General features: G+C 36.0%; 1 protein-coding gene and 1 non-coding gene across 2 annotated transcripts; one reads left to right on the top strand and one right to left on the bottom strand.

The window, feature by feature from the left end:
- Positions 1 to 1,223: 1,223 nt before the first annotated feature.
- Positions 1,224 to 3,729, top strand: LOC141705960 (uncharacterized). The gene is made up of 3 exons (XM_074508814.1): positions 1,224 to 1,312; positions 1,598 to 1,997; positions 2,883 to 3,729. The coding sequence occupies exons 1-3, from the start codon at positions 1,240 to 1,242 to the stop codon at positions 3,640 to 3,642; spliced, it is 1,233 nt and encodes a 410-aa protein (XP_074364915.1). The 5' UTR covers positions 1,224 to 1,239; the 3' UTR covers positions 3,643 to 3,729.
- A 13,077-nt stretch (positions 3,730 to 16,806) lies between these two features.
- LOC141710257 (small nucleolar RNA R71) lies at positions 16,807 to 16,911 on the bottom strand. The gene has a single exon (XR_012570786.1). It is a non-coding gene; the product is annotated as a small nucleolar RNA R71 (small nucleolar RNA).
- Positions 16,912 to 72,089: the final 55,178 nt, after the last annotated feature.

Raw genomic sequence — 72,089 nt, forward strand, 5'->3', positions numbered from 1 at the left:
AGAGTGTGACCTTGATGTAATGTATCAAGGCCTAACTCCGAGATTAAGAATTAAGATGTAATATACTAGAAAAAACATCTTAGGTATCGATTTTTAACCGATATTTATGTAAAAACCGAATGATATTTCCGCGAGTGATGTTAAAGATATTTTTACAAAAACATTGATTTTTACCCGATTTCTAAGGGTATGTTACACAACGCTTTAGGTAAAAATTGATGTCTAAATAACATTTTTGTAGTATAATTGAACAATACCATCTAAGCATGAAGCCTAGACGGATTCAAAAAATGATATTCGAAATAAGGGATGAAAATGCGATGAAGTTAAATGTTTTTATTAAGACAATGGGACCATGAGGCCCTATCTAAGAAGACTTGATACTGAGGTTCGAAGCTACCATATAGCTTCGAAGTCATAATGTTCGTAATTTAATGAAAACTTGATCATGTTTTATTAAATCGCTTAAATATAGTAAATAAAATAATTAATGAAAGTAGACAAGCGGAATGATCACACATATATTATGTTTTGTATATTTTCATATTTCGGTTAAAAATTTAATTAATTATATCATAATTAGGTATTTGATTTGGATCCAAACCGAAACCTCGTTGGAATTTGGCATCTTATTTTACACTCAAAAAGAAAAAAATGAACATGAACGAAATATAAGAGTCTGATTTAATTTTTAAGAGACATGATCTAACCCTACCCGCTCCCATCTCTAAACATAACATGATTACAACAAAATGCAAACCTTTAGCTAGGGTGAACGTAATTTTGAAAAATGTGGAAAATTGACATTGTCCATTCAAAACGAAAAGATTTGTTACAAGCATATGCAAGTCACTACTATTCATTTGTTAAAGATATAATTACAAAACTCGAAGAAGACGTGGCACTATTAAATATAAAAGACTTGTACGTAAAGCAGCAAATATCAATACGATTTATGTCTCCCATTCTTTAACTTTTTGTGAATTTTGTATCACAAAATGACGGAGGAGGATAGACCGAAAGTCCATTAATGATGTTATCTATAGAGGCTCGCTGGTAGATAAGTGATGCAATATTTCTCCCCTTCTTAAAAATAAACCACAGTTAAGTATTCATCCACAACAAGAAATAGAGATGGACACTAAATAACCCCCTCCCCTCTCAAACAGATCATTTCCTACTTCTTGACGATAAAAAATGAATCAACAACAGCAATGTAATATTTATGGAGGTACACACATGGCTGCTACTACTTCAAGAGTATCTCAAACTCCTCCTGTCCTGAGCAAACGGAAGCACCAAGACATTACAGGCAATTGCACACAAAACTTATCGTCATTTAAATTTAAAAAAAAATAAGGGAATGACTCAGGGTTTACCAGCACTGAAATTTATAAATGTTTTAGATGTTCATCCAATTCAGTTCGTATTTTATATGTTTACTCTTGACTTCACCAGTTTATATATATCCAAAAATTTGTTTTTAAATTTAGATATCATGTGTATGAACTTTATATATACCTTAATTACTTGAACATTAATTGAATGCAAATAAGTTTCTCAGAGATGAATTGATATTTTTCCCTTTTTCCGGCAGATAATGAGGCGGAAGAAGTGATAGCACTATCAGTAGAGGATCTACTTGCTGAAAAAAAATTCTCTTGTGAGTTTTGCAACAAGAAATTTAACAGAGAACAGAATCTGCAACTTCACAAACGGGCACACAATTTACCATTTTCCCTTAAGAATGGCAAAAATGAAGATGGGAAGCGAAAGGTATATTTGTGTCCCGAAACAACTTGTGCTAGTCATAATCGATGTAATGCATTGGGAGATTTTACCAGCCTGAAAAAACATTATAAAAGAAAACATAGTGAAAAAACATTGAGCTGCCCCAAATGTTACAAGATGTATGCAGTTCAAGCTGATCTCAGAGCTCACTTGAAGACATGTGGCACCAAAGAGTACAAGTGTGAGTGTGGTGGTGCTTTCTCAAGGTAATCTAAAAATCGTAAATGTTGATATCAAAAATTTTCCTGATCTCTGATTATAATATATGCTGATCAGTAGATTAATTATGTTCTTTTCAGCACTTCAACTTAATTTACTGTTAGGACACACACATATTACATAATAAACACAGGCCTTTAGCGAGAAAAGTACATACACACGCCTTTAGCGAGAAAAGTACATACTATGTAGTCACTGTTCAGTTACGTTTCTTGGTGTCTCTTGCGGTCCTAGTTCTCATAATAATTTGTTCTCTCTCTGACGACACATACAATTACGTATGTGGATTTTAATAATAAATGGCTGTCTAAGTAGTTTCACTTCTGATTCGTGGCTTCCATTTCTTTTGTTGTATTTAATATTTAAGTAGTTGTACGACTTGTTTGCTTGACGATGATCCTAATAATTTTTAACCATTTTAGGGTGAATAGAAGTTTCTTCTAGATATCCATGAGCCATATTAATTTCTAGGATATATTCTATATTGTGACATGATTGCAGCTGTACATGAATGTTGATATTCTTGATTCGAATCGACTGTTAAATATTAATTTTTTTCCAATTTAAATGTGTAAGTTTGTAGGAATGCTATACTGCTTTTGTAGGAATGCTATACTGCTTCATGCTGAATCTATCTATAATTTAGTTCTCTGTTCTTTAATCTTAAAACCTTTGATGTTTTTTGATATCTACATAAAAGGAACTGAATTTTAAGATTAATCTAGTTTCTTAATTATCAATATTGTAAGCATTCACAGAACTTTTTCAATAACAAATCAATCCTCTTGCACGCAATCATGGACCACAGAATCATATGATTACTTGTAATTGTATATGTACTACTCTTTTAACAAATTTATTCATTGATACAGGCGTGACAGTTATATAGCACACCGGACACTGTGTGGTGCACTAGTCCAGCATCTATTTTCCCAGGATAACGATTTTCCAGCCACTAATATAAGTCAGGGAAATTTATTTGGACCAAATATAATTGATAATTTTTGCTCACTTCCCACCAACATGGCTGCTGTCAGTGCCGGTATTACTACCAGTGACAATCTATATCCTTCATTATATAACAACATCCTGGCTCCTCCCTACTCGACTTTACAGTCTTCATCACAATCTTCAATTCACTCTGAACGGAGGAATATTATCACTGTAACCAATCCAGGCAATAACAGCAATGCTCAAGGCACTGAATTTATTACTGACAATAGTTCTGAAGTTAATGTGTTGTATGACCGACTCTTTGCTGTTTCAAGTGCTCATTCTACTGCATTGCCACAAGAAGCTCCACAACAAGGCTATAGTCTGGCTAATCCAGGATACTCTGCTTCTTTCACAGGAAGTTTGAATAACTCAACAGGTACAATAGCTTCTAGTCTTGACACAGATTATTCTCATATCTACCCTGATTTCAGAAGTGCAGCTAGTGGCAATTCTCATTTTTCAGTGTTCCAAAGTAATATTAGTAGCAATGTCTCGCAAAATGGTTGTCCATCAGAGATTTCAGGCGTTGGTCAATTCAATCAGGAGCAGTTGCGTGGAAGCAACAATGGAGTGGGTGGCCAATCTAATTTCCCAGGTTTTCAAAATATGTGGATGGATGGAAGCGGAAGTTATTAGAGCCTACTTACTACAATCGAAAATATATAGTTATCAAAATAAATAAAAATTGCCAAACTATGTTGAGTGCAGTTGTAAGAAATTTTTATTTTACTTGTTAAAAACCTAAACAAGAGTCGTTTGGTTTTTATTAGTGTATTTCTTATAGCTGGCTAAATTGATTGGTTTTCCCATATATACTGCTCTATGTATTATTTGGCATGTTGCATTTGATTTATACAGTACAGGAAAATGGAGTGCTCAAGTTCAAATTTGAAGTTTATAAATCAGCCTATATATTCCTGCTCAGTGAAGCAATTTATTAGCAAGTGAACCATCATTGTACAGTTTATTAATTTCATAAGCAGGCATAAATGTAATCCCTAGTTTTAAATTCAGACATGCACCATAATTTGTTCACTTTATTAGATCAAATATTACTGCTGACACCACTAAATCATGAAATTTTGGGTGACTGAGGTGGGCTTATGGATTTCGCAAGTTATCAACCCTGTGTCCTGGTAGTCGGCCCTTATCCATACCAGTTGTTGATCCTAAAATTGTAGCTGTTTTCGCTAGCCGTGGTGCTCTAAAGCGTGATGCACACAACTCAACTGCCCCTAATTGGGGCTGCCACTTAGTGGGGGTGGAGCAGAGTATTCTGTCCACAGTGTTTGATGTTATATATTAAGGTGGAGTTGGCTTAAATGTCATTAGTAATGGTCTAATCTTCTTTGAAGTGATTGCGAACCAATTAGGCGCTTATACCTATGATTCGAATGGATACAAACTGGGGTTGTTGAATTGAAGGGTTTCATTTCTTGAGGATCTTTTCAGTAACTCTTGACAAGAGAGATCCCTAAATATCCATTTGAAAAAAGAGATGAATAGATAGGGCGAAGCCAGCTGAAGAAAGGGCGCTAACGAGCGAGTGAAGTATACGACGTAACGAGGCATGTAAACATTCTTGCATCTCATATTTGTCTTCATATTTTTACTCCTAATTTTTTGTGTCAATATTTTTTGGCTTAATGATATTTTGACCCTTAAAATATGGGCCGTTATACTCATCAGCCCCAAATATATGAAGTCATATTTTTTGACCCCTATATTATCTCCATACTTTTAACCCTTTTCGCTCCAAAACGACATATCAAAGAATATCGGAGGGTAAAATTGGCTTTTACTAAAATTGTTCCCTCCAAAACAAAGCAATATCGGAGAGTTAAAAGGTATAAAGACGGATACTATAGGGGTCAAAAGGTATGATTTCATACATTTCATAATATTCTTAATATAATTCTTTTTTCATTGATGACTAGCAAATTAGTTAAGTACAGTGTCTGGCTGCTCCCTGGGCGTGCCTCACCTTTGTCTATGGTTCTCCTGCGGAAAGTTGATGTTTGCAGAGTTCAATACAATATAAGAGTACATAAAATATTGATTGCTTCATTCTGTAATAATAGATTCTGATGTCTCATTGTTTCTTTTTCAATTCAAATGAAGATATGTGACATGGTTATGGAAGACAAGCAATTGAACATTTTGATGTCATGGTTAGTAAAGGCGAGGAGCCTGGTCATGTTACTTTCACTCATTTATTAAGCGCGTGTAGTCATTCATGGCTTGTTGAGGAGGGAAAGACTATTTGCTCTGAATCCAAAGGACTCAAGGAACTACATCATGTTATCAAGTATGTACTCCGAAGATGGTCAGGGGTTTGATGCTTCTGAAACAAGGATCCTTATTAAGGAAAAATGTGTTACGGAAACTCCAGGTTGCACTTTTATATATTGAGCTTGGACGTGACCTAGGTGGTCTGTGGCTTGAGGCTTTACAAATTACAAATGGTAAAATACTGATTTGCAAGCTAGTTTCTTTTTGCATGCCACAATATACAGTCGTTTTAAGGGGGTTTCAAGCATTCTTTTTTTAATGGAATATGATAGTAACATGAAATTCTAATTATAATCCGATGAATAAAAGTGGCGCATTACATAGCATTTTTACATTTTTAAATAAAAACTTACTTCCCGTCCATCGTAGCAATGCTGCAATGAACAGCTTATTCTCATGAGTGATAACCAAATAACAATCTGTTTTGTGTTTAATTTTTGGAAAAAGCCTCCTCATCAATCCTTTTCTGGCGACTCTCATGTCAAAAGGATCAAGTAGACGGTTAAAAGATACTTGCAACGTTGATACTTACTCTGCAGCAATGAAGAGTTGATAGGTTCGGTATCACGGTATGGCCTGCACCCTAGTGAAATCTATTCACTACAAGAAAAACGGCTTTTTCCTACCAAGCAAATCAAACTAGAAAAAATTGGTAGGAATTGCTCTACCATTTCCTACCAACCCGTAAACTGGTAGGAATTGCTCTAGGTGGGGCCCATATTTTGTACACGCAAGCACCAAAACCTACCAATATTTGTGGGAAACTCAGAACCTACCAATTTTGGTATGTTTTGACAAAAATTTGATACCGAAATGGTCCCACCAACCACGTCATCAGCCCTCACTTATTTTATTGATTAAACTTTTTTTTATGAAAAAAGAAATAATATCATCAATCCGAGACCATTTCCTACCAAGTTTGGTGGGAAAGTTTTTCCTACCAAGGTTGGTAGGCTTTGGTAGAATCTTAATGTGAAAATAACCCCACAAACCACATCAGCATGCCACATATTGTTAAGAATATATAACATTTATCTGAAGCATAAATAAATATCAATAATTCAGGTCGTTGAACAAACTCTAAAAACATAAACATCTATTCATTTTAATACTGAAACTCTAAAAGTTAGTTAATTACACTTACAGTTTTGTGTTTCCATCTGTTTTTTGGATAATTATAATTATTACGAAAAAAATATTAAATATGAAAATGATTCGATAAATTAAAACTTTTCAAGTGAAATGTCATTTTATAGTGAAATAAAACTAGGGGAAAAAATTGGGTAAGAAAACAATTATGACTAAGAAAATCGTTTAGAAAACGGAACGTCGAGATTGTTCGAAGATCGAGTTAGGTTTTCAACTCAAAGTTTCGGGGATGGGTTAGACTTTGGATTTTTTTTTAATAATCCAACCTTACGGATGATTAGATATATGATTTTTATACATGTAATTGAAATATAGAATTTTGAAAAATTAAGCTATTATATTTTTATAATAGATCTATAGAAAAAAACTGCAAGAAAATTACTTTTTTTGTACTTTTCGCCCATTGTTTGTCACATTTCCGTTGATCAAACTCTAAAACATAAATATCTATTCATTTTAATAGTGAAACTCTAAAAATTAGTTGATTACACTTACAGTTTTGTGTTTCCATTTGTTTTTTGGATAATTATAATTATTACGAAAAAAATATTAAATATGAAAATGATTCGATAAATTAAAACTTTTCAAGTGAAATGTCATTTTATAGTGAAATAAAACTAAGGAAAAAAATTGGGTAAGAAAACAATTATGACTAAGAAAATCGTTTAGAAAACGGAACGTCGAGATTGTTCGAAGATCGAGTTAGGTTTTTCAACTCAAAGTTTCGGGGATGGGTTAGACATTTGGATTTTTTTAATAATCCAACCTTACGTGAATATATATATAAGTTTTATATATGTAATTGAAATATAGAATTTTTAAAAATTAAGCTATTATATTTTTATAATTGATCTATAGAAAAAAACTGCAAGAAAAATAATTTTTTTGTACTTTTCACCCATTGTTTGTCACATTTCCATTGATCAAATTTAAAAACATAAACATCTATTCATTTTAATAGTGAAACTCTAAAAGTTAGTTGATTACAATTACAATTTTGTGTTTTCATTTGTTTTTGGGATAATTATAATTGTTACGAAAAAAATTAAATATGAAAATGATTCGATAAATTAAAACTTTTCAAGTGAAATGTCATTTTATATTGAAATAAAACTAGGAAAAAAATTGGGTAAGAAAACAATTATGACTAAGAAAATCGTTAAGAAAACGGAACGTCGAGATTGTTCGGCGATTGAGTTAGGTTTTCAACTCAAAGTTTCGGGGAAGGGTTAGACATTTAGATTTTTTGAATAATCCAACCTTACGGATGATTATATATGAGTTTTATACATGTAATTGAAATATAGAATTTTTAAAAATTAAGCTATTATGTTTTTATAATAGATCTATAGAAAAAAATGCAAGAAAAATATAGTTTTTGTACTTTTCGCCCATTGTTTGTCACATTTTCGTTTATCAAACTCTAAAAACATAAACATCAATTAATTTTAATAGTGGAACTCTAAAAGTTAGTTGATTACAATTATAGTCCCGTGTTTCCATTTGTTTTTTGGATAATTATAATTATTACGAAAAAAATATTAAATATGAAAATGATTCGATAAATTAAAACTTTTCAAGTGAAATGTCAATTTATAGTGAAATAAAACTAGGAAAAAAAATTGGTTAAGAAAACAATTATGACTAAGAAAATCGTTTAAAAAACAGAACGTCGAGATTGTTCGAAGATTGAGTTAGGTTTTCAACTCAAAGTGTCGGGGATGTTTAGGATTACACACTTGAATTTTTTTATTTTTATTTTTTAATAATCCAACCTTAGGATGATTAGATACATGAATTTTATACATGTAGTCGAAATATTGAATTTTTAAAAATTAAGCTATTATATTTTAATAATAGATCCATAAAACAAACTTTTAATTCCTACCGGAATTGGTAGGTTTTGCCCAAAAAAGTTGTTTGTCCTTTTCCTAGTTGGGTATTTCCTACCAAGTTTGGTATAAAATAGACCTAAAATTGGTAGGAAAAGGCATCACCTGAAAATAGTAATTAAATTGTTATTTTAACAATTTCGTATAATATTCGATTTTTAATAAATATTATCCAATTTTTCAACTAAGATATATTTGTTTGTTTCTCTATATATTTTAGGGATATGATAAAAATTTTAGAAAAAAAAATAAATATATTTGATTTACTAGTATTTAGTCATATATTGATATTTAAATTTTTTTTAAATATTTAATTTACTTTTAAATAATTGCACTCACACTAAAAATTAAAAAAAAATCGTTAAACCCCATTACCTACCTATATTGGTTGTAGTTTCATGAAAATTTTAAACATGAAAGTAAATTCAAAATTTTTAAAATTGGAGCGAAATCCAAAAATTCAAAAACAAAGTCCAACTCAAAACCTACCAATATTGGTAGGAAATGAACTTTAGTTTCACGAAAATTCAAATATGGAGCCAAAACTAAAAGTTTGAAATATGGTGCCAAAACCAAAAATTCAAAATTTTCGTCAAATTCAAAACCTACCAGTATTGGTAGGAAATGAACCTTAATTTCACAAAAAATTCAAATGTGGAGCCAAAATCAAAAATGAAAATTTCAAATACGGAGCCAAAATTAAACTCAAAAATTTGAAAATTCCGCCTAAACCCATAACCTACCAATATTGGTAGGAAATAGGTGACTTGAACTTATAAACCACTATCTTCCTCTTTTCACTTTCAATTTCATCTACTCCGCCAAAATTTCATTTCATAATTTCTCCATCCTCTTCTTATCTTTTGGTAAATATCTTCATCTTCTTCATTTAAACCATCTCATATATATGTATGCATTTCAATATTTTTAACATATTTTTTATCTTGATTCGTTCATATAATTACTTATTTGTTTTTACTACATGTATTAATTGTTCATGTACTTTAATGACTACTAACATTTATAATCTCTTCTTATGTAGATTTTATTCACTCGAGACCAAGGAAATGAAACAAACAAAGACGAAAATGGAAAACTCACAAAGAATGTAGACAAATTATTCAGCAACGATAATGAAGAAATTACAAAGAATGAAGGCAGATGATTCAATAATGATGAGAACTTGAAGATGATTAGTCTTAACTTTTGAAACATCTATTAATTGTTGCAATGAATTATTATTTCTAATATGCAATTATCACGGATATGTAATTTTTTTTAATGTTATAATAGTGATATGTCCGGATTGTGATTTATGATGAATTTTTCAATTTTGGTTATTGTTGTATGCTTATGATTTAGATATTAATTGATGTACAACTTGTTCTACATTGTTATCAATGAAATAAATTTTTTTATAAAAAAACTGTCCAACATTTCCCACCACATTCAAGCCATTTCCTACCACATTCAAGGTATTTCCTACCACATTCAAGCTAAACAGTGGTAGGAAATGGTTGGTAGGAAATACTGATATTCATGTCTTCTGACATAAAACCTACCATTCATCAATCAAAACCTACCAGTTATGGTAGGAAATACTCACTCAAAACCTACCAATTTTAATAGGAAAAAGGTCTTTTCTGTGTCAATTGCCACGTGGCAGGACACGTGGCATGACACGTGGATGGGTCCACATGCCAACTCATCAATCTGACCCCAATTTGTATGACGTGGAAGCTGACATGACTTGGCAAGTGGGACCATTTGAGATACAAGCACCAATTCCTACCACAAAGCAATTCCGACTGGAGCAAATCCCACCAAGCCTTTTGGTAGGAATTGCCCCCTTTTCCTACCAGAAATAGCCCATTTCCTACCAAAACGCTGGTAGGAAATGGCCGTTTTTCTTGTAGTGATTCATTGCTTCTCTGGCCAATGAAATGAGCATTTACATGAAGTTCACTGCTCAGAGTCTGTCACTAAACTAAACTGGAGTTCCTTTATACGAGATATGATTTAACAAATTGTAATCCAGTGCACATTTATTACAAGCTGATTACAGTCCATATCTAAAAATATCAAATATATAGTACTCGTGGTTTCAAATTATTATGATTCTGTGGTGAGTGGTGAAAGTTAAACATAAAATTTTCCATAATGAGTCCACCTTTACTCGATTTCCCGGAAATATACACTTTAGAAGTAGCCCTTTCCAATGATAAATCTAATGGACTTTCAATGTAGTCATGCCAAGTTTTAATCTATGTTATGACCAAGTGCATTATGTGTAATTGAGAAAATTTTCCCAGTCTTGTAATTGTCTCAGCTGTATGAACTCATATATTTTGGTTCCTATAGTATCCGTCTTCATACCCTTTAACCCTCCGATATTCCTCTGTTTAGGGGAAATAATTTTAGTAAAAGCCAATTTTTCCCTCCGGTATTCACATATATGTCGTTTTGGAGCGAAAAAGGGTTTAAAATTATGGAGACGGATACTATAGAGGTCAAAAGATATGACTTCATACATTTTGGACTGATGAGTATAACGGTCCATATTTTAAGGGTCAAAAGGTCACTAAGCCATCTTTTTTACTCAGAACTTTATAATTGTATTAAATTACAAAATGATTCTTGTAAAATTCATATATGGTCCATTTCTATCGGAATTCTATGAGTTTGCTTTCCTTGGAAAGATAATTGATTATCTTCCTTTTTTGTTCTTAAGTTTTTCAAAATTTTGCCTGTAAGTGCGAGTTTTTAAGCAATTTGTATGATATGCGGTATGATTTCAAAATTCAAACTCCTGCTATTTATATAACCAACGGTAAGTCAAATATTTGATTAGAAATTATGAGCAATATCATTCTTGAAAACTTGTTCCGTTATATTTACATACCCCGTCATATTCTGCAATTTAAGAGTCTTAAACATCAAAATACCTAATTTGTTAGGACGATAGACATGAGGCCCTCCTCAAATCTTGAGCCAGGTGAAATTATTTGACCTTCTCCGGTTTCTTTTATTAAAGTAAAGTCTTATTTTTCTGATAAATTAGTCTTCTTTTGAATATTTCTATTCTGATAAATAAGTCTTCTTTTGAATATTTCGAATGAGGAAGCACCTTTTATACAAGGTAAGCCCCAACTTCTAACTCCATGTCTTAAAAACGGGGCAGTAGTTGAGCGAGCGGTCGCACATACGCCATAAAATATAGGCCAAAATTAATATTTTGTTATAAATATACATAGAGTGTTACTGTAATGAGAATCTTCTTATTGTGAGAACTGAGAATATATATTAATCACTAAAACTGACTTAACAAATCACCAAGTATTTTATACATATACATAATAATTTTACATAAATCTATACATAACACTCATAACATTGTCATTGTCAAACATATTTATCAACATTACATAATTGTCGTTGTCACAACTGAACCATCTCTACCACGATTATTCACATATAATCATTAAATTCAACCCAAATTCAAATTAGATGCAAAAATTCTAAATAAGCACCAATGTCACTATTGCCAACACTTATGCAATCACCAAATATAAATTTCAACACAAATCACTAGATTTCATCATAAATATCTAGACTATATTAAAAAAAAACACTGAAACATGTTATCTCCATCTCAGTTACCACTACATTATTTACATATTTACAACCACTTATTCACCAAGTTTGTCATTATCATCACTATACTAGAGCATTATATCTAGGATTTATGAATATTATGAAAAAATTGTACGTTACATGTTTATTTATTTTTTCCGACAAAATCGATCAACATTGGGGAACAAGGTAGGACAATCATTCAACTATGGGAAATAACGGTATCACAAAGATCATCGATACTATCGATTATGAGTGGTGACAACAGTGATGTGGTGTTCCGATGACGATGTCGGATATTAATGTTCTTGTGGCGATGACGACAGCGCAGAGGAAAGTTCATGGTCAGAGGTGAAAAATAGAAATGAATGTTATGATGAGGCATGGAGAAAATATGGGCAGTTAGACAAAAAAGAGGTTAGATCAACGGCTAGAATTCAAAAATTAAAAATATGGAGTTGAGATGGGTTCTCAGTTCTCATTTTTAAGTTGATTATATATAACTTAGACCTAATTTCATATAAATAAATTTTATATGTATATCAAATCATGGCCATATAAATAAATATTTAATCATTCCCTATACGCATCTTTCTTCTCCTCCAATTCTATCTATTTCGTCGCCTCCAACAACCACACTTCATTTACCCACGTCGTCATCATGTCATCCCTGACTGATAAACTAACGTCACCGCCATCTCGTTTTAGTTTGTTCATTGTCCTCTTTGTTTTACCAGATTTGTAATTACTTTTCAACTTTCACTACTCTATCGTCGTTGTTCCATACTTCTCCTACAATAAATATTACTCATGAATATTTTCAATCAATGTAGTTAAAAAATAAGTATATCAGGTAGATATACTTTAGTTTTAGAACTTCCTAAATGTGATTTCCTTCAATATTTGTGGTTATGATAATTACTATACCAGCAAGGGGTATGGGCGTAGGATGGATGGTGATGGTATGTGCGGGAAAGAAAGTGTCTTAGGTAATTTGTTTTGATAAAAATTATTGATATATATTAAAACTTGGTGAATTTTTCATACAAAGCACTTGTTGTAATACAAATCGCCTTATTTGGTACATATCACCTTTTCTGGTGATTTGTGTAAGGATATTTGGATATCCTTATATGGTTTTTGATAGTTTGAACTTAAATCTTTAATAAAGATATTCTCATAAACTAGTCTAGATTAGTTACGGGTAACTATTATTTTATGATGCAGTGGATCTTTGAAAAAGGTAAGTAAAGATGTTATGTAGTGACTTGGAAGTAGCATTAATGGAGGACATAGTTAATTTTTCGCAACTAGGTGCAATGTGCGATAATGGGGTCCAAGTTTTTATCCAAAGTGGCAACGGATCGGGTCAATCTGTAGATGAGATGATCATCATTGGTGCAGCCTCGTTTTGGCTTCCTTCATCATGGCTAACCCTATTTTACTTCTTCACTAAGGAGGACATGCAGCCCAATGTCTTTGTAAAATTATTTATTCATTTATAATGAAGTTAATTTGAATTAGACATTATAGTTAACTGAATTTTATGTCATCGTTAAAAGTGGGATGTGCTTTACACTAGAAATCATGTCAATCCATTTGCACACGTATCTTATGGACACCATTCATGGAGGGTACATTTTGTAATCAATTTTATAATTATTTTTATATCATAATTAAGTATTAATTTTCACTTTCCAAATTTTTATATTTATTTTGAATTCTTTTATGATGTAGTTATAACATCCAAGCCCATAACTGAATGCATATCGGACCCAACAACCTACCATAGGTCAGTCCAAAAAATCTAGAGATTTGGTACACTTTAGTCTTTGACTTGTATCTATAATGGTCTGAAACACTCTTATTCTTATCGATGTGGGATGTTACAAACATCCTCTCTTATAGGATCGTTGTCCTCGTCGATCTCACAAACACATATACGGAACCCGGGTAGTGCATCTACACTTCTGGTCGGGAAAAAGTCTGATACCAACTGTAGTGGCTCGTACTTCTGGACTAGTAATTCTACATAGAAACTAAAATCAAATAAAATTATCTCCAAAATTCTGTCACAAAGGTGATTATTATAGAAGCGCGACTAATTGAAGTCCAAAAGCCAATCTACTCCAAAACCTAACTCCTTGAACTTCAATGCTTTCCAAGTTGAATTTTAGACGAAATCTGAAATTGTATGTTATGAGATATACTGCTCAACAAGAAACCAATCGAACCAACTAGTAGGTCAAGTAACATATACACATATAACAAAATACGATATACGATAGGATAACGACATATGAAATAAACACGTTTTATACACTTTCTTATTCTTATTGATATATACGATACACATAGCACATAAGCAATAATAATTCAAAACTCATAATTCATGCCACGACCACTATAACCCGGTGATAACGGTCCTAAATTTTTGTAAAATTGTCACTACAATCTGGTAACTATGGTCCTAAGTCCTTATTAGATATTTTTACAAATCATGGCATAAATCAGAGATCTAAAATCATCGTTGATACACAACACATATATGATAGTACATAACCTTTATGACATAACACTATCAAACATATCATCACTTAGCCCAAGTTTTGATAATCGAATGTACGCACATAACACATAGTTTAGAAAATTCTAGCAAAATTGATCGGAAACTTATCTCAAAATCTGTTCATATCTGAATTTAGCCTTTTTGACCATCTAAATAATTTTATCGTGAAAAATACAAAACATGAAAGTTGTAGAGAACGAAAAAACCTTTCCGAAAAGTCTAGAATCATTGAATTCTGAATTACGATGAATTTACTACGAATTTTACAAGAATGCTATTTTTTATATAGAAGCTTGATAAGTGGATTTTATATCTACTTGGAAAGCTTCATTGCAAGATTAATTTGGTGTTTTGGACTCAAGTTGTTGGTATTTTTGATATGTTTTTGTGTTATTACATTTCAGGAATTAGTTAAATTAAAGAAGCAGATTTTCAAAGAAATATGCTGAAAAGAGATCAGAATTGGAAGCCTAGACCATTTTCAAGTTGTATAGAATCTCGTTAGCTTCGCGTGGGAAGTTGAATTACCTAATTCTGACGAGCAGAATTCAAGATACGGCCAAAAGAAGAATTGTCAGAAAATTTCCTGAAAGGCCAGCGCGGCCACGCCAGAACCAGCTCGCCCGCACTCCAGAAATCACTATTCCAGCGTGGCCACACCCGAAACTAGAGCACCGGCGCCCTGTTTCTGCACAAGAATCCTGATTTTAGTCGAAAGTGAAGATTTTGAGAGTCGTGGTCATCCTCTACCCTATATATATCAATAAAAAGACGTTTTTAACAACAAGGAGCAAAGGGAGAGCAATAAAAAGACCTAGAGATCACGAGACGGCTACGAAGAAGAAGACTTTAGTCTTCTTTAGTATAGTTGATACTTGGATGCTTGTTTTCGATTTGTCTTTGAACCCTAATACTCTTATATTATTTTATATCATATTTTCATTGAAACCCATGATGGTGATGAGTTCGGCTATGAACTAATTTTTATCATGGGTTCTAACGGATTTACTTATGGATTTCTATAGTTAATTTGTTTCGATATCTTGGTGTGTGGTGATTGATTGATATCCTAGTATTGGTTGTGCTTATTCGTCTTATGTGCGTAGCTAACATATAAAATAGCGTGTTAATCTCTATTGAAGCGACAGTGAATATAGAGATTTAGAACTTGTCATGCTAGCATAGGTTCATGTATAATTGTTATGCATGATTCGTAGGTAATTTTAACCATCTTACTTGCCCTATGTAATCACGATAGATAATTTGTTCATTAAACCTTTATGTTGTCAAATTCTATAGACATATAGGGTCTCAACATAATTGGTGTCTATTCAGCTTCTATCTCTTTTGTGGATGTCTGGTAGTAGGGTATTCGTACAACGAAAATTGGCGTATACTAATTTCGTGTTATCTGATTAGTTGTCATCACCATTGCATGCTAAGGTTAAGAACAATGACTTTGAATGATGTAGTACTGACGTTAGAATCCCTTGTTTGTCTCATATACTTAATTCAATCACTTTTATTCTTAGTTAATTGCTTGTTAGTTTAATCTTAGTTATAAACATCTCAATTTATTATTTGTCTTAGCATTGAACGATAACCATACATTGTTGCATAGGTGCATAATCTGAAGTGAACTAAAAAGAGTCTTTGTGGGAACGAATCTGATTTATATCTTATACTACTTGTGAATGTGTATACTTGCATGAATTTTAGCGCGTGTTTTCACTTTAACAAGTTTTTGGCGTTGCTGCAGGGGACTCGGTATTAATTTTTAGTTTATGTGCTTGACATCAGTGGTCGTTAAAGTTCACTGACTCGGATTCTTTTACTTTCACGGTTTACTTGTTGTGTTTCAGGTACTCATTACAATAGGAGATCCAGCAGCACTAACGAAAGCATTGATGGATTTTCTCAACCCAAGATCAATGACATTCAATCTAGCATTGTCAGGCCAGCGATTCCAGCTAATACCTTCGAGATCAAGCCTGACATAATTCGGATGGTGAAGAACTCAGTTCAGTTTGGGGGTTCTCCAACGAAAGATCCCAATATGCACATTAGGGATTTTATCGATATCTGTGACACCTTCAAGTTCAACAATATTTCTGAAGATGCTATAAAGCTGAGGCTTTTACCTTTCTCTCTGAAGGACAAGGTTAAGAGCTGGTTACACTCCCTACCAGCTGGTTCTATCACTACTTGAGAGGAGCTTGCTCAAAAGTTTCTCATTAAATTCTTCACTATGGCAAAGACAGATGCAATCAGGAATGCTCTTACTCAATTTACGCAGCAATCGGGAGAGCCTTTATATGAAGCTTGGGAGCGCTACAAGGAGATGCTTAGGAAGTGTCCTCATCATAGATTGCCTAACTGGATGATTATCAATTACTTTTATAATGGTTTGGGAGCACATTCAAGACCCATGCTCGATGCAATATCAGGTGGAACATTATGGGCAAAGAGCTATGAGGAAGCTTATAATCTAATTGAAAGGATGGCTGCTAATAAATATCAGTATCCAACCCAGAGAGTTCCACAAGGCAAGGTAGTAGGAGTTCTTGAAGTGGATTCAGCTATGACTATCACTGCTAAACTAAATGCATTGTCTATGAAGATCATTTCTCTGGCTAACTATGGTGCTAATCATATAACCAGTGTTTGTGAGCTGTGTGTAGGTCCGCATGCGACGAAGCAATGTGCTATATCTAGTGAATAAGCTCAGAATGTGAGCAACTTTCAAAGGCTGCAGCAGCTAGTTCCTACCACTTATTATCCTGACAACTGGAATCATCCTGACTTCAAGCAGTTTGAATGCGATGCAACAATAAGAATGCGATGCAACATCCGTTCAAGCAGTTTGAAAATAAGAAATTCAATCCTCCTGGTTTTCAGCAACAATTTGCACCAAGACAACAACTCCAACTTCAACAACTACCACATGGAAGTGCTGGTCAATCTTCGAATGAAAAATTTGAATTGGAGGATTTGAGGCTTATGTGCAAAAACCAGGCTCTTATATGTCAAAACCAGGTTGTTTCTATCAAGACTCTGGAGAACCAAATTGGGAAAATTTCTATCAGGCTCTTATATGTCAAAACCAGGAACGCTTCCTAGTGATACAAAAATCAATCCAAGCAAGAACGAAGTTAAAGAACAGGTGAACACCATCACCTTGAGGTCTAGAAAGGTCACAAGCCCCCGAATTCAGCAAGACGAAGATTCTGAAGATTCTGTTCAGAATGCAGGTGCATCTGCACCTTTTCCAATTCTAGAAAATGAGATTGTAGCTGAAGAAGAGGTGTTGAAGGATGGAGAGGTGGAACGAAGGAAGAAAGCTGTTATCAACACTCCTCATGAGGGTAATACATGGGAAAAATAGGTCTATCCTACACCTCATTTTCCTAAAAGGTTGTAGAAGCAGAAGTTGGATAAATAATTTGCTAAGTTTTTCGAAGTTTTTAAGAAATTTCACATCAACATACCCTTCGATTAAGCTCTTAATCAGATGCCTAGCTATGCGAAGTTTATGATAGGTATTCTCTCTAGGAAAGTGAAGCTCGATGACTTAGAGACAGTTGCTCTTACGGAGGAATGCATTGTTGTGCTGCAACAGAAGTTGCCTCCGAAGCTTAAAGATCCTGGAAGCTTCACTATTCCTTGCACCATAGGAAACTTGTCGTTCGACAAGTGTTCATGTGATTTGGGAGCTAGCATCAATATGATGCCCTTGTCTATCTTCAAGAAGCTTGGTCTACCTAATCTAAAACCGACATACATGTAATTGTAACTAGCTGATCATTCCATTGCTTATACGTGAGGTATAGTGGAGGATGTCTCGGTTTAGGTGGACAAACTCATCTTCCCTGCTAATTTTGTAATTCTGGATTTCGAGGAAGATAAGAAGATTCCCATAATCTTGGGAAGACCATTCTTGGCTATAGGTCAAACTATGATCGATGTGTAAAAAGGAGAGCTTACGATGAAGGTACAAGATTAGAAGGTCACTTTTAATGTGTTTAAGTCAATAAAGTTACCCACAGATAAAGAGCAGTGCTTTAAAGTAGAGCGGGTCGACTTTATCGTGAATTCGGAGCTTGAGCAATTTCCAAAGTCAGATAGCTTAGAGAGATCCTTAATAGAGGATTCAGTTATTGAAGATGAAGAAGGAACAGAGCAACTGCAGGTTTTGAATGCACCTCCGTGGGAGAGGAAGTAGGATATGCCATTCGATTCTCTTAGGTTAGCAGAGCTAAAAATTTCTCACGAGCGTCTCAAACTGTCTATTGAAGAAGCTCCCACACTTGAGCTCAACCCACTGCCAGATCACTTGAGTTTTACATTCTTAGGTGCATCCCCTGACAAGGGGTTGGAATATATCTATGATAATCTAAAGGGTGACTGGCCGGTTTCTCCCATGCTTATAGAGGGTCCCTCGCGTGTACAACAGATAATTGATAGGTTTGGTCTTGGTGATGTGCAGTATAGAAGGTTGATTCGGCATATTGAGGCCATGCAATCCACCAATGTTTTGCTGAAGATTTGACAAACGCTCTCGGTACTGTTTTCCGAGATACTGGTATCGAGGTTGATTGGCCACCTGATTCTCACCTGATTCTCCACCAGAAGAGGGTGATCCTCCCGCTAACTAGGTATGCCTGAAATCCTTATTATTACCTTCAATGAGGACATTGACAATTTTAAGTTTGGGGGTGATAATGTAATCATTAGTTTGTGTGAGTTCATATAGATTCATAAAGATTCATGTTGCATGTTTAGTTGTATTTCATTCATATGTTTGCATGATTGTTCATATAGGACATATTTATTTGTGTTTTTATGGGAGTTCATTTGGTTGCATGTGCATGCATATAACATGATCCCTTAGATTGAGCTATTGCTATCTGATAAGTTGATGTTGATTTGAGTGTGTTGATGATGAATAGAGGGATGTTTTAAGTCTTAATGAATTGATTTGCATGCCCGGAAAAAAAATTCACAAGTCTTATAGGAATACTTTTGATCTAGATCATGATCATACTTGTTTATTTGTTGAGATTTAATCACTTGTCTATATCTAGAATTTTTGGTATTCTCGTAATGAAAAAAGAACACTGATGAACTAGGGAAAAGCTTGGATTTCATTGCTAGTTGTTGTAAGGCTATGCGTCAAATGGCTAGTAGTCGGCTCATATTTATATGAGTAGTCTAGGGTTGAATGAGATGGAGCGAAACACACTCATTCAGAAATCATTGAAAAAAGAAAAAAAGTGTAAAAAAAACATGTGTTTATGCATAACTGATCACGTGTGAGCTCTTTAATACTCGAGTTATTAAGTTCTTAGTGGACTTTGTGCCTAGTGACCTAAGCTTTGATAGTCTGGGATCCGCTAACCTAACGCTCACTTCATGGGTATTATTGTATAAGTCTTTTGGGACCTCATTCATTGCACGATCAAATAAGCATTTTTGTTATGTGTTATGTGTTATGTGTTCAATAATAGCATAAATTCATTGTATAACTCTAGTAAAATAAAGGTGTTGTGAGTCATTATGCGTTTAACTTCTATTCTAGTTATAAACTTGTGATTGTTTTGATGATAGGTAAGTTATGATTATTGATCTAGTATCGAGAGTATTTATGTCAAGCATTCCACACACGCAAGTTCTGGTTTGTGAGTTGATTTGTGAGATTTATTCAAACTCTATTTTGAGTTATTGCATTCTTAGAGGTGTTGACTTATTCATTTGGTTATAATTATTCTAAGGGGATCGATTGCATTATCATTTAGTTGCATTCACGTAGTTGCATTCATGCATTAGGTTTATTTTATAGATTTGAGTCTGTTTATGCTTGAGGACAAACATCGATTCAAGTTTGGGGGTGTGAGAAGTGAATTTTATATCTACTTGGAATGCTTCATTACAAGCTTAAGTTGGTGTTTTGGACTCAAGTTGTTAGTATTTTTTAATATGTTTTCATGTTATTGCATTTCAGGAATCAGTTAAATGAAGGAAGGACCTTTTCAAAGAAATATGCTGAAAAGAGATAATAATTGGAAGCCTAGGATATTCTCAAGTTGTAGATAATCTTTTTAGCTTCGCGTGGGCAGTTCAATCGCCTAATTCTGACGAGCAGAACTCAAGATACGGCCAAAAGAAGAATTGTCAGAAAATTTCCAGAAGGTCAGCGCGGCCGCACCAGAACCACCGCGCACGCGCTCCAAAAATCATTATTCCAACGTGGCCAGGCCCGAAAGCAGCGCGCCCGCAGCCTTTTTCTGCACCAGAATCCTGATTTTAGTCAAAATTGAAGATTTTGAGAGTCCTGGTCATCCTGGAGCCTATATATATCAATAAAAAGATGTTTTTAACAACAAGGAGCGAGGGGAGAGCAATAAGAAGACCTAGAGAGCACGAGACGGTTACGGAGAAGAAGACTTTTGTCTTCTTTAGTCTAGTTTATACTTGGATGCTTTTTTCAATTTATCTTTGAACCCTAATACTCTTCTATTGTTTTATATCATATTTTCATTGGAACCCATGGTGACGATGAGTTCGGTTATGAACTAATCGTTATCCTGGGGTTATAACGGATTTTCTTATAGATTTCTATAGTTAATTTGTTTCAATATCTTGGTTTGTAGTGATTGATTGATATCCTAGTATTGGTTGTGCTTATTCGTCTTATTTGCGTAGCTAACATATAGGATGGCGTGTTAATCTCTATTGAAACGACAATGAATATAGAGATTTAGAACTTGCCATGCTAGCATAGGTTCATGTATAATTATTATGCATGATTCGTAGGAAATTTTAACCATCTTACTTGCCCTATGTAATCACGATAGATAACTTGTTCATTAAACCTTTATGTTATCAAATTTTATAGACATATAGGGTCTCAACATAATTGGTGTCTATTCAGCTTCTATCTCTTTTGTGGATGTCTGGTAGTAGGGTATTCGTACAATGAAAATTGCCGTATACTAGTTTCGTGTTATCTGATTAGTTGTAATCACCATTGCATTCTAAGGTTAAGAACAATTACTTTGAATGAAGTAGTAATGAAGTTTGAATCCCATGTTTGTCTCATATAGTTAATTCAATCACCTTTATTCTTAGTTAATTGCTTGTTAGTTTAATCTTAGTTATAAAAATCTCAATTTATTATTTGTCTTAGCATTGAACGATAACTATACATTGTTGCATAGGTGCATAATCTTAATTTAACTAAAAAGAGTCTCTGTGGGAACGAATCTGATTTATATCTTATACTACTTGCGAAAGCGAATACTTTCATGAATTTTAGCGCGTGTTTTCGTTCTAACAAAGCCCTGTGAATTTGACAACATAAACAAGGAAAATGAATATGGCATATTTTTAATTTTCAAAAGCATATCTCTTAACCTACCGATTATCCATATTAAAGTCTGAACCAAATTCTAGGCACAATAGTCTAATTTAATTTAAAATCATAATCTTTATCAAATTATAATCATTTTCTCTATTATTCTTTTATTAATACAGTTATTTTAAAATTACGGGATATCATGGTAGTCTTTCGTACCGAATTAACAAGATGAAAGTCTTATTTTCAAGAAAGCAATATCATTTTCCTGGGGATTATGTAATTTATTTTCCAATTGGACTAGAGATCTATATAATGGTTGTGAGTGGGAGAGATACAAGTCACATATCTTTACGAGAATCCGGTATCAGAATCTATTATGTAGTTTATATTAGTTTGCAGAACTACAGCTCAGTGAGCCCTCAGTCACAACATCGTTCCTATTAAGCAACCAGCTCATCTAAAACCTTATGGCAGTAGAGGAAGGCCCGAACAATATCTTATACTCTTTAATGCTCCCCTCAATCGTATGATACTTTTTTCTATGATTGCCAACAACAAATACAACCAATACCAATAAAAATACCAATAATAAATATTTGAAATAAATAAATGGGGTTGGGGGCTCGAAATAAATTGACGGAAAAATTAAAATCGACAAAGACTGAGATCTGTGGTCATTCATTATCATTCACCAACTTCTTCATCACCATCTTAAGACTTGGCCACTTCCTCCACTTGTTGGGTTTCAACCCAATAGGTAGTATGGACTTGGTGAATATAAATTATATTTGCATTAGGTAATAATTGTATGGATAGAAAATAATTATTCTTGTAACGACTTGTATACTTGTATATTTAATTAAAGTATAATTAATTATGGACTTGTATTCAATTATTCTCACTTTTAAAAGTGGATTTAATACAAGTTTATTTGTGTAAATGTGTGAATTGTCTCTAAAATGGTTTTCATGATCTTATAATCTCAATATTTATTTTTGGGATTTTATAAAATTTAGAAATCAGTATTTCATCAATTATTTGGACTCGTACGATTTTCTGATCGTATTTAAGTGTAAATTTCTGTAATAACCCCAAAATTTTGAACTTTTTTTTGTAACCCTTATGAATAGTGTTTTTGATGATATTGCTGAATAAGAAAACTTTTCATGCCACACTATGTAGGGGTTCTTTTATTGTTATTCTGAGATCGTATTAGTACTCTTTATGATAAATAAGTGTATGTAAAGATCGTCAGAATCCAAATCCGAACACTTTGATTTTTCCCAAAAATCCACCAGATATCGAAAGAATTGAGTATAAGATAACAGGATAAAAAGAATTTAAATTCAAGGATTTTAAGAGAGGATCATAAAAGGAATATAATGTATTGAGAAAGGTTAAGGGAACCTAAGTAATAAGATCCCGGGTATGATCCCTCAAACGATAAACGAAAATAAAAGTTAAGCGAATCGTATAACAGATCAGCGGTCATTAGCCAAATAATTAAAAGCTAATCAAAGAGATTAGTGGGGATGATGTCATCAAACCAATAAGAAGAGGACAAAGGAGGGAGGGTGACATCACATGGTGACATAAGCATGACCAAGCAAAGTGTGTTGTTGGTTGAATTAGAACCATACAAAAGTTACCATGGTAAAAAGGTAATAAAACAAAACAAATCAGATTGTCAACCATCCAAGCCAAAACATTTCATTTTCACCAAAAACACAAAAAATTTCATCTCCTTCATCAAAGCTCTCGGCTTTTCTTCTTTTCCAAAGAAAGAAAAATCAAAATCCTAGTTCCAAGCTTTGTTAAATTGCAAGGTAATAATCTAAGACTCCTTATGCATAGTTATGGATATCCTATAAGTTTGAGCTCCTAAATCATTCACAATCTCTTCCTAAAAATCATGGAAGAAGATGGTGAATAGTATTTTTCAAGAACTAAATTTTTTGTTCTTGAAGTTTTGTTTAGATTAAGCTTGGATAAGGACTTTAAGGGTGATTCCAAGCTAATTACTTGATTCTCCACTCTCCAAGGAAGGTATAACCCCTCCAAACCCTAACTTTATTTGAGTAATTAGGTTTAGTTTTGTTGTTATAATTCATGAGAGGCTTGTTTGTTGTGAATGTAGAGATTAGATGGTTTTGTGAAGTTTTTGGAGTGGTAGTTCTTGGATTATTGATTAATGAACTTAAGTGTAGTTTAAATTCATGTTTAAGAATACTATAAATTGATAATGTGGAGTTGTTGGGGCTGTTATGATGAAGTATGGATGGAGTCTTGGTTGGGATGTTGATTGTGAGTTGATTGTGAGATGATTTGGAGTGGTTTAAATTTGGGTAATCGCGTAAACATAGCCGTCGTAATGTCCGATTTACTTTAGGCTGTTTTTGTTCTTAACATTAGGACCCGTGAACTCACTGCTAGGTTTTGACCATTGCCATGATTAGATAGTTCATGTTACGAGCTTCATTTTGATATGTAGTTCGTTTGATTCCGATGTACAGTTTAGGAGAAACGACCGTTTTAAATAACGGCATTTCGCGAACGAATCATTACCCCTCGCCTTACTTTGAAACATAGGTTAAAGACCTAAAAGGACTAATTGGAGTATGAAACATTTATGTAAAGTGTATTAGGCAGTTGGTAAGACACTCGCGAAAGAATCGCCTTAAAACTCTTAATGGTTAATTTATTAAAAATGGTGAAGCCGAGGGTACTCGAGCGACTTAAGAGAATCAGTAAGCGCAAAGCGAGCGTTAGAGTCTAAATGGGTTAAAGTATAGATTTATAAGTGACTTTGGTTTAATTCCAACTTATATGTTGTTTATAGGTTACCAGATTCATCCCAAGCCATTTGTAACCCCCAGTCGCTCAGGCAAGTTTTCTATCCGTTATACTGTTGTTGTGATGTATACATTTGTATATGCATTATCTTGTGATAGATGCATAATGGTTAATTAGCAAATTCTTGCGATATATTGTAGCATGTGATATGGTATATATGCATGCCTGTTTCGTATTCTTGATACATATATCTGTTCAGTTGATAATACATATGCTAGAGATAAGTGGTATTTGCATATACCCTTAGTATAGGGGACCCAAAGGTAAACATTTTCTAAACCGGGAGTCGATGTTCCCAAGTATAATATATATATATATTTATATATATATATATATGAATAGTTTTCAAAACTATTATTCGAATAAGGTTTATTCGATAACTTTATTTTTATTAATGAATATTATTATTTGAATATTCATTCGAGGACTTATGACTCCGCTTAATTTATTAATGAATATTATTATTTGAATATTCATTCGAGGACTTATGACTCCGATTATTTACTAATTATTATTCTTAATTTTAATAAAGAATGATGTTTTGATAATCAAACTTACTTTTGATTATTCAAATAAAGATAGTACTTTCGTATAAGTATATCTTTGGTTATTTATTATTTATTTCAAGTATGAGTTTTAAAACTTCTACTTCAATTATTTTTTATAAAGATTATTCTTTATGAGAATATTATTTAAATAATAATATTCAGATATTTCTTAATATATTGGGACTGATTTATTTTATTAAATCGGCATCACTCCAAACATTCTTAAAAATGTTTTGCGAGTCTTCAAAATGATTTTTAAAGTTAGAGCGGATCCCAAAACTCATTTTTATATTTAAGATCCTCCTTTCGAAGGGGATTTAAATACTCGCTCAAAACCTGAGGGATCCAGCTCTGTGGTGTGTTTTATATTCGCAACAAAGTTGCTGTCTTGATAAAAGAGTTTTTGATTACTTACCCAATACTCGGGAAGTAAAATTTCTGGAACAAGTTAATCCATTAACAGGCATCGCCTGGGAAATATCGGTGAGTTTTTCTTTCCAACTAGATACGACTTCTTGGTGGAACCGTATCAACAAGTTTCTACTTGGGGAAAGTGAGGACGAGCTTTACGTTTCAGAGTCATGGATTTCATCTGAACTAGGAGTGGCGTAAGTGGTCGAGTGGCGCCGGCCCAGCCTTATTATATTCGCCCAAATGGCCTGGAAGTTCCGCAAGACGGTACATTCCTTAGGAGTCCAGTGTTCGGTTAACAAGTAAATCCGACAGGTTCTCCTCTCCATGTAGAAAATGGTGGGGTTGTACTATTGCGACTGATCATCGTAAGTGGTCTTCCTGGCGCATCAAACTCCCGTAATAAGTTCATCATCCAGTTGGATAATTCTGCAACACTACCCGTAGCATTTCGATCGAAAGGCTACGAATGGGTGGTTGCCGAAGCATTGACAGGGTCAAACAGTTATAATGGTGTTTCCATTGAATGAAGTATCTCGTAACTTCATTTCCTTTAAAATTATTTCAAAGATTGAATCTATTCAAGTTTTAACTTGTGGTCTCATCTATGGGATGACCTTTTGAAACTTATTATACTTTGAACAGTAGTACTTCAAGTAGATTTCTAAAAATGGTATAAGTATAGTGAAGTAATTGGTAAATTCATCTTCCTTTAAGCTTATATCCAGTAAGTAATTACCTTACACTTGATAAAGGATTCTAGTAATTTATCCATTTAGATACTTGCATTATTGTTTACACTATAAATTATCTTGCGAGCTATAATGCTCACTCTTGCTTCATTTCTTCATCACACAACAACAGTTAGGAAAGATGGCCAGACTCAAGCAGACCCAGTGCGAGTGCGTGGGAAGCGTCCCGCGTCTTCCCGTTGATGTTGTAGCTGTTATAGCTGCAGAGGTAGATCTATTGGTAGATCAGGCATTCTACTTTTGGGAACCAAATATTGTATAATTATAACTTATGGTAGATAATGGCAATTAACTATAAATTTATCAAGTAATCATTTTGGGTTGTAATAACTTTTAAATTGTGGATTCAAGGACTTGTACTTATTTCAATTTCATCTCTGAGACTATAACGGGTTGTGATGTGTGTTAGTGTGGGGTCATAGCATAAGGTTATTTATTATTAATTAAGTGAAGTGATATTGTGGAAAGAAAGACCGTGACGACCCGGATTCCCGACCCCGAATCTGGGGGTGTTACAGAAATGGTATCAGAGCTAAGCGTTATAAACCTCAGAGATGATGCGACGATGTAATAATAAACTCACAAAGATAATAAGAACTCTTGCCAAGTTCATGGTCGGACTACTTAAAGTAGCGCTGACAGTTAAAACCCTTACGGGAACCCTTATAAGTATCATGATAGTAACTTAGCTCGTTTAATGTGTAGGCACATGAGATAGAGGACCCTGAGATGTTCGAGCGTGAGCATGATGAGGCACTGCTAGATATCGAGGATCAGGAGGAGCCTGAGATGGAGGAGGATGAGGAGGACCCCTCAGAGGAGTAAGAGACAGAGGTCATTGCTATTTCAGATGAGGAGGACCCGGATGAGGTCTCAGTTGCCGAGGAGCGTGTCGGAGCTATGGTAGTATACACTAGTACCCCTTTACCCACACTCCCGGTGGTCAGAGCTCCTACCCCTCCACCACTATCCTAGAGCCCATATGATGACAGCTCAGAGACCCATACTTCCGAGCCTAGGCAGACCGAGGAGGCACCCCCAGCGGCTCCGGATTCACCACCTCTCGACCCTGCCCATAGGCAGTCTTTGTTAGCCCACGGTTATGTTCAGGATGTACTGAGGACCCAAGTGGCTGTTGCTGAGGCCCGGCTGGATGAGGTCAGGAGGGAGTTGGATGCGGAGAGGGCGGGTAGGCGTACCCGAGCTTGTGAGACTAGGGCTACTATTCCCCGATCCTTGAGGAGGGAGCTGACGGGGATAGAGCTCATGTCCCAAGCAAGACTCAGATCGCTCCAAGGGGACAGGCATGGTAGGATCTCCAGGCGGCAGGCCGACTATATCTTCCGTCGTGTGATGGAAAGGGTATGGAAGTTGACCCGCTCCGGTGTATGATTCAGGACTGACGATGGGATAGTCTAGTTGTCTAGTTAGTCGAGGCCTTAGTAAGAGCCAATTTTCTGGGATAGTTGACTTGTATATAGCATCCCTTTTTCTGAATAGACAGATAGACTATTGTGTATCACTTTTGGGACAGATGGCTGCAAAACTGTTGTACTTTTGACTAGATCAAACTATGTATTTCTCGCGTTATGTATATATTTGTTTCCTTTCAGTTCAGTTCCTTAGTGACGAGATCACTGTTTTTATCATTATTATTACTGCACTTCTTATTTAGAACTGTCATAAAATAATAGAATTGCGAGATACATTCTCCCCATTATAGAACTGTGCAAGGCACAATGTTGTGTATGATTGTGACCTAACGTTGAATTTCCCAAATTTTTTTTTATAATCAGTATCATGCCGCCTAGAAAGATTGGAACTAGGGCGAACCCTGGATCTGAGGACCAGGGAAGCCATAACCAGGATGATAGGAACCAAGAACACAGTGAAGAGGAAGACGAGGATTATGTTGAACAGGATGACTTCCTGTATGGAGAGGAGGAGGAAACATATGATGTTGAGGGATTTGCGATAGAGGCCGAGGAAGGAGAAACTGAGGTTGAGCAACCAGTACCAAACCCAGGCATGGATCCCATGGGCCAGTTCATGCAACTACTAAGGCAGAACTTGGAACGACAACCCAACCCACCCCCTCAAGGAAATAACAATGCTGTGCCAAACTCTTTCAGGGCTTTTAAGTCCCTTAAGCCCCCGAACTTCCACGGATCAGCCGACCCAGTTGAGGCAAGGGCATGGTTAAAGGAAATGGAGAAATCCTTTGAAATTCTGAGTATCGATGAGGCACAGAAGATTGTATTTGCTACCTACCTTCTGAAAGGAGAGGCTAACTATTGGTGGGAGGCCAAGAAAAACATGGAGACAGATGCTATTATAAACTGGGAGAGATTCAGTCAGTTGTTTCTGGGAAAATATTTCCCGAGGTTTATGGAAAACCAGATGGAGCTCAAGTTCTTGGAGCTAAAGCAGAATAACTTATATGTAGCAGAGTATGAAGCGAAATTTACTGAGTTATCAAGGTTTGTGTCAGAATTTGTGAGCACCGAGGAAAAGAAAGCTAGGAGGTTTCAGCAGGGACTGAAACCGTGGATTCAGAATAGGGTGGCAATCCTTGAGCTTACTGATTATGCCACTCTGGTGCAAAAGGCAACAATTATGGAAGCCGGAAGTGAACATATGCAGAGGGAAAGAGAGAAGAAGGGAATAAAGAGGAAAAGTATGAGCATGGGTGGAGGTTCTGCAGGAAGGAGCTTCCCAACTAGATTTAATCGAGGAGCAGTGTCTCTACCGGGAAAGAACACTGGGTTTAAGCGGCCAATGAGTGTGAATGTGAGCCAGAGCGGCCAGAAGTCAAGAATGTCCTATTCCAACCAGTCTCGACCCCCATTGCCAGCCTGTAACACTTGTGGAATGATGCATTCTGGGGAATGTAAGGGAAAGCCAGTAACCTGCTTTAAGTGTGGACAAGTGGGCCACTATTCTCACAAATGCCCTTCGTCAGCCCCTGCCGTCATTCCAACCACCACTTGTCATCAGTGTGGACGCCCGGGTCATTGGAAGAAGGAATGCCCAATGAACAAACCAGCAGCTTCAGGAGCAAGCAGGGTTGCCTCCAATAAGCCACCTACTGCGAGGACTTTCAACATGACAGTCCAGGATGCTATGAAAGACTCAGATGTGATAGCAGGTACCCTTTCTCTAAATTCAGTCAGTACAAACGATTTATTTGATTCGGGAGCAACAAAATCTTTTATATCAAAGGACCTTGCGCGTAAGTTAAGACTTAAGGCTGAACCCTTGATAGTGTTGGGAACCACGGACTTAGGGTGTTACTACGTTTTACGATAAAGATTACGAAAAGAGGATTACCTTGTTAATGGTTGATTCCACGCTCTTCTATTGTATTCCCAAATTCCCTTGAGCGAAGTGTGGCCTGCATCTTCTCAAGTTATCCTCTCTTCTTGCTCCTTGGTGGCTACAATATGTTTTCACACAATTGCCAAGTAAGAAGAGAATAAGAATATATATAGGCTACAATAGGGACCATGGATAATTAGGTTGGGCCTTCTAATTACATCTTGAGCCTAGCCCAATGTAATTAAATATTAATTCAATCCACTAAAGAATTAATATTTGCACTACCTTTCCTAATACCGTAATTTAATTAATTCGGTTCCAATATTATTTTCTTATTAAATTCCCCATTTTTAAAATATCATATGTCCATTAATTAAATAAATTACTGATAATTTATTTAATTAATATCTTTTATCCTTGATCATCCACTCAACCTTTATTTAATTATGCCAGAATAAATTCCACCTACAGGGTTTCACATAATTAAATCTTTTTGAGCTTTCAAGGGGACATCATTAACCCGAATATTATCAGGACATGGATTCCTTCAATAAATAATATCCACCATGTATATAATTCCATCACCCAAAATATAATGATATAATTCAAAAGAATTATTTCATATATAAATCAAAGCATGTAAATAATATACACGTGTCAATTACTATTTCCGGATTAAGAACCTAAGCATTAATAATAACATAGAATCTTAGTTCTCCTTCTTAATCAGTACTAAGGGAACAATTCTAAATTTGATCCTGTTCAATATACACAAAGTATACTAGCATTATTTATTAGTCAATATAAACTAATCTAAATAATACTACAGCCATACTAGTGGATTGTCCAACACCACCTGTGCTGTGAACCTTATTATATTATATAACTGTATTTAACAATCTAATATTCTGTATCCCATTTGATACTAGATTGTTCACAATATATAATATTAGATAACATGTAAACATTCAAATGACTCTCAAATAAACTGGTCAGAAATAAATGTACATACTTTAAATAAATATTTTCAGTATACACTAACAATCTCCCACTTATACTCAAAATATTCTATGTGTACATCAGTGTTTATTTAATCCACTATTACATAAAAATCTATGTGTCCATCCATCTGACTCCTATCGCTTCCACATGCTTGTCAAAAACCTTGGCTGGCAAGCTCTTTATGAAAGGATCTGCCCGGTTGTCTTCTGATGATATATGAGCCACAACTATATCCCCTCGCTTTACGATTCCTCGTATGAGATGATACTTACGTTCAATATGTTTAGCTGCTTTATGGTCTCGCGGTTCCTTTGAATTTGCCACAGCACCAGTGTTATCACAATACACCGTCAAGCTCCTAGGCAAATTAGGTACCACATCTAAGTCCAAAAGGAAGTTCCTGAACCATACAGCATCCTTGGCAGCCTCAGAGGCCGCCACATACTCGGCCTCCATGGTGGAGTCTGCAATGCATTTCTGCTTTACACTCCTCCATATAACGGCTCCACCTCCCAAAGTAAAAACATTTCCCGAGGTTGATTTCCTCTTATCCCTATCTGATTGGAAATCTGAATCAGTATATCCCAAAGGAAATAGATCTGAGGCCTTGTAAATTAACATATACTCCTTAGTCCTTCTCAGGTACCTGAGTATAGTTTTTACTGCACTCCAATGTTCCTAACCTGGGTTCGACTAATATCTACTAACCATGCCTACAACAAAGCAGATGTTAGGCCTCGTACATAACATAGCATACATTAAGCTTCCACATGTTGAAGCATAAGGAACTTCTTTCATGCTCTCTATATCCTTAGGTGTCGAAGGACACTGCTTCTTAGATAGAGCAACTCCATGCTTAAAAGGTAAAAAACCTTTCTTGGAGTTCTGCATGTTAAAACGAGCTAATACTTCATCAATATAGGGCTCTTGAGATAAAGCCAACATCCTTTTCTTGCGATCCCTTATAAATTTGATCCCAAGGATGTATGCCGCTTCACCTAAGTCCTTCATGTCAAATTGTTTGAACAACCATGCCTTTACTGATGACAACATCTCAACATTGTTTCCAATGAGTAAAATATCATCTACATATAGTACTAGAAAAACCACTGCATTACCTTCACTTCTCTTATACACGCACGATTAGCTTGGACTTTGATCAAATCCATATGACTTGACTGCCTGATCAAAATGAATATTCCAGTCTCTAGAAGCTTGTTTAAGTCCATAAATAGACCTCTTAAGCTTACATACCAGATGCTCTTGGCCTTCCTTAATGAATTTTTTTGGTTACTGCATATAGATGGTTTCTTCAAGACTTCCATTAAGAAAAGCTTTCTTGACATCCATTTGCCAAATCTCATAATCGAGATGAGCTGCTATAGAGAAAAGAATACGGATTGACTTAAGCATGACTACCGGTGAAAAGGTTTCCTCATAATCGATACCTTCTTTCTGAGTATACCCTTTCGCAACAAGTCTTGCTTTCCAGGCTTTCACCTTTTTATCTAATCCCCTCTTTTTCTTGTAGATCCACTTACATCCAATAGGTTTTATACCTTTGGGTGGTTCCACGAGCTCCCAGACCTGATTAGAATACATTGATTCTATCTCAGATTCCATCGCCTTTTGCCAAAGATCTACATCTTTGTCTTGTACTGCCTCTTCGTATGTACAGGGATCATCATCATGTTCACCAGGGACCAAATCTGAAGACTCTCCCAAAAACATGAATTTATCAGGCTATTGAACAACCCTCCCACTACGACGAGGCACTGGTGCGGTATTAGTGACATGTTGTACATTATGTTGTGGTTGTTCTACTTGTACTACAGCTTCATGGGTATTATTTGTCCCTCCCACTAGTTCCTCTAAAATGACACTACTCATGGGTTTGTGATTCATTATATAGTCATCCTCCAAGAATCTGGCATTGGTACAAACAATGACATCCCGATTCTTCGGACTATAAAATAAATATCCTTTCGTTCCCATGGGGTAGCCTACAAATAACTTTACTTCTGTATGAGATTCTAACTTAGTCGCGTTCTTGTTCAGCACATGTGCTGGACAATCCCATATTCGAATATGTCTTAGACTCGGTTTATCCCCGGTCCACAATTCTAAGGGGGTTTTAGGAACCGACTTAGAAGGTACTAAGTTCAGAAGATAAGCTGCTGTCTCTAAGGCATGTCCCCAAAATGACTTGGGTAAATCCGAATAACTCATCATCACTCTCTAAAAGAGTCCGGTTCCTTCTCTCTGCTACACCGTTCTGCTGGGGTGTGCCTGGTGCAGTTAACTAGGATTCTATCCCATTTTCTGGTAAATATTCCCTAAATTCTCCAAGCAAGTATTCGCCACCACGATCTGATTGTAGTGACTTGATACTTTTATTAAGTTGCTTCTCCGTTTTAGCTTTGTACTCTTTGAACTTATCAAAGCACTCAGACTTACGGCGCAACAAATAAACGTACCCATATCTAGAATAATCATCAATGAAAGTGACGAAATATTCATAACCACCTCTTGCTTGGATATTCATGGGTCCACATAAATCAGAGTGAACCAATTCTAATACTTGTTTGGCTCTATTCCCCTTTGCCTTGAAAGGCCTATTAGTCATTTTACCTTCCAAGCAGGATTCACAAACTAGAAATGGCTCCACTGCCAATGAGCTTAAAGGCCCGTCTACTACCAGTCTTTGAATCCTCCTCAAGTTAATATGACCTAATCTCAAGTGCCAAAGATATGTTTGGTTCAAACTAGAAGGTTCCTTTCTTTTAGTAGAGTTATAAGATGTGTTGTTCAATTCCCTAAATTGTAGTTGCAGTGCAGGTTGACTAGGATTAATTATATACAAATTGTCTTGCAATGTACCAGAACATATAATTCGTTTATTCATCATAATAGAAACATTACGATCCAAACAAACATTATAACCATCCAAAGCAAGTTTAGAAACCGAAATTAAATTCCTTCTAAAAGAAGGTACATAAAGACAATTGTTCAAAACCAAAATCCTATCAGAACCAAAAGATAAATGAATAACTCCTACTGCAACTACTGCTACTTTTGTAGCATCTCCCATGAACACGTATATCTCACCATCTCTAAGCATTCTGGATAGCTGGAACCCCTGCATAGAATTACAAACATGATCAGTGGCTCCTGTATCTACACACCAAGTGCTCGTAGATATAGCCGCTATAAATGTTTCTGTAACTAGAGAAAGAGACATACCAGTATTGTTTGTCTTCTTAGGAAGAGGACAATCCTGTTTCCAGTGACCTGACTGTTTGCATCTGAAGCACTTTCCCTTAGGCTTTTTCACACCACCCTGAACTCCCACTGCCTTCACAGCTTTCTGTGTCTGAGCCTTTTTCTTCTTCTTAATACCTTTTGGCTTAGAGGAAGAACCTTTCTCAGCCACATTCACTTCAACACTCTGCCGAAATAATCCTTCAGCTGCCTGAAGTTCTGTCAGCAGTTCCGTGAGACTATACTGCCTCTTGTTCATGTTGCAATTCAAGCGGAACTGCTCAAAACTCTTGGACAAGCTCATAAGGATAATATCAATCTGGATTTCCCCGTCAAGTTCAGCACCAAGGATCTCTATCTCATTCAGATGAGACATCATCTTGAGAACATGATCCCTTACAGGTGTGCCTTCAGCCATCTGAGTGTTCATTAAAGCCTTCATGGCTACTTGCCTAGCAGCCCTATTCTGATCTCCAAAAAGTTCCTTGAGATTAAAAAGCATATCCGAAGCAGTGGCCATAGACTGATGTTGATGCTGCAAAACACCCGACATTGCTGCTAGAATGTAACATCGTGACATTTCATCAGCCTTAATCCACCGTTTATAATACTCTTTCTCATCTTCAGGAGCATCAACAGCAGGCTGTTCAGGCTTGGGTTCATAAGTGCAAAACTTGTACTCCTCAGCAGTCAACACAATGTCCAAATTTTGTTTCCATTCAATATAGTTAGGTCCGGTAAGTTTATTATCCTTAAGTATGGTGAATAGTGGATTAAAACCCATTTTATCCTGAGAATCATGCATAAAAACATCACATAAATAAGGGTGCATTAATTATTAAGATCTATTGATTCCTCTAACAATTATTAAAATTTAATGCACTAACATATAAACACCATAAGCTTTTGGTACGCCACGATGTGTGACATCTGTACCACCTAATTTTGTTTAAATGTTACTTCGGTCCTATTAATAAATAATATGCCACGTTGGGGTGGACTATATTATTTTTCATAGCTAAGTGTATACCATCATCAAATCTTAAATTATTTGAAATCTATGGAACTTGGTACGCCACGATGGGTGGCGTGTATACCTTCCAATATTCGTAATTTTGCCTTGAATAGAATATTTCAATTCAATATTCATCAATGGTTTGATTTCTAGGTAGTGGAGGAGTCACATCGGTCTCGCTTAAAACCCACAGCCTTACAAGTTCGATGAACTCATTTTTATAAAATCGCCCCAAATCAGAAATAAAGAAAATCCGTATTTTATTCCTTTTAAAATTAATTTAAGAAGTTTGTTCTAGTAATTTCTATATCATCCTAGACACCATAAACTACATGCCACGATGGGTGACGTATATATAATTTATATTCGTCTTTATGTTAAATTACCTACAACCAATAATGGAGACCATGGGATTTCATATTAAATCCCTCTCCCACTTAGAATTTTTTATTAAAATTGAGGAATTTTAAAATTAAATGGGGTCCTATGTCATTATAATTATGTCTAATCATGCATTCAAAATACACACATAATTTTAGCAACATATAACATTTAATCAAAGCAATAAATAAAATTTATGTCCATGTCGTCCTAATTAAGTTAAACATGCAATTTTAAAGGAATTACACACATAATTAACTTAACACATAATCAATAAATTAAAGCAATAATTAAAAATTTAATGGAAAAAATTAAAATAAATTTTCCACTATTATGGCCCTTGAAAAAAAAATCTGCTCCAAGCGCGCCCCGACGCCCCCAGCAGCCCCAGCATCCCCAGCAGCCCCAGCGGCCCCAGCAGCCCCAGCTGTCGCAGCGGCCGCAGCGCGCACGCGCCTGTTGCTTTTCTGTGAGTTTTGTTTTGATTTTGTTCGATCCAAACACCAACAGCAGCCCCTTGTAATCGCACAGCGGAACAAAAAACTACCGGAATTGATTTCCGATCGAATATAACTATTACAAAATACCCGGAACAATTACAAGAAAAATAGATCTAATACCAAACTAATTTTGTAAAATCTATTCTAACACAATCAACCCTCGTGTAAATTACAACCACGATTAAACCAAGTGGAAACCAAAACAGAAATTAACCACGATTAAACCACGTGGGATCCAAACACATAATTAAAATATACATGGCCATAATAATGGATTAACAACCTGCATCAAAACCAATACAAGCAAAACACTATATACACGCATATATAATTACGACATGGACATTATACCATAAAACGTAGAACCCATTACCAGGCTCTTGATACCAATTGTTGGGAACCACGGACTTAGGGTGTTACTACGTTTTACAATAAAGATTACAAAAAGAGGATTACCTTGTTAATGATTGATTCCACGCTCTTCTATTGTATTCCCAAATTCCCTTGAGCGAAGTGTGGCCTTCGTCTTCTGAAGTTATCCTCTCTTCTTGCTCCTTGGTGGCTACAATATGTTTTCACACAATTGCCAAGCAAGAAGAGAATAAGAATATATATAGGCTACAATAGGGACCATGGATAATTAGGTTGGGCCTTCTAATTACATCTTGAGCCTAGCCCAATGTAATTAAATATTAATTCAATCCACTAAAGAATTAATATTTGCACTACCTTTCCTAATACCGTAATTTAATTAATTCGGTTCCAATATTATTTGCTTATTAAATTCCCCATGTTTAAAATATCATATGTCCATTAATTAAATAAATTACTGATAATTTATTTAATTAATATCTTTTATCCTTGATCATCCACTCAACCTTTATTTAATTATGCCAGAATAAATTCCACCTGCAGGGTTTCACATAATTAAATCTTTTTGAGCTTTCAAGGGGACATCATTAACCCGAATATTATCAGGACATGGATTCCTTCAATAAATAATATCCACCGTGTATATAATTCCATCACCCAAAATATAATGATATATACAAAAGAATTATTTCATATATAAATCAAAGCATGTAAATAATATACACGTGTCAATTATTATTTCCGGATTAAGAACCTAAGCATTAATAATAACATAGAATCTTAGTTCTCCTTCCTAATCAGTATTAAGGGAACAATTCTAAATTTGATCATGTTCAATATACACAAAGTATACTAGCATTATTTATTAGTCCATATAAACTAATCTAAATAATACTACAGCCATACCAGTGGATTGTCCAACACCACCTGTGCTGTGAACCTTATTATATTATATAACCGTATTTAACAATCTAATATTCTGTATCCCATTTGATACTAGATTGTTCACAATATATAATATTAGATAACATGTAAACATTCAAATGATTGTCAAATAAACTGGCCAGAAATAAATGTACATACTTCGAATAAATATTTTCAGTATACACTAACAGATAGAACCCTTACAAGTAGAAATAGCCAATCATGAAATTATTCTTGTTAACCAGATTCACCCCGCCTGTGAGTTAGGCATAGGGAAGCAATCTTTTAGTGTTGATCTGATTCCTTTTAAATTAGGGGAGTTTGATGTAATTTTGGGAATGGATTGGCTATCTAGCAATGATGCTCAGATAGACTGTAAGGGGAAGAAAGTTAAGTTAAATATCCCAGGAAAGAAAGAAGTTATATTTAGAGGAAATGAGGCTTACCTAGCCTATATGGTGGACACGTAGAAGGAGGTGCCCAACTTACAAGATATTCCGGTAGTCAACGAATTTGAAGATGTATTCCCACAAGACCTTCCGAGATTACCACCCGATAGAGTGATTGAATTTGCTATTGAGTTGGCCCCAGGGATGGCGCCAGTTTCAAAAGCACCTTACCGGTTAGCCCCATTAGAAATGAAGGAATTAGCTACCCAATTGAAGGAACTTTTAGGTAAGGGTATGATAAGACCCAGTGCGTCTCCGTGGGGAGCACCAGTGTTATTTGTTAAGAAGAAGGATGGGAGCATGAGGCTGTGCATCGACTATCGAGAGTTGAACAAGCTAACCATAAAGAACAGGTACCCGTTACCTAGAATAGACGATTTGTTCGACCAGCTAAAGGATGTTGTTTATTTTTCCAAGATTGACCTGAGAACTGGATATCACCAACTAAAGATTAAACCCGAAGATATTCCCAAGACAGCGTTCCGTACCAGGTATGGGCACTATGAGTTCTTGGTAATGTCCTTTGGATTAACCAACGCCCCAGCGGCTTTCATGGACTTAATAAACAGAGTATTCAAGAAGTACTTGGACAAGTGTGTGATAGTTTTATCTATGATATTTTAATCTACTCAAGGACAGAGGCAGAGCATGCAGAGCATTTGAGGATAGCTCTAGGAATACTCAGAGAGGAACAGTTATATTCCAAATTCTCGAAGTGTGAATTCTGGCGGAATGAAGTACAGTTTTTAGGACATGTGATCAATAAAGAAGGAGTACTGGTCGACCCCTCCAAGATAGAGGCGGTCTCAAATTGGGAAAGGCCACCCACACCCACAGAGGTAAGGAGTTTCATAGGATTGGCCGGCTACTATCGTAGATTTGTACAGGACTTTGTGAAGATCGCAGCCCCTTTGACACGACTTACTCGTAAGACAAAGAAGTTTGAATGGACGGAGAAATGCGAGAACAGTTTTCAGGAATTAAAGAAAAGGTTGGTAACGGCCCCGGTGTTGGCATTGCCAGACGAAAAAGGAGATTTTGTGATATATAGTGACGCGTCGCACAAAGGATTAGGGTGTGTGCTTATGCAGCACGGTAAAGTGATTGCGTATGCGTCGAGACAACAGAAGGAATACGAGATTAGATATCCTACTCATGACCTTGAGCTCGCAACAATAGTTTTTGCCCTAAAAATTTGGAGGCACTACTTGTATGGAGAGAAGTGCGAGATTTTCACAGACCATAAGAGCCTCAAGTACATATTTACGCAGAAAGAGCTCAACATGCGCCAGAGGAGATGGTTAGAGCTAATCAAGGACTATGATTGTGAGATTCTCTATCATCCGGGGAAAGCGAATGTGGTGGCTGATGCCCTTAGTAGAAAGGAAAGAATCAGAATGATAATGACTTCGGAAGAATTGATAAAGGATTTCGAGAGGATGGAAATAGAAGTAAAGGTAACCGGAATCGGAACTGAAAAGCTGTTTGAGATCTCAATGCAGCCAGAGTTATTGGAAAGGATCAGATTGTGCCAAGAAAAAATAATGAATGAAGGCAGAGAGTCAATGACTGGAGAAGAGACCCATACTGAGAAAGATGATAAAGGGATAATGAGGTACTCGTACCGGATTTGGGTTCCGAACGTTCAAGAGCTTAAAGATGAGATTTTGGATGAAAGCCATAGTTCAAGATATTCCATTCACCCGGGAAGCACCAAGATGTATAGGGATTTGAAGGAATATTACTGGTGGCCCAACATGAAGAGGGACGTAGCAGAATGGATAAGCAAATGTTTGACTTGCCAAAGAGTAAAGGCAGAGCACCAGAGACCCAGTGGACTCTTACGACCTCTGGAAATTCCCGAATGGAAATGGGAACTGATAGCCATGGATTTTGTTGTCGGTTTACCAAGGACGAAAGCCAACCATGATGCCATATGGGTGATTATAGACCGACTGACAAAGTCAGCTCATTTCATTCCTATCAATGAGAGATACACAGTCAATAGACTGGTGGACATTTACCTTAAGGAAATAGTGACGCGATATGGAGTCCCAGCGTCCATTGTCTCAGACCGAGACCCCAGGATCAACTCCAGATTTTGGAGGAGCTTTCAAGAATATGCGGGGACCAAGTTAAATATGAGTACCGCGTACCATCCCCAGACGGATAGGCAGAGTGAAAGGACCATCCAGACACTAGAGGATATGTTGAGAGTTTGTGCAATAGACTTTAAAGAAGTTAGGATGATCACTTGCCATTGATCGAATTTTCTTATAACAATAGCTTTCATGCTAGCATCGGAATGTCGCCTTATGAGGCCCTGTACGGAAGAAGGTGTCGATCTCCCTTATACTGGGATGAAGTAGGAGAGCGGAAGATGTTCGGACCCGAAGTGGTCCAAAGGACCAAAGACATAGTGGATCTCATCAGAGGACGGCTGGTAGCAGCCCAAGACAGACAGAAGAAATATGCAGACCTAGCCCGAAAGGACAAGTAGTATGGAGTAGGGGACTTAGTACTACTAAAAGTATCCCCTTGGAAAGGGTTAATGAGATTCAGAAAGAAAGGAAAACTAAGCCCAAGATACATTGGACCTTTTGAGATACTAAGACGGATTGGGAAGTTGGCTTACGAGCTAGCCTTACCCCCGAACCTACAACAAGTTCATAATGTGTTCCATGTGTCAATGCTAAGGAAGTATCATCGGGATGCCAGACACATAGTGGAGTACGAGCATGTGGATATGCAACCAGATCTGACTTACGTGGAGAAACCAGTAAAGATTATGGATAAGAAGGAGCAGGTGCTTCGGAACAAAGTGATCAAGCTAGTCAGAGTGCTATGGCAGAATCATAATGTGGAAGAATCAACTTGGGAACTAGAGAGCGCAATGCTAGAAAAGTACCCCCATTTGTTTTCTATTTGATTCCGGGACAGAAGCCTTTTAAGGAGGGGAGACTGTTATAACCCCAAAATTTTGAACTTTTTTTTGTAACCCTTATGAATAGTGTTTTTGCTGATATTGCTGAATAAGAAAACTTTTCATGCCACACTATGTAGGGGTTCTTTTATTGTTATTCTGAGATCATATTAGTACTCTTTATGATAAATAAGTGTATGTAAAGATCGTCAGAATCCAAATCCGAACACTTTGATTTTTCCCAAAAATCCACCAGATATCGAAAGAATTGAGTATAAGGTAACAGGATAAAAAGGATTTAAATTCAAGGATTTTAAGAGAGGATCATAAAAGGAATATTATGTATTGAGAAAGGTTAAGGGAACCTAAGTAATAAGATCCCGGGTATGATCCCTCAAACGATAAACGAAAACGAAAGTTAAGCGAACCGTATAACAGATCAACGGTCATTAGCCAAATAATTAAAAGCTAATCAAAGAGATTAGTGGGGATGATGTCATCAAACCAGTAAGAAGAGGACAAAGGAGGGAGGGTGACATCACATGGTGACATAAGCATGACCAAGCAAAGTGTGTTGTTGGTTGAATTAGAACCACACAAAAGTTACCATGGTAAAAAGGTAATAAAACAAAACAAATCAAATTGTCAACCAACCAAGCCAAAACATTTCATTTTCACCAAAAACACAAAATTTTTCATCTCCTTCATCAAAGCTCTCGGCTTTTCTTCTTTTCCAAAGAAAGAAAAATCAAAATCCTAGTTCCAAGCTTTGTTAAATTGCAAGGTAATAATCTAAGACTCCTTATGCATAGTTATGGATATCCTATAAGTTTGAGCTCCTAAATCATTCACAATCTATTCCTAAAAATCATGGAAGAAGATGGTGAATAGTGTTTTTCAAGAACTAAAATTTTTGTTCTTGAAGTTTTGTTTAGATTAAGCTTGGATACGGACTTTAAGGGTGATTCCAAGCTAATTACTTGATTCTCCACTCTCCAAGGAAGGTATAACCCCTCCAAACCCTAAATTTATTTGAGTAATTAGGTTTAGTTTTGTTGTTATAATTCATGAGAGGCTTGCTTGTTGTGAATGTAGAGATTAGTTGGTTTTGTGAAGTTTTCGGAGTGGTAGTTCTTGGATTGTTGATTAATGAACTTAAGTGTAGTTTAAATTCATGTTTAAGAATAGTATAAATTGATAATGTGGAGTTGTTGGGGCTGTTATGATGAATTATGGATGGAGTCTTGGTTGGGATGTTGATTGTGAGTTGATTGTGAGATGATTTAGAGTGGTTTAAATTTGGGAAATCGCGTAAACATAGTCGTCGTAATGTCCGATTTACTTTAGGCTGTTTTTGTTCTTAACATTAGGACCCGTGAACTCACTGCTAGGTTTTGACCATTTCCATGATTAGATAGTTCATGTTACGAGCTTCGTTTTGATATGTAGTTCGTTTGATTCCGATGTACGGTTTAGGAGAAACGACCGTTTTAAGTAACGGCGTTTCGCGAACGAATCATTACCCCTCGCCTTACTTTGAAACATAGGTTAAAGACCTAAAAAGACTAATTGGAGTATGAAAATTTATGTAAAGTGTATTAGGAAGTTGGTAAGACACTCGCGAAAGAATCTCCTTAAAACTCTTAATGGTTAATTTATTAAAAATGGTGGAGCCGAGGGTACTCGAGCGACTTAAGAGAATCAGTAAGCGCAAAGCGAGCGTTAAAGTCTAAATGGGTTAAAGTATAGATTTATAAGTGACTTTGGTTTAATTCCAACTTATATGTTGTTTATAGGTTACCAGACTCGTCCCAAGCCATTTGTAACCCCCAGTCGCTCAGGCAAGTTTTCAATCCGTTATACTGTTGTTGTGATGTATACATTTGTATATGCATTATCTTGTGATAGATGCATAATGGTTAATTAGCAAATTCTTGCAATATATTGTAGCATGTGATATGGTATATATGCATGCCTGTTTCGTATTCTTGATACATATATCTGTTGATTCAGTTGATAATACCTATGCTAGAGATAAGCGGTATTTGCATATACCCTTAGTATAGGGGACCCAAAGGTAAACATTTTCTAAACCGGGAGTCGATGTTCCCGAGTATAATATATATATATTTATATATATATATGAATAGTTTTTAAAACTATTATTCGAAGAAGGTTTATTCGATAACTTTATTTTTATTAATGAATATTATTATTTGAATATTCGTTCGAGGACTTATGGCTCCGCTTAATTTATTATTGAATATTATTATTTGAATATTCATTCGAGGACTTATGACTCTGATTATTTACTAATTATTATTCTTAATTTTATTAAAGAATGATGTTTTGATAATCAAACTTACTTTTGATTATTCAAATAAAGATAGTACTTTCGTATAAGTATATCTTTGGTTATTTATTATTTATTTCAAGTATGAGTTTTAAAACTTCTACTTCAATTATTTTTTATAAAGATTATTCTTTATGAGAATATTATTTAAATAATAATATTCAGATATTTCCTAATATATTGGGACTGATTTATTTTATTAAATCGGCATCACTCCAAACATTCTTAAAAATGTTTTGCGAGTCGTCAAAATGATTTTTAAAGTTAGAGCGGATCCCAAAACTCATTTTTATATTTAAGATCCTCCTTTCGAAGGGGATTTAAATACTCGCTCAAAACCTGAGGGATCCGGCTCTGTGGTGTGTTTTATATTCGCAACAAAGTTGTTGTCTTGATAAAAGAGTTTTTGATTACTTACCCAATACTCGGGAAGTAAAATTCTTGGAACAAGTTAATCCATTAACAGGCATCGGCTGGGAAATATCGGCGAGTTTTCCTTTCCAACTAGATACGACTTCTTGGTGGAGCCGTATCAACAAGTTTCTACTTGGAGAAAGTGAGGACGAGCTTTACATTTCAGAGTCATGGATTTCATCTGAACTAGAAGTGGCGAAAGTGGTCGAGTGGCGCCGGCCCAGCCTTATTATATTGGCCCAAATAGCCTGGAAGTTCCGCAAGACGGTACATTCCTTAGGAGTCCAGTGTTCGGTTGACAAGTAAATCCGATAGGTTCTCCTCTACATGTAGAAATGGTGGGGTTGTACTACTGCGACTGATCGTCATAAGTGGTCTTCCTGGCACGACGAACTCCCGTAATGAGTTCATCATCCAGTTGGATAATTCTGCAACACTACCCGTAGCATTTCGATCGAAAGGCTACGAATGGGTGGTTGCCGAAACATTGACAGGGTCAAACAGTTATAATGGTGTTTCCATTGAATGAAGTATCTCGTAACTTCATTTCCTTTAAAATTATTTCAAAGATTGAATCTATTCAAGTTTTAACTTATGGTCTCATCTATGGGATGACCTTTTGAAACTTATTATACTTTGAACAGTAGTAGTTCAAGTAGATTTCTAAAAATGGTATAAGTATAGTGAAGTAATTGGTAAATTCATCTTACTTTAAGCTTATATCCAGTAAGTAATTACCTTACACTTGATAAAGGATTCTAGTAAGTTATCCAACTTGCATTATTGTTTACACTATATATTATCTTGCGAGCTGTAATGCTCACTCTTGCTTCATTTCTTCATCACACAACAACAGTTAGGAAAGATGGCCAGACTCAAGCAGACCCAGCGCAAGCGCGTGGGAAGCGTCCCGCGTCTTCCCGTTGATGTTGTAGCTGCTATAGCTGCAGAGGTAGATCTATTGGTAGATCAGGCATTCTACTTTTGGGAACCAAATATTGTATAATTATAACTTGTGGCAGATAATGGAAATTAACTTTAAATTTATCAAGTAATCATTTTGGGTTGTAATAACTTTTAAATTGTGGATTCAAGGACTTGTACTTATTTCAATTTCATCTCTGAGACTATAACGGGTTGTGGTGTGTGTTAGTGTGGGGTCATAGCATAAGGTAATTTATTATTAATTAAGTGAAGTGATATTGTGGAAAGAAAGACCTTGACGACCCGGATTCCCGACCCCGGATCTGGGGGTGTTACAGAAATGGTATCAGAGCTAAGCGTTATAAACCTCAGAGATGATGCGACGATGTAATAATAAACTCACAAAGATAATAAGAACTCTTGCCAAGTTCATGGTCGGACTACTTAAAGTAGCGCTGACAGTTAAAACCCTTACGGGAACCCTTATAAGTATCATGATAGTAACTTAGCTCGTTTAATGTGTAGGCACATGAGATAGAGGACCCTGAGATGTTCGAGCGTGAGCATGATGAGGCACTGCTAGATGTCGAGGATCAGGAGGAGCCTGAGATGGAGGAGGATAAGGAGGACCCCTCAGAGGAGTCAGAGACAGATGTCATTGCTATTTCAGATGAGGAAGACCCGGATGAGGTCCCAGTAGTCGAGGAGCGTATCAGAGCTATGGTAGTATACACTGGTACCCCTTTACCCACACTCCCGGTGGTCAGAGCTCCTACCCCTCCACCACTATCCTGGAGCCCATTTGATGACAGCTTAGAGACCCATACTTCCGAGCCTAGGCAGACCGAGGAGGCACCCCCAACGGCTCTGGATTCACCACCTCTCGACCCTGCCCATAGGCAGTCTTTGTTAGCCCACGGCTATGTTCAGGATGTACTGAGGACCCGAGTGGCTGTTGCTGAGGCCCGGCTGGATGAGGTCAGGGGGGAGTTGGATGCGGAGAGGGCGGGTAGGTGTACCCGAGCTTATGAGACTAGGGCTACTATACCTCGATCCTTGAGGAGGAAGCTGACGGGTATTTTAACCCTGTAAGCTCTAGTCGGAAAACTAAAAGTTGACATTGGAATAAAGTTAGCCTAGTGATCAGTCGACCAGCTCGGCGAGGTTCCAAGCAAAGGACCTAAAGGTTGAAGTTGGATCCAGGATAGTCTTCTAGTAAGGCGATAAAGTTGAGCGTCCAAGTCAGTCCCAGGTCAATCAGTATTAGTTGTAAAGCTCTGCAAGGCAAGTACCCCTGGCCATTCTTTTATGGTTCAGTATATGTGAATAGCTAAATGTTTTATTTTCGTAATGGAACATAAATGTTTTAAGTTACATATCCCCTGTATTTGAAAATGATGTTTAAAATTATGTTTTGGGGAAAAGTAACTTCTGAAAGCACCTATCTCTAAAGTGTGATTAGAAATGGAAAAGTGGTTTTGAATAGTGTGCTGTGACAAAATTGATTTTAACAAGAGATAGGTAAAAGTGATTTTGAAACTGGATAAATGTGAATCAGATATTGGATGGTCAGTCGCGTAAGAGGCCCGTTATTAGGTAACGGCCCAGCAAGTGGTTGCGTAAGAGGCTAAGTCGGATGTGCGCACTGGTAGGCCGCTTAGTCCAGCATGACAGAGACCTAGCTAGTCTCTGAGTTCCGGAACCAAATTTATGGTGGGATAGACTGATCACCTGTCCCTAGAATTCATCCTCTTTTATATCTGATTTTGGTTTAATGGTTCCCGTAATGGAATGAAGAGTTTTGTGGTCCGCGTGACGGGACAGATGATTTTGTGGTTCCAGTAACGGAACAAGTGATTGAGGTTCCAGTAACAGAACAAATGGTTTTGGGTCCTCGTAACGGGACAAATGGTTTTATGGTTCCTGTAATGGAACAGAAGGTTTGAAAATGAAAATAGCATGCTAAAATTGAACTCTGGTATTTATGCACAGCACACGACTGTTGATTTTTGTTTTACTAAGCATGCTAGTTTTGATATCCAGTTTATACATGTTTTACTTGTTTTCAAATGAATTATGAATTCTGTTCCTATAACTACTTTACTTTAAATCATTTTTAATTGTTATTCATATAGTGGTACTGCTGAGCAATTGATTGCTCACCCTTGTAGAATGTTTTATATAGTTATTACAGATGCATAGGAGATTCTTTCGCAGTAGTCGGGCAGAGTTCCAGTTCCTTCCATGTCAGGCTCCTCTGAGACAGTTGTGTTGGACCAAGGATGGTCTATTGAGTTGCTATATTAAGTTAATTGCGTCAGGATAGTTTTTTGTAAGTCGGTTTTGTAATAGTTGTAACCTAAATCATACTTAAATCTGGAAAAGGTCTTGGAAAAGGGGTTGTGATTAGGTGTAATTGGTGATTTAAATTATATTATGTTTATTATTGTGGTTGTTAGTGACGTCAACTCCTGACCCCGGGGTTGAGGCCGTCACAATTCTACTGGGATTAGGTAATTAGTCTTGGTAGCTAAGTTTGTGATGGTAATATAGACATATTAATATTATGTTTGATATGTATGCTCAAGATGTACTACTTAGTTATCGCTCAAGAGCACATGCTTAATATTGTTAGGCTTTGACATCCTTGAATTATTATATTGTTGATAATTGTTAGAATTAATAAAACAAGTTGGGACGTTGATTTTTCCTCTTATATTTTGTGTGTCTTCTCCACATTGGTAGATTGAATCTCATATATATGTGTGTGTTCCTCCAAACAAACGGTATTTAAGCCAAGGTACTTGAAGGATGGGCGGGGTTGGAGGAAAATTCGATATTCAGTTGGTATGGTATAGTACGGTGATGGATTTGATAACAAGAAGTCTAATAACGTAAGAAGAGACAGATTTACGTGAGGTGTTGTGGTTGGACCTTGCATCGTGGATCAAATGTGATGTTCTTGAGGAGTTGTTTCTCAATACTATTTTTTCCAACTCGAGATGGAAAATATGGAAATTTTATCGTAACAGTTTCAATGGCTTGATCAACTAGGAGAAAATTTGGATGATACTAACAATATTTTTCTAGAGGTCGAAGGTTAGAGAAAATAAGGATCGGGTAACTCATCAGGCGGAAGGGCTCGTGGTTGATGCACATGATTTGATACATGGATATTTTATTATGATGAAGAGCTGTAGTATGGTGGTCACAATTTGTATGATACTAAAAATGTTTGTATTATTGATAATTATTTGAAATAATAATACAAGTTAGGATGTTAAATTTTCGCGTTATATACTTTGTGTACTTACCCATTGACAGATTAAATCTTATACATGTGTGCGTTCATCCTAACATTGCTATCTTAAATATGAGATTCTGGTAGGTTTGTAAAGAGTTCATGAAATATGGTAGAGGAAAAAGGATCTAAGATACATGATTAAATTATAGGGTAGTTTATTTGCAGAGATAATGTTTTTTAAACTAACATTAGAGTATAGTAAGAAATGTCAACTTCAGCCAAAGGTTTTAAATTTTTGGAAAAAATTGTTTAACAATACAAAAAGATCTATGTTAGCATAGTAATTTATTGAGCCGTAGAATTGCCAACCCTCCGAATATGATACCAAGAGAAAAAATTAAAAGCACTCTTTATCCTTGTGACCTCGTTAAATAACATCATCGGAGAATAGCCAATAATATTACTATTAATGGTATTAATCACATTATTTGCATCACACTCCACCATCAGATGCGTGCACCCCCATATTCTTTGTTATCTTAATACCAAAAACTACTGCTGTAATTTCAACTTGTTCCACTTCCCTACTCACCTGCAACCTCTTCACACCAGTTCCCAGAATTTGACCCTCATTATTCCTTATAAAACCCACAACACCGTTCCCTGCATGAGCATATGTGTTCAGCTTAACACAATCAGATGGGGGCATGTAATGAACTCAGATGGACGGGCCCAACCAAAGAAGCTTATCGTGTATAAATGGACTAAGAAGCGAATAAATGGGCCGACCCAAAAAGAATGACGGGGAATTTAGTAAAATAAAGAGGGCAAAATAGCAAACGGGAAAAGAAAACCAAAAAGAGGATCGATGGAGTGAATTTGGGTTTTTTAATGCAGATTATAGTCTTTGTTCTATTGTGTAGGAGATACTGGCATCTCGAAGGTCTAGAGTAACAAATTCAGGCTTGTAATTCGAAGTAATCAGTAAAATATTATGATAAACTCTTAAGTTCACTAAATTGCAACATAGTTAGCTTAATCCTTCTCAATCGGTATCGGAGCTCTAGATCTATGGGACCTCCAATAGTCACACAGAGAATAGATCAGTTGGAAGAGAAGGCGACATAGATAGAGTCGACGATGGCTGACATGGTAGAGAAGGGAATCGAAAGAGCCATGGAGGTTATGCGCCATTCATTGACACGGATTTTAATGGAGAGTCAGGCCATGACGGCGAAGAAGATGGCATCAGAATTGGACGCAGTAGCAAAAAGATTAGAGGGACGTATCTCATGGTGTCGAGAGTACCAAGAAGGGATGATTAACACGATGCGGAATGAGCAACTCAAATTCCAATCAAAAGTCAAGTCAACTTTGACGGAGCTCCATAGTTTTCAGGAAACAATGGGTGACAAAGCTACCGGGATGGTTAATCATCTAGGATTGTCATCGGCAGGTATGCTTCCACCTTGTTTTGTTCATGAAGAGGGGAAGCTAAGGAGTAGTGCAGGTTTTAATGGTTGTGCCTCAGGAGGAGGGCCTGGAAATTGGCGATATAAGAAGCTCGACATGCCAATGCCAATTTTTGATGGCACAGATCCTGATGGGTGGATTTTACAGATGGATCGCTATTTTGCATTTTATAATATGACATATGAGGAAATGATGGAGGCAGTTGTGGTGGCTATGGAGGGAGACGCCTTCGCTGGTATTAATGGGAGAATAAACGGAGGCCTATAAGAACTTGGGGTGATTTAAAGGATTTTGTTCTAAGGCAGTTTAGACCAGCAGCTGGTGGGTCCTTGTATGTGTAGTGGCTCGCTACCACTCAAACTTCTACAGTTATGGAGTATCGCCGCCCCTTTATAAAAACTGTTCCCCTCTTGAACACATTTTCGAGAATATTTTATTGGGGCAATTTCTCAATAGGTTGAAGGAAAAAATAAGAATGGAGGTTAGGTTGTTGGGTCCGATTACTTTGGAGCAAGCTATGGAGTATGCTTTACGGGTGGAGGAACGGAATAGGGCGAACAATACTAAGAGGATGGGGACTGTGTTAACCAAAACAAGTTCATTTTCTGGAAGCCAGAGGGGTGTTTCTAAAAGACAATTTTACCAAAGTTGACCTGCTGGTAGTGTGTATTCAGGACGTAGTAGGAGTATTGGGGCCAATGATTCGACATCAATAGTGCAATCTCCGAAAATAAATTCAGCCATTCAATCAGTGTCAAAGAATTTAGGAGAGGTTCTTAGACTTTCGGAAGCTGAACTAGGAGAGAATAGGGCCAAGGGGCTCTGCTTCCGTTGTGACGATAAGTGGAACATTGGACATCGTTGCAAGTGCCGAACTCAGTATATTACTCATGGAGGATGAGGAGGATACATAGTCTGAAGGTGGGGGTAGTGATGTTCCAACATCACCGGTAGATGAAACACCGACAGAGGTATCACTGAATTCTGTCATTGGGATCTCTAACCCAAAGGCTATGAAGTTATGAGGTTTGATTGGATATGCGGAGGTGGTGATCATGATCAATCCTAGAGCCACCCACAATTTCATATCATTGGAAACAGTTCAACAACTAGGGGTGGTAGTTACTCCGTCAGGGTTGTTTGAAGTTTCTTTGGGCAATGGAGATGCTATAAAGGGTCCGGAGTATGTATTGGAGTACAGGTGCAGTTATATGGGGGTATGGAAGTTTGTGAGGATTTTTTGCCTTTAGAATTAGGTAGCTCGGACATAATATTGGGTGTCCAATGGTTAGGAAAACTGGGGACAGTATTGACAAATTGGAAGATGCAAAAGATGATAATTGATATAAATGGGAATGTTGTTAAAATAGTAGGAGATCCATCATTGGTGAGAGCTCATATTTTTATTAAGGCAATGATCAAGATGTTAAGGAAGAAAAATAAAGGTTATGTGGTGGAGTGTAACCGGTTGGAGAAATTACAAAAACAGGTAAAGTTGACCGGGAATGCAGAAGCAGAAGTACCAAATTTTTTGGTAGATACCGTTCAATGGCATTATAGGGTATTTCAAGACCCAAAAGGGATTCCCCCAACACGAGATCATGTTCATTCCATTATGTTGAAGGCAGGTGGAAACCCAGTGAGTGTCCTCCCGTACCGTTTCCCCCAGTGTCAAAAAAATGAAATAGAACGACTCATCAAAGAGATGTTAGCAGCAGGGATCATAAAATCATCCAATAGCCCCTTTTTCTAGCCCCGTGCTCTTGGTTAAAAAAAGGATGGGTCGTGGCATTTTTGCGTTGATTATCGAGCACCCAAAAAGGACACTATTCCTGATAAATATCCGATCATGATAGTTAAGGAGTTGTTAGATGAACTTCACGGAGCTAAATATTTTTCAAAGCTGACCTTAAGTCGGGATATCACTAGATTTTGATCAACCCCTCTGACACTCACAAGGCTGCATTCCGTACACACAACGAATATTACGATTTTTTGGTCATGCCTTTTGGCTTGACCAATGCTCCGGTGACCTTCTAGTCACTAATGAATGATATATTCAGGCCATTCTTGCGTTGTTTTGTATTAGTATTTTTTGACGACATTTTTGTGTATAGTCGAACTTCGGAGGAGCATACCAAGCACCTGGATATTGTTTTGGGCACGTTGTCACAACACAGGTTATACGCAAATCTAAAAAAGTGTTAATTTGGGAAGACATGAGTGGATTATTTACGGAGCAAATTAAAAACAATAAATTTGGATGGTCCCCAGCGGCTACAAAAGCTCTCAATGAATTGAAAACAACAATGACAAATCCTCCGGGTTTGGCCATGCCGAATTTTGAACAGCCTTTCGTTGTCGAAATCGATGCTTCAGGATATGGGCTGGAGGCGGTGCTCATCCAGAATCAGCGTCCATTAGCTTTTTATAGTAAATTGCTTGGGGTGCAGGTGCAACACAAATCGATTTATGAGAAATAACCTATGGATGTATGTTTAGCAGTGCAAAAACGGAAGCATTTCCTAATGTGAAGACATTTTACTATGCGCACTGACCAACAAAGTATCAAATATATAACTGTAAGTCATATGTCATAGCCTATTTGTATATTCGAGGATTCAACTCAACTCAAATAAGAATGTAATAAGTAAATAGTGGATCTACCGTCAGAGAGATCTCGCAAAGTAATATCTGTCAAAGGATTCAGAAACAAGGTTCATCTACAGACTTGAGGAGTTAATTCACTGAAAGAAGTTCAAGAAGTTGATCATGCCTCAGTGATATAAATCAAGATCGTGGATTTAATCAAGTGACAGAGATCTCGTCAGAGTATCATTAATTACAAGGATTTAATCTGAAGAAAATCAGAGTGTCAAAGTGAAGACATGAAGAAACGTCACGGAAGTTAGTCACTCATGAACCAGACAGTACATCGAGTGTCAACGTTGAAGTGGTGGAATTGATTCATAATTCTCAGTGATTTTCAGAAGATTGTCAGAAGAATGGATGTTGCTCAGGGTTAGTATTAATTCTCTATTAATTAATTAAGTCATATAATTTAATTAAGAAAATAAATTATATCTGCAAAGATTAATTTATTGATTAATTAAATTAATTGATTAATTAATTCAGAATTAATTCTAGGAATTTTCAGAATTTTAATTGGTTTAAAATCTATTTAAATTCAAAACAAGACAAACTGATTGTATTAGTATGACAATCGGTATGACAATTAATAGTCATACCGAAAGTCATGCCAATACATTTAATTGTCTTATCAGAATTTTTATTTAGATTAAAATCTGTTATTTATTCAGCAAGACAATTCATTTGAACTAATATGACAATCGGTATGACAATCAATAGTCATACCGAAAGTCTTGCTAGCTCTAAAGATTGTCACACCGAAATTCTTACTGAGCAAAGGATTGTCATACCAGATCAATTTCCATTCGGCTGTTTGATAAAAAAAGAAGCAGAAGACTTTTGTTTCATTAGTAATCAACACAGCAACCAATACAGAACAAGAGAGAAAACAGCAGAAAACAAAAGAAAAACATTTCATCATTCATCTGCTTATTCAAGATCAATATTCTAGTTTGTTAATGTTAAATCCAAACCACTAGAATTATTTATCTTGTTCTTGTGTAACAATCTAGCGGATCAAAATCCCTAGAACTTAATCTCAAATCGCGTTTAGCATTTGATTCTAATTATTGCAAAAATAGAAAAAGTTCATGTCGAATTTATTCTAGATTTGTGATAATTGATTTGAGATTAATACCTTGTAATCGATACAGTTGTTGTAACACCTTTCAAGTTTAATAATATTTTTATTTAACTTGAATTTTGTTTCACATTTTTTATTCCGCATTTAATTCGATTATTCGGTGCTGTTTGTATTCAACCCCCCCTTCTACAAACACATTGGGACCTAACAATTGGTATCAGAGCCTTCTGATTAACGAACAAATCAAGATCCTAGACTTTTGTGATTTTTCAACTCCTTGAATTTTTATTTATTCAAAAATTCATAATGACTTCACATAAAGTTGGAACCGTTAAAATTCCACAATTTGATAAAGAGAATTATATCATGTGGAAGAAGAAGATGCTATTATTTTTACAAGTTGCAAATCCCAAATATTCAAACTTGTTAAAGAAGGGTATAAAAACTCCGATGGTTATTGAACCGGAGGTAATAATAGATGGTGTGGTGACTACTGAAGCTAGAACCTATCCAAAAGAGCCTGAAGATTTTACTCCTGCTGAGAAGGAAGAAGCCTCCTTGGATGCCAGCCTTCAATTAATATTAATTGATTCCCTTGATCCCTTGATGAACAGACATGTGATGAACTGTAAAAATTCCAAACACATGTGGGAAACTATTGAGGTGATTAATGAAGGCACAGAGGAAGTTAGGGAGAACAAGTTGGAAATCCTAACCTCTGAATATGAACATTTCAAATCAAATCCAGGAGAAGGAATTACTGAAGTGTTTGAGAGGTACAATGCGTTGATCAACAACCTGAACATCAATGGAAAGTATTATTCAATCAGGGAGGTCAACAAAAAGTTCCTTTTAACACTGCCAGCTCATCTTGAACATAGAATCACTGCCATTAGAGAAGCTAGAGATCTGAGTGAGATTTCTTTGGACAGGCTCTATGGAGTGTTAAAAACCTATGAGTTGGAGCAGATTCAACAGAAGGAAGTCTACGGGAAAGATAGAATGGTCAGCACATCTACTGCACTTGTAGCTGAAGGTCAACAACAACAACAATCTCAACAGTTAGAAAGAATGGTACAGTTTTCCAAGGGTGAGGAAAATGAGTTAGTAGCAGAATATGATCCTCCTACTACAAATCAATCAAGTGATGATTTTTATTCCTTGGAAGAGCTGGAGCAATTGGAAGATGAATCAATGGCCCAAATTGTCAAGAGATTCTCCCATGTCAGATTCAGGAGGAATCCCAAGCTTAAGTACAAGTCCAACTACAACAAATTCCAGAAAGGTGGATCTTCATCCTCTAACACCAGCAGTGGTGGGTACAAAACAGGGATGGTTGATCGAAGCACCATTAGATGCTATAACTGCAATGAGTTGGGACACTTTGCCACAGAATGTAGGAAGCCAAAGCAAGTAAGAAAGAACTCTGAAAGGGCTTATCTGGCAAAGGGAAGAAGCTGGGATGATACTGACAGTGAAGATGAAGATGAAGGAAATCTTGCTCTTATGGCTATTGATGGAAAAGCTTCATCGTCGAGAATAGAGGTAAAACTTTCTGATGCTGAAATGGTTTATCATCTAAGAGGTAACTTAGATTGTGCACGTCGTGATAATGAACTGTTAAGTTTACAGATCACAGACCTTGAGAAAGAGGTCAATGAATTAAGACTTGTGCACATTAATCAAGACAGATTAAAAGAACATGTATCTTTTCTAGAGAATAGAGTTGACTGTTATAGAAAACTCGAAACTATTCTCAAAGATAAGATCACCGGTCTTGAGACTAAGGTTAGAGCCTACTTCAATTCTTGTTCGAAGGCTAAAGAGTTCTACAGTAAGCAAGCTGTTAATCAAACATCTGGAATAGGTTATGATTACAATGCTGCTATTGGAGAATTAGGCATAAACTCCCCTCCTCATGTATGTGCTAAAGGGAGGGAAGTACCACATGTGCTTAAGGGTGTTGATGAACCCCTCTATAAAGCATCAATTGCTGAACCATTTGATGCGACCTCTTCTGTTAGTCAAGAAGAAATACGTGCTGAGGATCATGCTTATGAGAAGATTGTTTCCAAGTCAAGTGAGTCGAAAGTTCCAGTCAAAGTTGTGAAAGCAACTGAGACTAACTCAGACACACATGAGTTGGATAACAATAATGCCATGTCTACCATGCATAAATTGCCTGCTGTTAATCACTCTCATAAAGCATGTGGTGTTGCTAATTGTATGTCTTGTGCTTTTAATATGATGTATGCTTATTTTAATGGTAAGCATGTGTCTAATGATAAGACTACTCCTCGTCAGCATGTGAATAACAAGAAGCATGATAGGTCTAAGACTGCTAGTCCTTCTAAGGCTAGAAAGGAGACATTTGTGCCTAAGCTTAAACAGAAATTTGTTAAGGCTGTTTACAAGGTCAAATGTTCAGTCATTGAGGATGTTGAGACCATTAAAATTAAAAATGTTGTTTTGCCTGACAAAGGACAGTTCTACAAGTATGCCGGGCCCAACCAAGTTTGGGTTCCGAAGAAGGTCTAATCCATTTGTAGTGCAGGGCATTAAACAAGTATAACCGGTAGTGTGGATTCTTGACAGTGGATCATCAAGACATATGACCGGAGATAGAGCCCTGCTATCAAATGTGGTTGAGAAAGCTGGCCCCCTGGTTACCTTTGGAGATAACAGCAAAGGTTTATCCGAGGGATATGGCTGTTTGCAAGCTGGGAATGTTATCATTATAATTTTGTATATTGTGCTAGGTTATTATCAGGAAGCATCATCTAACATATAGCACCAGTGACGAGACTTGAGAATATTACGACATATCAGACACCTGCTGCACATTACACTTGGAATTGTACTCTAGTAAGATGTGTACAAGTGTACTCCTGATTGGTAAGTCAAAAGAGGAAGTCAATGCACCACAGTTCATGGACTTTGCAGCTGCAGATCTATTGGACTATGCAATTTCTTCTTCACAATCTCACTTCAGGTTGGTATGAACTAGTATACTGCTCAAGCAATCGTCAAGGACATGGTATGGCACTCTAACTGCAGTTACAGTTTTATATGAATAAGTAGAGTCGTCATATTTATAACTCTCTTATCACTAAGCACAATCATATTGTTTTATATGTGCAGTGGTATATTGATTATGCAACATAACAATTAGTATCTAAAGTACTTGACAAGTATCGGTCAATGATATCTTGTTAACATTATGTTGCAGATATTTGTAAGCTTTTGACATGAATGAGAATTACTTAGACTTTACCCTAAGTGATCAATGTTTTATCAAAAACTCATTCATATTGAAAAACAAAATCAAACTTCTTTCTACATTAGTGATTTCTTATTTCATGTAAAATCTTTTGAAATCACTATTGTAAATCATTTTCTCTCTATTACCATATGTTCTATGATACATGTTCAGTCTCCAATGACTTTCTTTCATTGACAGTCATGAAGTTGAAAACCCACAACGTCTATCCCAGACTGTAAAGACAAACACAAAAAAACAGAACCAACCAACACTCTCTTACCACTAAATATAGTATGAATGAGCGTGAGGGAGATAGTGCCTAGTGCACCACATAAGGAAGGTTCTGTAGTCAACCCAGTGGCTCTGTCTCATACATAGATGAGTAGTATTTAAACCGAGACAACTGCTAGCCCCCATACATCTTCTCAAAAAGATGTAATGGCTGAAAAGGCACAAAAACAGTTACTAGATTCATTCTCTCAACAGGGTGAGTCTATTGAATTTTGCCTGTCGGCCAAGGTATCCTATGTAGTGTCACCACTTCAAACATAATCAATTCTTGATGCACAAGGAGAGGTTACACACACAAAGGATGAGTTGACGGAAACAAGAGTTTCGACCATTTTAAGGTCAGATTCGATTGTTCAAGGTTCGTTAGTGGACCAATTGCCTTTACAGGTGTTAGGAGAGGATACTGATCCAAAAGCCATATGTCAGTGGTCAGTGTCTACCTCCCCAGGCTTAAATCCCCTGGATGCATCTGCGGATAGTGGATCTGACATAGGTGCAGATCGGCAACTTGTTGACAATGATTCAGATATTACCTGATAAGTCACAAGGAAATGTCTTCACAGACATTAGAAGGGAACCTTGATCTTTATGCTAAAATCTTTGGATCATTGTTTACCTTTCCAGAATTCAAATCTGGAACCCTAAAAGGGAAACTAGCAACTTGTAAATTATGACTCAGATTCATCTGACGAGTTTAACAAGGATGGGGATTTGTGAACTCCCATTGCACCACCTGTGACCTCCTTTAAGGATGGCTAAGGTGATTTTCCTTGCAGGTACAGCTGGATTATGGAGCTATGAGAGAAGAGTGATACACTTGTGAGAATGAGTGTAAACACGAGTGGAGAGAAGAGTGAAACACATGTGAGGTACACTAAAACAGGATCACACACTCACAGTGAGGAAGAAAGAGAAACTACTTGTTATTTCTTTTCCAACCAAGTGAAATATGAGAACTCCTTCAGACGACGGCATACATTCCTTCTTTAAGGGGGAGATAGAAGCTTAAGTAATAGTTTGGAGGATTCCTCAACTAAGGGGGAGAAATAGCAGGGAGTAAGAAAAAGATCCTACTTGTACACTACACCACACCATTGTTGTTTGTAACTACGGATCCTATTGTACGGGAGAGGTGGTAAACACAAGGTGATTTTCTGATAAGGGAAGAAGCTGTTAGGGGAGTACCATTGGTTTTTATCTGCGGATCCTATTGTACGGGAGAGGTGGTAAACGAAGGTGATCTTCTTTAATCAGTTGATTCTCATAGGGGGAGAAGCAAGAGATATGTGCTTCTCAACAGGAAATATGGTTGTACAAATGAATATGGAACTACTTGAAGATATGTTCAGTCTAGAGGAACATCTACTTGGAATCTGGAAAATGTTAAATCTCATCCAGAACTTTTCTGCTATTTACTTTTCATGTATGTTTATATCTTTTTCTTATTTGTTAGTTGAGTTATCCTCTAGGTATTTGTGTGTTATTGTCTAACAAACAAATAGGGGGAGATTGTAAGTCATATGTCATAGCCTATTTGTATATTCGAGGATTCAACTCAACTCAAATAAGAATGTAATAAGTAAATAGTGGATCTACCGTCAGAGAGATCTCGCAAAGTAATATCTGTCAAAGGATTCAGAAACAAGGTTCATCTACAGACTTGAGGAGTTAATTCACTGAAAGAAGTTCAAGAAGTTGATCATGCCTCAGTGATATAAATCAAGATCATGGATTTAATCAAGTGACAGAGATCTCGTCAGAGTATCATTAATTACAAGGATTTAATCTGAAGAAAATCAGAGTGTCAAAGTGAAGACATGAAGAAACGTCACGGAAGTTAGTCACTCATGAACCAGACAGTACATCGAGTGTCAACGTTGAAGTGGTGGAATTGATTCATAATTCTCAGTGATTTTCAGAAGATTGTCAGAAGAATGGATGTTGCTCAGGGTTAGTATTAATTCTCTATTAATTAATTAAGTCATATAATTTAATTAAGAAAATAAATTATATCTGCAAAGATTAATTTATTGATTAATTAAATTAATTGATTAATTAATTCAGAATTAATTCTAGGAATTTTCAGAATTTTAATTGGTTTAAAATCTATTTAAATTCAAAACAAGACAAACTGATTGTATTAGTATGACAATCGGTATGACAATTAATAGTCATACCGAAAGTCATGCCAATACATTTAATTGTCTTATCAGAATTTTTATTTAGATTAAAATCTGTTATTTATTCAGCAAGACAATTCATTTGAACTAATATGACAATCGGTATGACAATCAATAGTCATACCGAAAGTCTTGCTAGCTCTAAAGATTGTCACACCGAAATTCTTACTGAGCAAAGGATTGTCATACCAGATCAATTTCCATTCGGCTGTTTGATAAAAAAAGAAGCAGAAGACTTTTGTTTCATTAGTAATCAACACAGCAACCAATACAGAACAAGAGAGAAAACAGCAGAAAACAAAAGAAAAACATTTCATCATTCATCTGCTTATTCAAGATCAATATTCTAGTTTGTTAATGTTAAATCCAAACCACTAGAATTATTTATCTTGTTCTTGTGTAACAATCTAGCGGATCAAAATCCCTAGAACTTAATCTCAAATCGCGTTTAGCATTTGATTCTAATTATTGCAAAAATAGAAAAAGTTCATGTCGAATTTATTCTAGATTTGTGATAATTAGAATCAAATGCTAAACGCGATTTGAGATTAAGTTCTAGGGATTTTGATCCGCTAGATTGTTACACAAGAACAAGATAAATAATTCTAGTGGTTTGGATTTAACATTAACAAACTAGAATATTGATCTTGAATAAGCAGATGAATGATGAAATGTTTTTCTTTTGTTTTCTGCTGTTTTCTCTCTTGTTCTGTATTGGTTGCTGTGTTGATTACTAATGAAACAAAAGTCTTCTGCTTCTTTTTTTATCAAACAGCCGAATGGAAATTGATCTGGTATGACAATCCTTTGCTCAGTAAGAATTTCGGTGTGACAATCTTTAGAGCTAGCAAGACTTTCGGTATGACTATTGATTGTCATACCGATTGTCATATTAGTTCAAATGAATTGTCTACCTTGTAATCGATACAGTTGTTGTAACACCTTTCAAGTTTAATAATATTTTTATTTAACTTGAATTTTGTTTCACATTTTTTATTCCGCATTTAATTCGATTATTCGGTGCTGTTTGTATTCAACCCCCCCTTCTACAAACACATTGGGACCTAACAATAACGCAACAACGTGAGATTGATATAGGTATGAAAGTTAATTGGATTTGATTTTGAGATTCAATTCAAACCAGGGTTGGCGAACAAAGCTGCAGATGCTCTGTCCTGGTATCCGGGAGAATAAATATCCTTGAATTTGTTGTTAAGTTCGACTGAGGTAGATTGGGATCAATTCGAAAGGGAGGTGGAGAATGATCCAACCTTTCAAGTTATAAAGCACGAAGTTAAACATTAAACCAAGGAACATAAAGACTTCACGGTCTCGAATGGGAGACTACTCTAAAAAAACAGGTATGTCCTTCCACACAATACGAGTTTAATACCCATCTTTCTACGATATTACCATGATTCTTTAGTGGGGGCATGTCGGAGAGGTTAAATATTATTTAAAAATTACTGCGGAGTGGTTCTGGGCGGGAATGAGAAAAGCTGTAGCCAATTACATTCGGTGTTGTACCATTTGCCAATGCCACAAACACTCCCAACAGGTCCCTGCTGGGTTGCTTCAACCCTTACCTGTACCAGTTCGAGTTTTTGAAGATTTGTCCATGGACTTCGTGGAGGGTCTTCCCTCTTCGAAGGGTATGAACACTATTTTGGTCATTGTGGATCGACTTTCCAAATACAACCACTTTGTGGCCTTAAAACACCATTTTACTGCTATTAATGTGGTAGATGCATTTGTCAAGGAAGTTGTAAGGCTTCACGGGTTTCCCTCTTCGATCGTGTCAGATAGAGACCGAGTTTTTTAAGCCATTTTTGGACAGAATTATTTCGTTTGCAGGGCACAGAACTAAAGAGAAGTACTGCATATCATCCACAAATGGATGGTCAGACTGAAATAGTGAATAAACTATTGGAAACATACATTCGTTTCTTTGTAAGGGATAAACCACAGACCTAGGTTCAATGGCTTCCGTGGGAGGAATACTCATACAATACTACTCCACGTTCCTCCACTAAATTCAGTCCGTTCTAAATTGTTTATGGTCGTGAACCCCCAAAGTTGTTCTGTATCGGACCTGGCCAAACTCCTATGGATAGTTTGGAAGAAGTATTACAGGAGCGAGGCTTCCTGTTAGATGAGTTAAGACTGAATTTATACACAGCTCAAAACATTATGAAGTTGACAGCAGATAAAAAACGCAGGGACATGGAGTTCCAACCGGGAGACCTTGTGTTTTTGAAATTGCAGCCTTATCACCAACGTTCCTTGGCAAGACGACCCTTTGAAAAACTTTAAAGGCTTGCTGCACGGTTCTATGGACCTTTTCCAGTGCTCGAACGAATTGGGCAGGTGGCATATGAAAGAACATCTTCGATTAATTATTTATTTTGGTATTTGCATAATTTAACATAAATTTAAAACACGTATATCCTCTCCAAATAGGCATGAATTTAAATGACATAATCAAAAGTGAAAATCCATGGCTAGCAAAATATTTTCAAAAATGTTTTAAAGTATATTTATATTTTTAAATATAAATATAAAAGATATTCCAATTTGCTGAAAAATCAAAATATATATTTTTAAGGAATATACTCTAAGAAATTAAAGTAGTGAGATCGTAAAAGAATATCGAAGTATGATCTTTCTTAGGCTCTCTTGCAATATTAATAAGGCAATAAGTTTGAAAAAGGAATATCAAAATTTGGGTATTCTTTAGAAGGCTTGTGCTAAATTTATATTAAAAATAAATGTTTTTAAAGGGATAAAATATATATCTTTCACACTATAAATATTCATTCATCCAAAGATATATTTTTATACTCTAAGAAATTATTATTTGATAAATAAATATTAATGTCTCAATTTATCCCCTTCCTCATATTTTTCCAAGTAATTTTCTCCCGTATCACAAATATATTATTTATCGAAAAAAATACTTAAAAATATTTCCCACGCTCTTAAAATATTTTATATTTTAGGAAATATATTCCAAGTATTTATTATAGCCCAAACTTAAGCCAAAAAGGTCTATCTTTTTTCATAAAAGATCGTTCATATTTTATTTGGAACGAAACCCTGATTTAATCGTTTTAAATCCAAATAAAATAATTTCACTTGCTAGAAAATCTTGAAACTTGATACTTGTCAGTTAAATGGTATTTTTTATGCATGGTTAAAGTTTCATAATTTTTCGAGAAACTTTGTTTGGGTGTGATTTTTCAGGTGTTGACCAAGACTTTGACCGAGCGTTTGACCAAGCTACCTTTGACCAATATTCACCAAAACTTGTAGATCATCATTTTATGATATTTAGGTAATTATCATATTTTTTGTTGTATTTATTAAAGAATTTTCAAAGTCTTTATATTTAATGGTGCTAATTACTTAATTAAATAAGTAATTAATGATTACTTGAAAAACCTAAAATATCATTATTATATAATTAAACATTGCTGGGATTTTTACTCCATAAAATTGTTTTTCCTATATGCAAGTTGCAAGCAAACACAATTAAACCTCCACCTCATCAATCCAGACCAATATCTTCATCCACTATTCATTTTAACTCAATCTCAACCACTCCCAAGTTCGACCAACAAGCCAATAATTTCGGGGAATTTTAAGAAGTATTCTCTTTACACACTCTCTAAAATCCAAACCCAAATACTTCATCACAAAAATTTTATCTCTTACAAATATATATCATATATTCAAGGTTTTTGTTATTCAAGCTTAGTTCCACCAACCAAGCTCTATCATCCCAAGCAAAGCTCATCCACACCATTTTATTGCCTTCCGAAGGGCTGCCCAAGTTCGACCAACAAGCCAAAATCTGGCCGAACCTCCGGCAAAGTTTTTCATTCATCTTTTAAAAGTGGTAAACCTCTTAGCTTTTTTTCGATCTTAACTGACCACCACTAATATTCATATAAGAAACTTAGTACCACATTCTCTTCATCTTAAAAACCTATTATAGAAGAAGAACAAATCTGTATAAAGATTGTTTAATCACACAAAATTTGAAAAATTATACACTTCTAGCATAAAGTGATAATTTTATACAAAGCTTGATTTAAATTCCATACTAGCACCTTAATGTTTCGTGGGAATTAAATTACAAAAGCTAGCATTTCATTCTTTAAACTTAAATGCACTTATTTTGGCCATATATTGATATATCTGCTATATATATTTAGCAAGACTTAAGCGACTTCCCTTACTAGCACCTTTAGTATTTCATGGGAAAAACTTAAGGCTTATATTATATATATATATATATATATATATATATATATATATATTTATTATAATTAGTTAAAAGATTTAAGTGAATTCCCTTACCAGCACCTCTAGTGTTTCGTGGGAAAATCTTAAAACTTTTAAGTAAATATAAGTATATATATCATCGTATAAGAATTAAGCGACTTCCCTTACTAGCATCTTCAGTGTTTCTTGGGAAAAAACTTAAAGTTTATATTGTATTATATATATTGTTAGTCCCTAACAATGCAACAAGAATTACAGAAGGGGGGGTGGGGTTGAATGTAATTCTGGAAACTTTTTAAGATTAATGAAAAATGGTTCTTTCTTAATAATATATAAGTAAGTGTTTTGATTTGCAAAGTGCGTAATGACAAGTTAAAATGAATCAAAACACAAAGTAATAAAAACACAAGTCGTTAAAACTTTCTGGTGGATTTGAATGTATCCACCAGATATATATATATATATATATATATATATATATCAAGAGAACCCTGTGAAGCTTGAATAGCTCACAGCTGCTTCCAAATATGAACAACTAAACTTACAGAGAAATGCTACAGGATACAGCTTATAATTGTTTCTCTGAGAATGTATTTGCTTAGTCTTGTTTTTTTTCTAGTTGCTACTATTGGTTTATATATCACCAAGATTACACAGTAATAAAACAAGATAATAAAACAAAACCTATCACGTCTAATACTATGCTGCTTCACTACTCTATTCCAGCATTATTGAATATCTTCATAATAGCATGAAAATGGTAATGCTTCTTTGTTCTCAAAAACCCAGTTGAATAGGCTGCCACATTCCTTTTGCAAACACTCGACGCATGTGACTGTGTTGTCACTATCAACAGATGTTTGAATTGATCATCCGTCACGTACATGATTATCATCCGTCGGGTTGCCTTGTAGATCATTCGTCGGGTAGCTTTGTTGATCATCCATCGGGTAGGTATTTGGCACTTGACTTCATTTCATTTATGCAAAATTACAAGACATCTTATATTTACAATTAATTAACCTATTCTGCATATCTAATTAAAGTCAACATGACTTATATGCTACTACAGAATCTATACAAAGGTGTTTGCAGAAATGTGCTTCATGACTTATTATTACATAAGCTACCCACTCGATGGATGTCAAATTATCATCCGTCGGGACTATATTGAGTCATCCGTCGGGACTATATTTAATCATCTATCGAGTGCTATATAATTCACTAAGTTAAATCTACTAAGGTGTTTTGTTAATGAAATCATCAAGTTCACAACATATTCCCAACAATCTCCCCCAATTTATGCCTACTATAATTGTAGTCATAAATTAAGAGAAACTTGATGATAACAAAACACCCTTAAAATACAAATTTAAATGGTAGTAGATAAAACTGTAAAGTGCTGCAATAATCACTTGAAAAATTTACAAGGTAAAGTGTCAAAGATTTGCTCACAGTCTTTTTCAAGGTGTTCCTCTAGTCTGAGCAAATTGATCTATTTCCTTGATGATCTGGATCTATTTCCAAGCTTTCTGTTATTTTCTTCTATATGATTTTGGAGCTGTCTGTGGAACTCAAGTTCATCAGATTCTGAGAGATTAAGCATTCCTTGCATTTCTAGAAGAGTCTCATTGCTAGAGATGCTCAACTGGTCCTCTAATCTGAAGAATCTTCTAACTCCCTTATCATCCATGAATTTCATCAGCCAGTAGGGCCTTAGATGCACTCTACTCCCTGTGTAAGGAATAATTAAAGTCTTTGGGAGTGCATCTTTGGCTCTAATACTCCTTAGTTCTTCAATCTTCTTTAGGACTAATCTTCTAGCTGTCACATTGAATCCAAAGTTCTTCTTGAAGGATGAATAAACTTTTATCAGTACAGATTGGCTCTCTTGAAGAATCCTGTGAAGTGGCCATTGAATCTCTTTTCCTCCCTTGTACTTGAATACTAACCTTTCATGTAGATTCCTGTAAGTATCAATCCCTCTAACTTCTTCCAGTTCATCTAGATAGAGGTTTTAAACAGAGAATTCCTTGATGTCAAAGATGTACATGATATCTCCCTTGTTGACTTTGGTTTGAGCTTTGGTTAGAGATTTAGATCTGAGAGTTGAGGGCTTCACTTTCTTGACTGCTCTGGTCTTTGTCTTCTTTGGCTTCATGAAATGATGTAGATTGAGTTCAGGAATTAATAGACTATCCCATTCTATTGGCTTATCCTTTGGAATGATAGGTTCACCATGAAAATTCTTGGATGGATCTATCTTGAATTCTTCATAGGCCATAGAGGGCATGGATGTTTGAGTTGTTGTAGAAGTAGACTCTTTGGGAAAGTATCCTTCCATCTCCTTATCACTGAAATCCAATTTTCTCTTGATTCTTTGCTTATACCTTGGCTTATTTGTTTGTGGAGGTTCATCTTTCACTACTTGATCTTGAGATTCAGCAATTTCAAATGGTTGAGCAGAAATTTGTTGTGTGGGTTTCACAGCTTGCAACTTGGCCAAGATAGCAGCTTGCTCCTTCTTTTGTTTGAGCTTTTTAGCATCTAGAGCAGCTTGCTTCTTTTCTTACTTTAATCTTGCCTTTTTCTTCCCTTTTTGCTTTAACAAAATGAGGGTGTCCATCCACCACACAAATTTCCTTACCATTTCTGAAAATCTTGGCAATTATCCTTTTTAGAACTGAATCTGCAAGATCCTTGTAGAATGCTATAGACCTGGCCAATAGCTTCTTCTCATCAGGCTTTAGTGTCTCATACACTGTGTCCAAAGGATTCTTTAGTGAAGATTTTGGATAGTTCACCTTTGGCTTCATAATTAGTTCAGCCTTTGGAGATTTGATGCAGGATGTGTGGCCTCTTTCCAGATTGTTCATGCTCATATCATTCACATAAATTTTCCTGATTTGAGAATGATGAATGGCTGATTTGTCTGGCTCCTTTGCTAGACCAAACTTCTTTTGAATATCCTCATCAATTTTTTCCCAGTTTATTAGACTAAACTGCTTCTTCTCAGCTGCTCTCAAAGTGGCTGCTGCTATATTTATCAAATCAATGCTATCTTTAGCTGGTGGCTTTGGGAAAGCAATTGTTGGCACAATTGCTTTACTAACTTGAATGTTGAGCTATTTCTCCCCCTCACTTGAGCCTTTCTCCCCCTTTTTGTTATCATCAAGTTATGTGGGGGGGAGTTGAGCAGCCACCAACTGTTGGAGTAGAGCAGTCTGAGTTTCTTGATTGGTAAGTATCTTGGCCATTGACTTCTCTACAACAGATAATCTTGAGTCCATGGCCTCAACTTTCCTATTGAGATCAGCCTCCTTCCTTAGCTTTTGAGCTATTTCAGTCATGGTGGTTGCAGGAAGTCTAGCATCCAACCTTGCTACAACATGTTGTTTTACTTCAAAAATTTCTTGCTTGATTTCATCCACACTCTAACTGTGTTGGAGAGCTTGAATTTTATGCAGCTGGAGTGCTTCGAGGTGTGCTGTAAGTAGCTTCTTTGTGTTGGCATTAGAAGATGCCTGAATAGCTGTTTGGGTGTCATGAATTAGCTTGAGTAGTGTTGATTGGAGATGTGAGTAGGAATATTCTTTTGTTAGCATCCAGGCAGGAACATCTGTATCTCCCCCTATGTTCATGCTATCTTCCTCATCATCCCCACCTGCATCCCCAAAAGAATTTTCATCCAGTTCAAAGTCACTGCCAATGGTAGAAGGCATATCAGTGATGACATCCTTTGCTCTATGTAAAGATTATGTAGTATGCACCAAGTTTAGTATTCTTTCAGCCTCCTCATTGCCCTGTATAGCTAGAGTTTGGTAAGCTGTAACAGGGTGAGTAAATGTCTCAGCATCTAGGGAAATAGAATCTATAACATCTTGATATTCTTGCTGAAATAGCCTTTTCCTTTCCACATCATTGACATTCATTGACTCACTTGCAATGGTTTCCATCCTTATCACTCCTGTACCTGCATTTTTCTCATGCTCTCTCTTTTCTTGCATCAAGGTCTCACCTTGGCTCCCCACCCTCACCTTCACCATCTAAGGTGGGACTCCTCACACTCACTTTTTCCAGTCCTGAAGAAATGGACTATATTGGATCACTCTTTTTCTCTCCTTTTTCCTTGGAGCAACCCAGACTCTCACTCAAGTCACTACCTTCCGTCAATCCTAATAGTGATTGCATAATTACTAAGTCATCTGCACTTGTGACTATAGCTGAACTTTGGAGTTGTGCAGAGACACCCGGCGGATGAGAAATATCCATCGGGGTAGTAATTTGGCTAACCGACGGATGACTACTGTTAGGCTCATCCGTCGGGATACAATCACTACTCGACGGATGAACAATATCCATCGAGTGAGTAGAAATGAATGAGTTTGGAGTAGAGACTATTGTGGACTCTGTGCGGATTGATGAAAATTTTGACACAAATGTCTCAACAGTCTCAGAAAGAAATGGCAAGTGAGCCAACAAATCATCTAGAAGATGATGCTCACTTGCATGGATTTTTGGCTTCGCCAACAGAGTTAAAGATGGAGAATATGGTTGTGATGTTTGAATCATGTCAACGTCCAAAGATTGTGTGGGAGAATTTGGTGTTTGAGGTGTTTCAATATGTACAGATTTTGGCTGTGACTCCACATTTGTTGAAGCCACATCAATTTGACTTTGAGGGGTAATTAAGCATACCTAACTCACTTACTAACCTTGAAAAGGTGGATTCATCCAGTGGCTTGGTAAATATATGTGCAAGCTATTTTTCACTTAGAACAAAATGTAGTTCCACAGTACCATTCATTACATGTTCCCTTATGAAGTGGTACTTGATGCCTATGTGCTTTGTTCTTGAATACTGTACTGGATTTTCAGTGATGGCAATTGCACTTATGTTATCACAGAAAATAGGAATTTTTTTTCACTTGCAGACCATAGTCCAGCAATTAGTTTTTCATCCACAAAATATGTGCACAACAACTGCCAGTAGCAATATATTCAGCTTCAGCTGTAGAAGTAGAAACTGAAATTTGCTTTTTACTGAACCAGGACACAAGCTTGTTTCCTAGAAATTGACAGGTTCCTGTTGTACTTTTTCTATCAATTCTGCAACCTGCATAATCTGTATATGAATAGCCAGTTAGATCAAAACCAGAATCTCTAGGGTACCAAATGCCAAGTTTTGGTGTTCCCTTGAGATATCTGAAAATTCTCTTAATAGCAATTAAATGAGATTCTCTAGGATCAGCCTGAAATCTAGCACAAAGACATGTAGCAAATATTATATCTGGCATACTAGCTGTTAAGTATAGAAGTGAGCCAACCATGCCTCTATAACTTGAAATATCCACAGAGTTTTCAGTAGTGTTTAATTCAAGTTTAGTTGCAGTGGCCATGGGAGTTTTTGTAGATGTGCAATCCATTAGATCAAACTTCTTTAAAAGGTCATGAATGTATTTAGTTGGACTAATGAATATTCCATCACTAACTTGCTTAACTTGTAAACCAATAAAGTAAGTCAGTTCTCCCATCATGCTCATTTCATACTTACTTTGCATCAATTTGGCAAACTTTTTGCAAAGTTTTTCATCTATAGAGCCAAAAATAGTATCATCTACATAAATTTGAACAAGTATGCTAGAGCCATTAACATTTCTAAAGAATAAAGTTTTGTCTACAGTACCTCTAGTGAAGTGATTCTCTAAAAGAAACTTTGACAAAGTATCATACTAGGCTCCAGGTGCTTGCTTCAATCCATAGAGTGCTTTCAAAAGATAGTATACATGATCATGTAGATTTCGATTTTCAAAACCAGGAGGCTGACTGACATATACTTCCTCCTCCAAATCTCCATTTAGAAAAGCACTCTTGACATCCATTTGATAGACCTTGAAATTGGCATGGGCTGCATAGGCTAAGAAGATTTTGATGGATTCAAGTCTTGCAACAGGAGCAAAGGTTTCATCAAAATCTATTCCTTATTATTGTCAATAGCCCTTAGCAACCGATCTAGCTTTGTTCCAGACTACTATGCCATTTTTATCCATCTTATTTCTGAATACCCATTTGGTGTCTATTGGATTCTTTCCTTTAGGCTTGGGTACCAGCTTCCAAACATTGTTCCTTTCAAACTGATTTAGCTCCTCCTGCATAGCTAAAATCCAATCAGGATCCAATAAAACTTCTTCTACCTTCTTTGGTTCTTCCTTAGATAGGAAACTGCCATATAGACATTCTTCTTGAGTTTCTCTCCTTGTTTGAACTTTAGAAGATACATCACCAATGATGAGCTCAAATGGGTGATCCTTTGTCCATTTTCTTTAATGAGGTAGATTAGCTCTAGATGAAGAGGCCTCATTGTTATCTTGATGTGTGATTGAGTTTTGATCATTAGAAACTCCCCCTGAGTTTGTGAATCTATGAATTGAGAAAGGGGAACTTTCTATAAGTGATCTATTCTGACTTTCAGCTTCTTTTGATGACCCGACGGATGGTGAATTTTGAGTTCCGACGGATGAGGCTGATTGTCTCTCGATGGATGATGCAGATTGTCTCTCGACGGATGAAGCATTTTGTAACTCGATGAATGTTGAGTTATTAGCTTCATTAGTTGAGATTTTTCTGCACTGTCCATAGTTGTAGTTTCTTGATCACTGTCATCATCATTGTCATCACTAACCATCTCCACATTGTCAAATTTGAGGCTCTCATGGTAATCTCCATCTTACAGTCCTTCAATATTTTTATCATCAAACACAACATGTATTGATTCCATAACAATGTTGGTTAACTCTGTATGCTTTACCAACAACATATCCAATAAAAATTCCTTCATCTGCTTTAGCATCAAACTTCCCATTTTGATCAGTATGATTTCTCAAGATATAACATTTACATCCAAAGACATGACGAAAATTTTGGTAGGGAGTCATGCATTTTGCTTGATTAACCAAAGAGATATTCTGAGTATAGCATGCAGTATTTACAGCTTCAGCCCAGAAATATGTTGGTAATTTTGATTCTTCAAGCATTGTCCTTGCAGCTTCAATAAGGGATCTGTTCTTTCTTTATACTACTCCATTTTGTTGTGGAGTTCTTGCTGCTGAAAACTCATGCATAATCCCATTCTCTTCACAAAATGCTCTCATGACAGAATTCTTGAACTCAGTTCCATTGTCACTCCTGATTCTTCTAACTTTGAAATCAGGTTGATTGTTGACTTGCCTTATGTGATTGATGATGATTTCACTAGCCTCATCTTTAGACTTAAGGAAATATGTCCAAGAGAACTTTGAGAAATGATCTACAATTACTAGGAAAAATCTTTTCCTTGAGATGGATAACACATTGACTGGTCCAAACAAATCCATGTGTAGCAGTTGCAAAGGTTCTTCAATTGTTGAATCAAGCTTCTTTCTGAATGATGCTTTGATCTGCTTTCCCTTTTAGTAAGCATCACACAGTCCATCCTTGAAAAACTCCACTTGAGGAATACCTCTAACCAGTTCTTTCTTTACAAGTTCATTCATGGTCTTGAAGTGTAGATGGTATAGCTTCTTGTGCCATAGCCAATTTTCATCTTGACTTGCTTTACTGGGAAGAAAACTAACAGATTCTGCATTTGATGAGTTGAAGTCAGCTAGGTACACATTTCATTTTCTCACTCTAGTAAGAACCACTTTGTTGCTCCTCTAGTTAGTCATAACACAGGCTTCTGTAGAGAAGGTTACTGAATTGGCTTTATCACAAAGCTGGCTGATACTCAACAAATTGTGCTTGAGACCATCCACTAAGGCAACCTCCTCAATGATGACATTGTCTTTTGAAATCAAGCCATATCCCATAGTATAACCCTTGCTGTCATCTCCAAAAGTAATACTTGGGCCAGCTCTTTCCTTGAACTCTGTGAGCAGGGTCGAATCTCCACTCATGTGTCTTGAACAACCACTATCCAAGTACCACAGATTCTTTCTGTTTCCCTGCACACATTAAAATCAAATCAAGTTGATTTTGATACCCAAATTTCCTTGGGTCCTGCCTTGTTAGCTTTCTTCTTTTGTTTCTTAGGTTTGATCTCATTTGACTTGGGGATATCATATTCATCCTCAGTCATCTGAGTTGGACCTTTGAAACCATTCATTAAAATAGAATTATCATGCACATTTTGATTAACAGGAAATGGCATGCTATTTGCAAACATGTTATTCCAGTAGGGCATGCTAAATGGCATTTGAGGCATATTAAATGCAACTTAATAAGGATTAGGTGTGAATGGAATATTAGCAAATTGTGCATTCATATTCTGTGCAGACATAGCATTCAAAGGCATAGAAGACATAGTACTCATATTGGGAAAATAAGAGGGTACAGACATAGGAGTAGGCATGACAAGTTTTCAATTAACAGAAAAATGATTAGCACTACCACAGTTAACACAGATTTTTCTAGGAGCATATTTATCAGGTGTGTAGTTGCTATGTTTGTTAATCCTTACTTTCTCATTTCTATTGTTTTTCTTTTGATCTTCTGTTCTAACCTCGATATTTTATAATCTGTCATTCAATTGCTTGATGGACAGATGACCAACATTCACTTTCTTCTCCTTCTTCACTTGACTAGATTCTCCTAAAAGAAAGTTTTTAGAAACTGATCCATATTTTTCATTTAGCTTGGCAAGTTTGGCTTTGCTTACAAGTTTATTCACAGCCGAAGGATGAGGATTTATGTCACTCGACGGATAACCTTTTTGAATATCTGACGGATGACTCTCATCATCCGTTGAGTCCATATCTGTTAGCAATCCTTTAACCAAATTGGATTCTAGCTTCTCTTTACTCTTTTTCCAGGCTGCATCACAGAAGGACTCAATAGCTTGAACTTTGGTGATTTGAGCATGGACATCTCTAGATGATTTCCATGCCTTAATCACCTCCTGTTCACGATCAAACTGCTTCTTCAAATTTCTTCTTTCTTCAAGGACTCAGTTAATTCATCCTTAGCAATCTTACATTCTATTCTCAATTTTTCAAATTCAATAAACTGAGACTCTAGCACATTATTTCTCTCACTTAAAAACAAATTGTTTTCTTTGATTTTAGCATTTTCCTTAGTGAGGGGCTTAAGTGTAACACGCAAATGATATAATTCTGTAGATATGTCATTTATTGCATCATTACACTAAGCTTTAGATAAATGTGCAAGGTTAGTGGTGATTACCTGATTACTTAAGAACTTGTCTCTGTTTCATCAGACTTGGCCATTAGGGCTAGATTTACATAGCTGACATTTTCATCCTCATCCAGACCATCTGCTGCCCAG

The sequence above is a fragment of the Apium graveolens genome, chromosome 2, assembly GCF_009905375.1.
Source record: "Apium graveolens cultivar Ventura chromosome 2, ASM990537v1, whole genome shotgun sequence".
NCBI classification, from domain to species: domain Eukaryota; kingdom Viridiplantae; phylum Streptophyta; class Magnoliopsida; order Apiales; family Apiaceae; genus Apium; species Apium graveolens.

Excerpts from the sequence above, each read along its gene's own strand:
- LOC141705960 (XM_074508814.1), top strand. The coding sequence starts at position 1,240 with ATGGCTGCTACTACTTCAAGAGTATCTCAAACTCCTCCTGTCCTGAGC. Across the intron at positions 1,313-1,597 it reads GAAGCACCAAGACATTACAG|ATAATGAGGCGGAAGAAGTG; the intron begins GCAATTGCACAC and ends TTTTTCCGGCAG. Across the intron at positions 1,998-2,882 it reads TGTGGTGGTGCTTTCTCAAG|GCGTGACAGTTATATAGCAC; the intron begins GTAATCTAAAAA and ends TCATTGATACAG.